Here is a 72,089-nt window from a genome sequence, read left to right as displayed (position 1 = left end):
AGAAAAAAATTATATTGAATTTGCAACCTGATGGAGGTTAGTATAGATGGACTAATAGAACAAGTCCCACACACTGCTAGAAGTCGAAATATTTTTTCAGAGCTAGATGCAGAAAAAAATTATATTGAATTTGTAACCTGATGGAGGTTAGTATAGATGGACTAATAGAACAAGTCCCACACACTGCTAGAAGCCGAAATATTTTTTCAGAGATAGATGCAGAAAAAAATTATATTGAATTTGCAACCTGGTGGAGGTTAGTATAGATGGACTAATATAACAAGTCCCACACACTGCTAGAAGCCGAAATATTTTTTCAGAGCTAGATGCAGAAAAAAATTATATTGAATTTGCAACCTGATGGAGGTTAGTATAGATGGACTAATAGAACAACTCCCACACACTGCTAGAAGCTGAAATATTTTTTCAGAGCTAGATGCAGAAAAAAATTATATTGAATTTGCAACCAGATGGATGTTAGTATAGATGGACTAATAGAACAAGTCCCACACACTGCTAGAACCCGAAATATTTTTTCAGAGCTAGATGCAGAAAAAAATTATATTGAATTTGCAACCTGATGGAGGTTAGTATAGATGGACTAATAGAACAAGTCCCACAAACTGCTAGAACACAAATTATTTTTTCAGAGCTAGATGCAGAAAAAAATTATATTGAATTTGCAACCAGATGGATGTTAGTATAGATGGACTAATAGAACAAGTCCCACACACTGCTAGAACCCGAAATATTTTTTCAGAGCTAGATGCAGAAAAAAATTATATTGAATTTGCAACCAGATGGATTGTAGTATAGATGGACTAATCGAACAAGTCCCACACACTGCTAGAAGCCAAAATATTTTTTCAGAGCTAGATGCAGAAAAAAATTATATTGAATTTGCAACCTGATGGAGGTTAGTATAGATGGACTAATAGAACAAGTCCCACACACTGCTAGAAGCTGAAATATTTTTTCAGAGCTAGATGCAGAAAAAAATTATATTGAATTTGCAACCTGATGGAGGTTAGTATAGATGGACTAATAGAACAAGTCCCACACACTGCTAGAAGCCGAAACATTTTTTCAGAGCTAGATGCAGAAAAAAATTATATTGAATTTGCAACCTGATGGAGGTTAGTATAGATGGAGTAATAGAACAAGTCCCGCACACTGATAAAAGCCCAAATATTTTTTAAAAGCTAGATGCAGAAAAAATTATATTGAATTTGCAACCTGATGGAGGTTAGTATAGATGGACTAATAGAACAAGTCCCACACACTGGTAGAAGCCGAAACATTTTTCAGAGCTAGATGCAGAAAAAAATGATATTGAATTTGCAACCTGATGGAGGTTAGTATAGATGGAATAATAGAACAAGTCCCACACACTGCTAGAAGCCGAAATATTTTTTCAGAGCTAGATGCAGAAAAAAATTATATTGAATTTTCAACCTGGTGGAGGTTAGTATAGATGGACTAATAGAACAAGTCCCACACACTGCTAGAACCCGAAATATTTTTTCAGAGCTAGATGCAGAAAAAAATTATATTGAATTTGCAACCTGATGGAGGTTAGTATAGATGGACTAATAGAACAAGTCCCACAAACTGCTAGAACACAAAATATTTTTTCAGAGCTAGATGCAGAAAAAAATTATATTGAATTTGCAACCTGATGGAGGTTAGTATAGATGGACTAATAGAACAAGTCCCACACACTGCTAGAAGTCGAAATATTTTTTCAGAGCTAGATGCAGAAAAAAATTATATTGAATTTGTAACCTGATGGAGGTTAGTATAGATGGACTAATAGAACAAGTCCCACACACTGCTAGAAGCCGAAATATTTTTTCAGAGATAGATGCAGAAAAAAATTATATTGAATTTGCAACCTGGTGGAGGTTAGTATAGATGGACTAATATAACAAGTCCCACACACTGCTAGAAGCCGAAATATTTTTTCAGAGCTAGATGCAGAAAAAAATTATATTGAATTTGCAACCTGATGGAGGTTAGTATAGATGGACTAATAGAACAACTCCCACACACTGCTAGAAGCTGAAATATTTTTTCAGAGCTAGATGCAGAAAAAAATTATATTGAATTTGCAACCAGATGGATGTTAGTATAGATGGACTAATAGAACAAGTCCCACACACTGCTAGAATCCGAAATATTTTTTCAGAGCTAGATGCAGAAAAAAATTATATTGAATTTGCAACCTGATGGAGGTTAGTATAGATGGACTAATAGAACAAGTCCCACAAACTGCTAGAACACAAATTATTTTTTCAGAGCTAGATGCAGAAAAAAATTATATTGAATTTGCAACCAGATGGATGTTAGTATAGATGGACTAATAGAACAAGTCCCACACACTGCTAGAACCCGAAATATTTTTTCAGAGCTAGATGCAGAAAAAAATTATATTGAATTTGCAACCAGATGGATTGTAGTATAGATGGACTAATCGGACAAGTCCCACACACTGCTAGAAGCCAAAATATTTTTTCAGAGCTAGATGCAGAAAAAAATTATATTGAATTTGCAACCTGATGGAGGTTAGTATAGATGGACTAATAGAACAAGTCCCACACACTGCTAGAAGCTGAAATATTTTTTCAGAGCTAGATGCAGAAAAAAATTATATTGAATTTGCAACCTGATGGAGGTTAGTATAGATGGACTAATAGAACAAGTCCCACACACTGCTAGAAGCCGAAACATTTTTTCAGAGCTAGATGCAGAAAAAAATTATATTGAATTTGCAACCTGATGGAGGTTAGTATAGATGGAGTAATAGAACAAGTCCCGCACACTGATAAAAGCCGAAATATTTTTTAAGAGCTAGATGCAGAAAAAATTATATTGAATTTGCAACCTGATGGAGGTTAGTATAGATGGACTAATAGAACAAGTCCCACACACTGGTAGAAGCCGAAACATTTTTCAGAGCTAGATGCAGAAAAAAATGATATTGAATTTGCAACCTGATGGAGGTTAGTATAGATTGACTAATAGAACAAGTCCCACACACTGCTAGAAGCCGAAATATTTTTTCAGAGCTAGATGCAGAAAAAAATTATATTGAATTTTCAACCTGGTGGAGGTTAGTATAGATGGACTAATAGAACAAGTCCCACACACTGCTAGAACCCGAAATATTTTTTCAGAGCTAGATGCAGAAAAAAATTATATTGAATTTGCAACCTGATGGAGGTTAGTATAGATGGACTAATAGAACAAGTCCCACAAACTGCTAGAACACAAAATATTTTTTCAGAGCTAGATGCAGAAAAAAATTATATTGAATTTGCAACCTGATGGAGGTTAGTATAGATGGACTAATAGAAAAACTCCCACACACTGCTAGAAGCCGAAATATTTTTTCAGAGCTAGATGCAGAAAAAAATTATATTGAATTTGCAACCAGATGGACGTTAGTATAGATGGACAAATAGAACAAGTCCCACACACTGCTAGAACCCGAAATATTTTTTCACAGCTAGATGCAGAAAAAAATTATATTGAATTTGCAACCAGATGGATGTTAGTATAGATGGACTAATAGAACAAGTCCCACACACTGCTAGAAGCCGAAATAATTTTTCAGAGCTACATGCAGAAAAAAATTATATTGAATTTGCAACCTGATGTAGGTTAGTATAGATGGACTAATAGAACAAGTCCCACACACTGCTAGAAGCCGAAATATTTTTTGAGAGCTAGATGCAGAAAAAAATTATATTGAATTTGCAACCTGATGGAGGTTAGTATAGATGGACTAAAAGAACAAGTCCCACATACTGCTAGAAGCCAAAACATTTTTTCAGAGCTAGATGCAGAAAAAAATTATATTGAATTTGCAACCTGATGGAGGTTAGTATAGATGGAGTAATAGAACAAGTCCCGCACACTGCTAGAAGCCGAAATATTTTTTAAGAGCTAGATGGAGAAAAAAATTATATTGAATTTGCAACCTGATAGAGGTTAGTATAGATGGACTAATAGAACAAGTGCCGCACACTGCTAGATGCCGAAATATTTTTTCAGAGCTAGATGCAGAAAAAAATTATATTGAATTTGCAACCTGGTGGAGGTTAGTATAGATGGACTAATAGAACAAGTCCCACACACTGCTAGAAGCCGAAACATTTTTTCAGAGCTAGATGCAGAAAAAAATTATATTGAATTTGCAACCTGATGGAGGTTAGTATAGATGGAGCAATAGAACAAGTCCCGCACACTGCTAGAAGCCGAAATATTTTTTAAGAGCTAGATGCAGAAAAAAATGATATTGAATTTGCAACCTGATGGAGGTTAGTATAGATGGAGCAATAGAACAAGTCACACACACTGCTAGAAGCCAATATATCTTTTCAGAGCTAGATGCAGAATAAAATTATATTGAATTTGCAACCTGATGGAGGGTAGTATAGATGGACTAATAGAACAAGTTCCACACACTGCTAGAAGCCGAAATATTTTTTCAGAGCTAAATGCAGAAAAAAATTATATTGAATTTGCAACCTGATGGAGGTTAGTATAGATGGACTAATAGAAAAAGTCACGCACACTGCTAGAAGCCAAAATATTTTTTCAGAGCTAGATTCAGAAAAAAATTATATTGAATTTGCAACCTGATGGAGGTTAGTATAGATGGACTAATAGAACAAGTCCCACACACTGCTAGAAGCCGAAATATTTTTTCAGAGCTAGATGCAGAAAAAAATTATATTGAATTTGCAACCTGGTGGAGGTTAGTATAGATGGACTAACAGAACATGTCCCACACACTGCTAGACGCCGAATTATTTTTCAGAGCTAGATGCAGAAAAAAATGATATTGAATTTGCAACATGATGGAGGTTAGTATAGATGGACTAATAGAACAAGTCCCACACACTGCTAGAAGCCGAAATATTTTTTCAGAGCTAGATGCAGAAAAAATGATATTGAATTTGCAACCTGATGGAGGTTAGTATAGATGGACTAATAGAACAAGTCCCACACACTGCTAGAAGCCAAAATATTTTTTCAGAGCTAGATGCAGAAAAAAATGATATTGAATTTGTAACCTGATGGAGGTTAGTATAGATGGACTAATAGAACAAGTCCTACACACTGCTAGAAGCCGAAATATTTTTACAGAGCTAGATGCAGAAAAAAATTATATTGAATTTGCAACCTGATGGAGGTTAGTATAGATGGACTAATAGAACAAGTCCCACACACTGGTAGAAGCCGAAACATTTTTTCAGAGCTAGATGCAGAAAAAAATGATATTGAATTTGCAACCTGATGGAGGTTAGTATAGATGGACTAATAGAACAACTCCCACACACTGCTAGAAGCCGAAATATTTTTTCAGAGCTAGATACAGAAAAAAATTATATTGAATTTGCAACCAGATGGATGTTAGTATAGATAGACTAATAGAACAAGTCCCACACACTGCTAGAACCCAAAATATTTTTTCAGAGCTAGATGCAGAAAAAAATTATATTGAATTTGCAACCTGATGGAGGTTAGTATAGATGGACTAATAGAACAAGCCCCACAAACTGCTAGAACACAAAATATATTTTCAGAGCTAGATGCAGAAAAAAATTATATTGAATTTGCAACCTGATGGAGGTTAGTATAGATGGTCTAATAGAACAACTCCCACACACTGCTAGAAGCCGAAATATTTTTTCAGAGCTAGATGCAGAAAAAAATTATATTGAATTTGCAACCAGATGGACGTTAGTATAGATGGACAAATAGAACAAGTCCCACACACTGCTAGAACCCGAAATATTTTTTCAGAGCTAGATGCAGAAAAAAATTATATTGAATTTGCAACCAGATGGATGTTAGTATAGATGGACTAATAGAACAAGTCCCACACACTGCTAGAAGCCGAAATATTTTTTCAGAGCTAGATGCAGAAAAAAATTATATTGAATTTGCAACCTGATGTAGGTTAGTATAGATGGACTAATAGAACAAGTCCCACACACTGCTAGAAGCCGAAATATTTTTTCAGAGCTAGATGCAGAAAAAAATTATATTGAATTTGCAACCTGATGGAGGTTAGTATAGATGGACTAATAGAACAAGTCCCACACACTGCTAGAAGCGGAAATATTTTTTTAGAGCTAGATGCAGAAAAAAATTATATTGAATTTGCACCCTGATGGAGGTTAGTATAGATGGACTAATAGAACAACTCCCACACACTGCTAGAAGCCGAAATATTTTTTCAGAGCTAGATGCAGAGAAAAATTATATTGAATTTGCAACCAGATGGATGTTAGTATAGATGGACTAATAGAAAAAGTCCCACACACTGCTAGAACCCAAAATATTTTTTCAGAGCTAGATGCAGAAAAAAATTATATTGAATTTGCAACCTGATGGAGGTTAGTATAGATGGACTAATAGAACAAGTCCCACAAACTGCTAGAACACAAAATATTTTTTCAGAGCTAGATGCAGAAAAAAATTATATTGAATTTGCCACCTGATGGAGGTTAGTATAGATGGACTAATAGAACAAGTCCCACACACTGCTAGAAGTCGAAATATTTTTTCAGAGCTAGATGCAGAAAAAAATTATATTGAATTTGTAACCTGATGGAGGTTAGTATAGATGGACTAATAGAACAAGTCCCACACACTGCTAGAAGCCGAAATATTTTTTCAGAGATAGATGCAGAAAAAAATTATATTGAATTTGCAACCTGGTGGAGGTTAGTATAGATGGACTAATATAACAAGTCCCACACACTGCTAGAAGCCGAAATATTTTTTCAGAGCTAGATGCAGAAAAAAATTATATTGAATTTGCAACCAGATGGAGGTTAGTATAGATGGACTAATAGAACAAGTCCCACAAACTGCTAGAACACAAATTATTTTTTCAGAGCTAGATGCAGAAAAAAATTATATTGAATTTGCAACCAGATGGATGTTAGTATAGATGGACTAATAGAACAAGTCCCACACACTGCTAGAACCCGAAATATTTTTTCAGAGCTAGATGCAGAAAAAAATTATATTGAATTTGCAACCAGATGGATTGTAGTATAGATGGACTAATCGAACAAGTCCCACACACTGCTAGAAGCCAAAATATTTTTTCAGAGCTAGATGCAGAAAAAAATTATATTGAATTTGCAACCTGATGGAGGTTAGTATAGATGGACTAATAGAACAAGTCCCACACACTGCTAGAAGCCGAAATATTTTTTCAGAGCTAGATGCAGAAAAAAATTATATTGAATTTGCAACCTGATGGAGGTTAGTATAGATGGACTAATAGAACAAGTCCCACACACTGCTAGAAGCCGAAACATTTTTTCAGAGCTAGATGCAGAAAAAAATTATATTGAATTTGCAACCTGATGGAGGTTAGTATAGATGGAGTAATAGAACAAGTCCCGCACACTGATAAAAGCCGAAATATTTTTTAAGAGCTAGATGCAGAAAAAATTATATTGAATTTGCAACCTGATGGAGGTTAGTATAGATGGACTAATAGAACAAGTCCCACACACTGGTAGAAGCCGAAACATTTTTCAGAGCTAGATGCAGAAAAAAATGATATTGAATTTGCAACCTGATGGAGGTTAGTATAGATGGACTAATAGAACAAGTCCCACACACTGCTAGAAGCCGAAATAATTTTTCAGAGCTAGATGCAGAAAAAAATTATATTGAATTTGCAACCTGATGTAGGTTAGTATAGATGGACTAATAGAACAAGTCCCACACACTGCTAGAAGCCGAAATATTTTTTGAGAGCTAGATGCAGAAAAAAATTATATTGAATTTGCAACCTGATGGAGGTTAGTATAGATGGACTAAAAGAACAAGTCCCACACACTGCTAGAAGCCAAAACATTTTTTCAGAGCTAGATGCAGAAAAAAATTATATTGAATTTGCAACCTGATGGAGGTTAGTATAGATGGAGTAATAGAACATGTCCCGCACACTGCTAGAAGCCGAAATATTTTTTAAGAGCTAGATGGAGAAAAAAATTATATTGAATTTGCAACCTGATAGAGGTTAGTATAGATGGACTAATAGAACAAGTGCCGCACACTGCTAGATGCCGAAATATTTTTTCAGAGCTAGATGCAGAAAAAAATTATATTGAATTTGCAACCTGGTGGAGGTTAGTATAGATGGACTAATAGAACAAGTCCCACACACTGCTAGAAGCCGAAACATTTTTTCAGAGCTAGATGCAGAAAAAAATTATATTGAATTTGCAACCTGATGGAGGTTAGTATAGATGGAGCAATAGAACAAGTCCCGCACACTGCTAGAAGCCGAAATATTTTTTAAGAGCTAGATGCAGAAAAAAATTATATTGAATTTGCAACCAGATGGATGTTAGTATAGATGGACTAATAGAACAAGTCCCACACACTGCTAGAACCCGAAACATTTTTTCAGAGCTAGATGCAGAAAAAAATTATATTGAATTTGCAACCTGATGGAGGTTAGTATAGATCGACTAATAGAACAAGTCCCACAAACTGCTAGAACACAAAATATTTTTTCAGAGCTAGATGCAGAAAAAAATTATATTGAATTTGCAACCAGATGGATGTTAGTATAGATGGACTAATAGAACAAGTCCCACACACTGCTAGAACCCGAAATATTTTTTCAGAGCTAGATGCAGAAAAAAATTATATTGAATTTGCAACCAGATGGATGGTAGTATAGATGGACTAATCGAACAAGTCCCACACACTGCTAGAAGCCAAAATATTTTTTCAGAGCTAGATGCAGAAAAAAATTATATTGAATTTGCAACCTGATGGAGGTTAGTATAGATGGACTAATAGAACAAGTCCCACACACTGCTAGAAGCCGAAATATTTTTTCAGAGCTAGATGCAGAAAAAAATTATATTGAATTTGCAACCTGATGGAGGTTAGTATAGATGGACTAATAGAACAAGTCCCACACACTGCTAGAAGCCGAAACATTTTTTCAGAGCTAGATGCAGAAAAAAATTATATTGAATTTGCAACCTGATGGAGGTTAGTATAGATGGAGTAATAGAAAAAGTCCCGCACACTGATAAAAGCCGAAATATTTTTTAAGAGCTAGATGCAGAAAAAATTATATTGAATTTGCAACCTGATGGAGGTTAGTATAGATGGACTAATAGAACAAGTCCCACACACTGGTAGAAGCCGAAACATTTTTCAGAGCTAGATGCAGAAAAAAATGATATTGAATTTGCAACCTGATGGAGGTTAGTATAGATGGACTAATAGAACAAGTCCCACACACTGCTAGAAGCCGAAATATTTTTTCAGAGCTAGATGCAGAAAAAAATTATATTGAATTTGCAACCTGGTGGAGGTTAGTATAGATGGACTAATAGAACAAGTCCCACACACTGCTAGAACCCGAAATATTTTTTCAGAGCTAGATGCAGAAAAAAATTATATTGAATTTGCAACCTGATGGAGGTTAGTATAGATGGACTAATAGAACAACTCCCACACACTGCTAGAAGCCGAAATATTTTTTCAGAGCTAGATACAGAAAAAAATTATATTGAATTTGCAACCTGATGGAGGTTAGTATAGATGGACTAATAGAACAAGTCCCACACACTGCTAGAACCCAAAATATTTTTTCAGAGCTAGATGCAGAAAAAAATTATATTGAATTTGCAACCTGATGGAGGTTAGTATAGATGGACTAATAGAACAAGTCCCACAAACTGCTAGAGCACAAAATATTTTTTCAGAGCTAGATGCAGAAAAAAATTATATTGAATTTGCAACCTGATGGAGGTTAGTATAGATGGACTAATAGAACAACTCCCACACACTGCTAGAAGCCGAAATATTTTTTCAGAGCTAGATGCAGAAAAAAATTATATTGAATTTGCAACCAGATGGACGTTAGTATAGATGGACAAATAGAACAAGTCCCACACACTGCTAGAACCCGAAATATTTTTTCAGAGCTAGATGCAGAAAAAAATTATATTGAATTTGCAACCAGATGGATGTTAGTATAGATGGACTAATAGAACAAGTCCCACACACTGCTAGAAGCCGAAATATTTTTTCAGAGCTAGATGCAGAAAAAAATTATATTGAATTTGCAACCTGATGGAGGTTAGTATAGATGGAGTAATAGAACAAGTCCCGCACACTGATAGAAGCCGAAATATTTTTTAAGAGCTAGATGGAGAAAAAAATTATATTGAATTTGCAACCTGATAGAGGTTAGTATAGATGGACTAATAGAACAAGTGCCACACACTGCTAGAAGCCGAAATATTTTTTCAGAGCTAGATGCAGAAAAAAATTATATTGAATTTGCAACCTGGTGGAGGTTAGTATAGATGGACTAATAGAACAAGTCCCACACACTGCTAGAAGCTGAAATATTTTTTCAGAGCTAGATGCAGAAAAAAATTATATTGAATTTGCAACCTGATGGATGTTAGTATAGATGGACTAATAGAACAAGTCCCACACACTGCTAGAACCCGAAATATTTTTTCAGAGCTAGATGCAGAAAAAAATTATATTGAATTTGCAACCAGATGGATGGTAGTATAGATGGACTAATCGAACAAGTCCCACACACTGCTAGAAGCCAAAATATTTTTTCAGAGCTAGATGCAGAAAAAAATTATATTGAATTTGCAACCTGATGGAGGTTAGTATAGATGGACTAATAGAACAAGTCCCACACACTGCTAGAAGCCGAAATATTTTTTCAGAGCTAGATGCAGAAAAAAATTATATTGAATTTGCAACCTGATGGAGGTTAGTATAGATGGACTAATAGAACAAGTCCCACACACTGCTAGAAGCCGAAACATTTTTTCAGAGCTAGATGCAGAAAAAAATTATATTGAATTTGCAACCTGATGGAGGTTAGTATAGATGGAGTAATAGAAAAAGTCCCGCACACTGCTAAAAGCCAAAATATTTTTTAAGAGCTAGATGCAGAAAAAATTATATTGAATTTGCAACCTGATGGAGGTTAGTATAGATGGACTAATAGAACAAGTCCCACACACTGGTAGAAGCCGAAACATTTTTCAGAGCTAGATGCAGAAAAAAATGATATTGAATTTGCAACCTGATGGAGGTTAGTATAGATGGACTAATAGAACAAGTCCCACACACTGCTAGAAGCCGAAATATTTTTTCAGAGCTAGATGCAGAAAAAAATTATATTGAATTTGCAACCTGGTGGAGGTTAGTATAGATGGACTAATAGAACAAGTCCCACACACTGCTAGAACCCGAAATATTTTTTCAGAGCTAGATGCAGAAAAAAATTATATTGAATTTGCAACCTGATGGAGGTTAGTATAGATGGACTAATAGAACAACTCCCACACACTGCTAGAAGCCGAAATATTTTTTCAGAGCTAGATACAGAAAAAAATTATATTGAATTTGCAACCTGATGGAGGTTAGTATAGATGGACTAATAGAACAAGTCCCACACACTGCTAGAACCCAAAATATTTTTTCAGAGCTAGATGCAGAAAAAAATTATATTGAATTTGCAACCTGATGGAGGTTAGTATAGATGGACTAATAGAACAAGTCCCACAAACTGCTAGAGCACAAAATATTTTTTCAGAGCTAGATGCAGAAAAAAATTATATTGAATTTGCAACCTGATGGAGGTTAGTATAGATGGACTAATAGAACAACTCCCACACACTGCTAGAAGCCGAAATATTTTTTCAGAGCTAGATGCAGAAAAAAATTATATTGAATTTGCAACCAGATGGACGTTAGTATAGATGGACAAATAGAACAAGTCCCACACACTGCTAGAACCCGAAATATTTTTTCAGAGCTAGATGCAGAAAAAAATTATATTGAATTTGCAACCAGATGGATGTTAGTATAGATGGACTAATAGAACAAGTCCCACACACTGCTAGAAGCCGAAATATTTTTTCAGAGCTAGATGCAGAAAAAAATTATATTGAATTTGCAACCTGATGGAGGTTAGTATAGATGGAGTAATAGAACAAGTCCCGCACACTGATAGAAGCCGAAATATTTTTTAAGAGCTAGATGGAGAAAAAAATTATATTGAATTTGCAACCTGATAGAGGTTAGTATAGATGGACTAATAGAACAAGTGCCACACACTGCTAGAAGCCGAAATATTTTTTCAGAGCTAGATGCAGAAAAAAATTATATTGAATTTGCAACCTGGTGGAGGTTAGTATAGATGGACTAATAGAACAAGTCCCACACACTGCTAGAAGCCGAAATATTTTTTCAGAGCTAGATGCAGAAAAAAATTATATTGAATTTGCAACCTGATGGATGTTAGTATAGATGGACTAATAGAACAAGTCCCACACACTGCTAGAACCCGAAATATTTTTTCAGAGCTAGATGCAGAAAAAAATTATATTGAATTTGCAACCAGATGGATGGTAGTATAGATGGACTAATCGAACAAGTCCCACACACTGCTAGAAGCCAAAATATTTTTTCAGAGCTAGATGCAGAAAAAAATTATATTGAATTTGCAACCTGATGGAGGTTAGTATAGATGGACTAATAGAACAAGTCCCACACACTGCTAGAAGCCGAAATATTTTTTCAGAGCTAGATGCAGAAAAAAATTATATTGAATTTGCAACCTGATGGAGGTTAGTATAGATGGACTAATAGAACAAGTCCCACACACTGCTAGAAGCCGAAACATTTTTTCAGAGCTAGATGCAGAAAAAAATTATATTGAATTTGCAACCTGATGGAGGTTAGTATAGATGGAGTAATAGAAAAAGTCCCGCACACTGCTATAAGCCAAAATATTTTTTAAGAGCTAGATGCAGAAAAAATTATATTGAATTTGCAACCTGATGGAGGTTAGTATAGATGGACTAATAGAACAAGTCCCACACACTGGTAGAAGCCGAAACATTTTTCAGAGCTAGATGCAGAAAAAAATGATATTGAATTTGCAACCTGATGGAGGTTAGTATAGATGGACTAATAGAACAAGTTCCACACACTGCTAGAAGCCGAAATATTTTTTCAGAGCTAGATGCAGAAAAAAATTATATTGAATTTGCAACCTGGTGGAGGTTAGTATAGATGGACTAATAGAACAAGTCCCACACACTGCTAGAACCTGAAATATTTTTTCAGAGCTAGATGCAGAAAAAAATTATATTGAATTTGCAACCTGATGGAGGTTAGTATAGATGGACTAATAGAACAACTCCCACACACTGCTAGAAGCCGAAATATTTTTTCAGAGCTAGATACAGAAAAAAATGATATTGAATTTGCAGCCAGATGGATGTTAGTATAGTTGGACTAATAAAACAAGTCCCACACACTGCTAGAACCCAAAATATTTTTTCAGAGCTAGATGCAGAAAAAAATTATATTGAATTTGCAACCTGATGGAGGTTAGTATAGATGGACTAATAGAACAAGTCCCACAAACTGCTAGAACACAAAATATTTTTTCAGAGCTAGATGCAGAAAAAAATTATATTGAATTTGCAACCTGATGGAGGTTAGTATAGATGGACTAATAGAACAACTCCCACACACTGCTAGATGCCAAAATATTTTTTCAGAGCTAGATGCAGAAAAAAATTATATTGAATTTGCAACCAGATGGACGTTAGTATAGATGGACAAATAGAACAAGTCCCACACACTGCTAGAACCCGAAATATTTTTTCAGAGCTAGATGCAGAAAAAAATTATATTGAATTTGCAACCAGATGGATGTTAGTATAGATGGACTAATAGAACAAGTCCCACACACTGCTAGAAGCCGAAATATTTTTTCAGAGCTAGATGCAGAAAAAAATTATATTGAATTTGCAACCTGATGTAGGTTAGTATAGACGGACTAATAGAACAAGTCCCACACACTGCTAGAAGCCGAAATATTTTTTCAGAGCTAGATGCAGAAAAAAATTATATTGAATTTGCAACCTGATGGAGGTTAGTATAGATGGACTAATAGAACAAGTCCCACACACTGCTAGAAGCCGAAACATTTTTTCAGAGCTAGATGCAGAAAAAAATTATATTGAATTTGCAACCTGATGGAGGTTAGTATAGATGGAGTAATAGAACAAGTCCCGCACACTGCTAGAAGCCGAAATATTTTTTAAGAGCTAGATGGAGAAAAAAATTATATTGAATTTGCAACCTGATAGAGGTTAGTATAGATGGACTAATAGAACAAGTGCCACACACTGCTAGAAGCCGATATATTTTTTCAGTGCTAGATGCAGAAAAAAATTATATTGAATTTGCAACCTGGTGGAGGTTAGTATAGATGGACTAATAGAACAAGTCCCACACACTGCTAGAAGCCGAATTACTTTTTCAGAGCTAGATGCAGAAAAAAATTATATTGAATTTGCAACCTGATGGAGGTTAGTATAGATGGACTAATAGAACAACTCCCACACACTGCTAGAAGCCGAAATATTTTTTCAGAGCTAGATGCAGAAAAAAATTATATTGAATTTGCAACCAGATGGATGTTAGTATAGATGTACTAATAGAACAAGTCCCACACACTGCTGGAACCCAAAATATTTTTTCAGAGCTAGATGCAGAAAAAAATTATATTGAATTTGCAACCTGATGGAGGTTAGTATAGATGGACTCATAGAACAAGTCCCACAAACTGCTAGAACACAAAATATTTTTTCAGAGCTAGATGCAGAAAAAAATTATATTGAATTTGCAACCTGATGGAGGTTAGTGTAGATGGACTAATATAACAAGTCCCACACACTGCTAGAAGCCGAAATATTTTTTCAAAGCTAGATGCAGAAAAAAATTATATTGAATTTGCAACCTGATGGAGGTTAGTATAGATGAACTAATAGAACAACTCCCACACACTGCTAGAAGCTGAAATATTTTTTCAGAGCTAGATGCAGAAAAAAATTATATTGAATTTGCAACCAGATGGATGTTAGTATAGATGGACTAATAGAACAAGTCCCACACACTGCTAGAACCCGAAATATTTTTTCAGAGCTAGATGCAGAAAAAAAATATATTGAATTTGCAACCAGATGGATGGTAGTATAGATGGACTAATCGAACAAGTCCCACACACTGATAAAAGCCAAAATATTTTTTCAGAGCTAGATGCAGAAAAAAATTATATTGAATTTGCAACCTGATGGAGGTTAGTATAGATGGAGTAATAGAACAAGTCCCGCACACTGCTAAAAGCCGAAATATTTTTTAAGAGCTAGATGCAGAAAAAATTATATTGAATTTGCAACCTGATGGAGGTTAGTATAGATGGAGTAATAGAACAAGTCCCACACACTGCTAGAAGCCGAAATATTTTTTCAGAGCTAGATGCAGAAAAAAATTATATTGAATTTGCAACCTGGTGGAGGTTAGTATAGATGGACTAATAGAACAAGTCCCACACACTGCTAGAAGCCGAAATATTTTTTCAGAGCTAGATGCAGAAAAAAATTATATTGAATTTGCAACCTGATGGAGGTTAGTATAGATCGACGAATAGAACAACTCCCACACACTGCTAGAAGCCGAAATATTTTTTCAGAGCTAGATGCAGAAAAAAATTATATTGAATTTGCAACCTGATGGAGGTTAGTATAGATGGACTAATAGAACAAGTCCCACAAACTGCTAGAACACAAAATATTTTTTCAGAGCTAGATGCAGAAAAAAATTAGATTGAATTTGCAACCTGATGGAGGTTAGTATAGATGGACTAATAGAACAAGTCCCACACACTGCTAGAAGCTGAAATAATTTTTCAGAGCTACATGCAGAAAAAAATTATATTGAATTTGCAACCTGATAGAGGTTAGTATAGATGGACTAATAGAACAAGTCCCACACACTGCTAGAATCCGAAATATTTTTTCAGAGCTAGATGCAGAAAAAAATTATATTGAATTTGCAACCTGATGGAGGTTAGTATAGATGGACTAATAGAACAAGTCCCACACACTGCTAGAAGCCGAAATATTTTTTCAGAGCTAGATGCAGAAAAAAATTATATTGAATTTGCAACCTGATGAAGGTTAGTATAGATGGACGAATAGAACAAGTCCCACACACTGCTAGAAGCCGAAATATTTTTTCACAGCTAGATGCAGAAAAAAATTATATTGAATTTGCAACCTGATGGAGGTTAATATAGATGGCCTAACAGAACAAGTCCCACACACTGCTAGAAGCCGAAACATTTTTTCAGAGCTAGATGCAGAAAAAAATTATTTTAAATTTGCAACCTGGTGTAGGTTAGTATAGATGTACTAATAGAACAAGTCCCACACACTGCAAGAAGCCGAAATATTTTTTCAGAGCAAGATGCAGAAAAAAATGATATTGAATTTGCAACCTGATGGAGGTTAGTATAGATGGACGAATAGAACAAGTCCCACACACTGCTAGAAGCCGAAATATTTTTTCAGAGCTAGATGCAGAAAAAATTGATATTGAATTTGCAACCTGATGGAGGTTAGTATAGATGGACTAATAGAACAAGTCCCACACACTGCAAGAAGCCGAAATATTTTTTCAGAGCTAGATGCAGAAAAAATGATATTGAATTTGCAACCTGATGGAGGTTAGTATAGATGGACTAATAGAACAAGTCCCACACACTGCTAGAAGCCAAAATATTTTTTCAGAGCTAGATGCAGAAAAAAATGATATTGAATTTGTAACCTGATGGAGGTTAGTATAGATGGACTAATAGAGCAAGTCCCACACACTGCTAGAAGCCGAAATATTTTTTCAGAGCTAGATGCAGAAAAAAATTATATTGAATTTGCAACCTGGTGGAGGTTAGTATAGATGGACTAATAGAACAAGTCCCACACACTGCTAGAACCCGAAATATTTTTTCAGAGCTAGATGCAGAAAAAAATTATATTGAATTTGCAACCTGATGGAGGTTAGTATAGATGGACTAATAGAACAACTCCCACACACTGCTAGAAGCCGAAATATTTTTTCAGAGCTAGATACAGAAAAAAATTATATTGAATTTGCAACCAGATGGATGTTAGTATAGATGGACTAATAGAACAAGTCCCACACACTGCTAGAAGCTGAAATATTTTTTCAGAGCTAGATGCAGAAAAAAATTATATTGAATTTGCAACCTGATGGAGGTTAGTATAGATGGACTAATAGAACAAGTCCCACACACTGCTAGAAGCCGAAACATTTTTTCAGAGCTAGATGCAGAAAAAAAATATATTGAATTTGCAACCTGATGGAGGTTAGTATAGATGGAGTAATAGAACAAGTCCCGCACACTGCTAGAAGCCGAAATATTTTTTAAGAGCTAGATGCAGAAAAAATCATATTGAATTTGCAACCTGATGGAGGTTAGTATAGATGGAGTAATAGAATAAGTCCCACACACTGCTAGAAGCCGAAATATTTTTTCAGAGCTAGATGCAGAAAAATATTATATTGAATTTGCAACCTGGTGGAGGTTAGTATAGATGGACTAATAGAACAAGTCCCACACACTGCTAGAAGCCGAAATATTTTTTCAGAGCTAGATGCAGAAAAAAATTATATTGAATTTGCAACCTGATGGAGGTTAGTATAGATGGACTAATAGAACAACTCCCACACACTGCTAGAAGCCGAAATATTTTTTCAGAGCTAGATGCAGAAAAAAATTAGATTGAATTTGCAACCAGATGGATGTTAGTATAGATGGACTAATAGAACAAGTCCCACACACTGTAGAACCCGAAATATTTTTTCAGAGCTAGATGCAGAAAAAAATTATATTGAATTTGCAACCTGATGGAGGTTAGTATAGATGGACTAATAGAACAAGTCCCACAAACTGCTAGAACACAAAATATTTTTTCAGAGCTAGATGCAGAAAAAAATTAGATTGAATTTGCAACCTGATGGAGGTTAGTATAGATGGACTAATAGAACAAGTCCCACACACTGCTAGAAGCCGAAATAGTTTTTCAGAGCTAGATGCAGAAAAAAATTATATTGAATTTGCAACCTGATAGAGGTTAGTATAGATGGACTAATAGAACAAGTCCCACACACTGCTAGAAGCCGAAATATTTTTTCAGAGCTAGATGCAGAAAAAAATTATATTGAATTTGCAACCTAATGGAGGTTAGTATAGATGGACTAATAGAACAAGTCCCACACACTGCTAGAAGCCGAAATATTTTTTCAGAGCTAGATGCAGAAAAAAATTATATTGAATTTGCAACCTGATGGAGGTTAGTATAGATGGACTAATAGAACAAGTCCCACACACTGCTAGAAGCCGAAACATTTTTTCAGAGCTAGATGCAGAAAAAAATTATTTTAAATTTGCAACCTGGTGTAGGTTAGTATAGATGTACTAATAGAACAAGTCCCACACACTGCAAGAAGCCGAAATATTTTTTCAGAGCAAGATGCAGAAAAAAATGATATTGAATTTGCAACCTGATGGAGGTTAGTATAGATGTACTAATAGAACAAGTCCCACACACTGCTAGAAGCCGAAATATTTTTTCAGAGCTAGATGCAGAAAAAATTGATATTGAATTTGCAACCTGATGGAGGTTAGTATAGATGGACTAATAGAACAAGTCCCACACACTGCTAGAAGCCGAAACATTTTTTCAGAGCTAGATGCAGAAAAAAATGATATTGAATTTGCAACCTGATGGAGGTTAGTATAGATGGAGTAATAGAACAAGTCACACACACTGCTAGAAGCCAATATATCTTTTCAGAGCTAGATGCAGAATAAAATTATATTGAATTTGCAACCTGATGGAGGGTAGTATAGATGGACTAATAGAACAAGTTCCACACACTGCTAGAAGCCGAAATATTTTTTCAGAGCTAAATGCAGAAAAAAATTATATTGAATTTGCAACCTGATGGAGGTTAGTATAGATGGACTAATAGAAAAAGTCACGCACACTGCTAGAAGCCAAAATATTTTTTCAGAGCTAGATTCAGAAAAAAATTATATTGAATTTGCAACCTGATGGAGGTTAGTATAGATGGACTAATAGAACAAGTCCCACACACTGCTAAAGCCGAAATATTTTTTCAGAGCTAGATGCAGAAAAAAATTATATTGAATTTGCAACCTGGTGGAGGTTAGTATAGATGGACTAATAGAACAAGTCCCACACACTGCTAGAAGCCGAAATATTTTTTCAGAGCTAGATGCAGAAAAAAATTAGATTGAATTTGCAACCTGATGGAGGTTAGTATAGATGGACTAATAGAACAAGTCCCACACACTGCTAGAAGCCGAAATATTTTTTCAGAGCTAGATGCAGAAAAAAATTATATTGAATTTGCAACCTGATGGAGGTTAGTATAGATGGACTAATAGAACAAGTCCCACACACTGCTAGAAGCCGAAACATTTTTTCAGAGCTAGATGCAGAAAAAAATTATTTTAAATTTGCAACCTGGTGTAGGTTAGTATAGATGTACTAATAGAACAAGTCCCACACACTGCAAGAAGCCAAAATATTTTTTCAGAGCAAGATGCAGAAAAAAATGATATTGAATTTGCAACCTGATGGAGGTTAGTATAGATGTACTAATAGAACAAGTCCCACACACTGCTAGAAGCCGAAATATTTTTTCAGAGCTAGATGCAGAAAAAATTGATATTGAATTTGCAACCTGATGGAGGTTAGTATAGATGGACTAATAGAACAAGTCCCACACACTGCTAGAAGCCGAAACATTTTTTCAGAGCTAGATGCAGAAAAAAATGATATTGAATTTGCAACCTGATGGAGGTTAGTATAGATGGAGTAATAGAACAAGTCACACACACTGCTAGAAGCCAATATATCTTTTCAGAGCTAGATGCAGAATAAAATTATATTGAATTTGCAACCTGATGGAGGGTAGTATAGATGGACTAATAGAACAAGTTCCACACACTGCTAGAAGCCGAAATATTTTTTCAGAGCTAAATGCAGAAAAAAATTATATTGAATTTGCAACCTGATGGAGGTTAGTATAGATGGACTAATAGAAAAAGTCACGCACACTGCTAGAAGCCAAAATATTTTTTCAGAGCTAGATTCAGAAAAAAATTATATTGAATTTGCAACATGATGGAGGTTAGTATAGATGGACTAATAGAACAAGTCCCACACACTGCTAGAAGCCGAAATATTTTTTCAGAGCTAGATGCAGAAAAAAATTATATTGAATTTGCAACCTGGTGGAGGTTAGTATAGATGGACTAATAGAACATGTCCCACACACTGCTAGACGCCGAATTATTTTTCAGAGCTAGATGCAGAAAAAAATGATATTGAATTTGCAACATGATGGAGGTTAGTATAGATGGACTAATAGAACAAGTCCCACACACTGCTAGAAGCCGAAATATTTTTTCAGAGCTAGATGCAGAAAAAATGATATTGAATTTGCAACCTGATGGAGGTTAGTATAGATGGACTAATAGAACAAGTCCCACACACTGCTAGAAGCCAAAATATTTTTTCAGAGCTAGATGCAGAAAAAAATGATATTGAATTTGTAACCTGATGGAGGTTAGTATAGATGGACTAATAGAACAAGTCCTACACACTGCTAGAAGCCGAAATATTTTTACAGAGCTAGATGCAGAAAAAAATTATATTGAATTTGCAACCTGATGGAGGTTAGTATAGATGGACTAATAGAACAAGTCCCACACACTGGTAGAAGCCGAAACATTTTTTCAGAGCTAGATGCAGAAAAAAATGATATTGAATTTGCAACCTGATGGAGGTTAGTATAGATGGACTAATAGAACAAGTCCCACACACTGCTAGAAGCCGAAATATTTTTTCAGAGCTAGATGCAGAAAAAAATTATATTGAATTTGCAACCTGGTGGAGGTTAGTATAGATGGACTAATAGAACAAGTCCCACACACTGCTAGAACCCGAAATATTTTTTCAGAGTTAGATGCAGAAAAAAATTATATTGAATTTGCAACCTGATGGAGGTTAGTATAGATTGACTAATAGAACAACTCCCACACACTGCTAGAAGCCGAAATATTTTTTCAGAGCTAGATGCAGAAAAAAATTATATTGAATTTGCAACCAGATGGACGTTAGTATAGATGGACAAATAGAACAAGTCCCACACACTGCTAGAACCCGAAATATTTTTTCAGAGCTAGATGCAGAAAAAAATTATATTGAAATTGCAACCAGATGGATGTTAGTATAGATGGACTAATAGAACAAGTCCCACACACTGCTAGAAGCCGAAATATTTTTTCAGAGCTAGATGCAGAAAAAAATTATATTGAATTTGCAACCTGATGTAGGTTAGTATAGATGGACTAATAGAACAAGTCCCACACACTGCTAGAAGCCGAAATATTTTTTCAGAGCTAGATGCAGAAAAAAATTATATTGAATTTGCAACCTGATGGAGGTTAGTATAGATGGACTAATAGAACAAGTCCCACACACTGCTAGAAGCCGAAACATTTATTCAGAGCTAGATGCAGAAAAAAATTATATTGAATTTGCAACCTGATGGAGGTTAGTATAGATGGAGTAATAGAACAAGTCCCGCACACTGCTAGAAGCCGAAATATTTTTTAAGAGCTAGATGGAGAAAAAAATTATATTGAATTTGCAACCTGATAGAGGTTAGTATAGATGGACTAATAGAACAAGTCCCACACACTGCTAGAAGCGGAAATATTTTTTTAGAGCTAGATGCAGAAAAAAATTATATTGAATTTGCAACCTGATGGAGGTTAGTATAGATGGACTAATAGAACAACTCCCACACACTGCTAGAAGCCGAAATATTTTTTCAGAGCTAGATGCAGAAAAAAATTATATTGAATTTGCAACCAGATGGATGTTAGTATAGATGGACTAATAGAAAAAGTCCCACACACTGCTAGAACCCAAAATATTTTTTCAGAGCTAGATGCAGAAAAAAATTATATTGAATTTGCAACCTGATGGAGGTTAGTATAGATGGACTAATAGAACAAGTCCCACAAACTGCTAGAACACAAAATATTTTTTCAGAGCTAGATGCAGAAAAAAATTATATTGAATTTGCAACCTGATGGAGGTTAGTATAGATGGACTAATAGAACAAGTCCCACACACTGCTAGAAGTCGAAATATTTTTTCAGAGCTAGATGCAGAAAAAAATTATATTGAATTTGTAACCTGATGGAGGTTAGTATAGATGGACTAATAGAACAAGTCCCACACACTGCTAGAAGCCGAAATATTTTTTCAGAGATAGATGCAGAAAAAAATTATATTGAATTTGCAACCTGGTGGAGGTTAGTATAGATGGACTAATATAACAAGTCCCACACACTGCTAGAAGCCGAAATATTTTTTCAGAGCTAGATGCAGAAAAAAATTATATTGAATTTGCAACTTGATGGAGGTTAGTATAGATGGACTAATAGAACAACTCCCACACACTGCTAGAAGCTGAAATATTTTTTCAGAGCTAGATGCAGAAAAAAATTATATTGAATTTGCAACCAGATGGATGTTAGTATAGATGGACTAATAGAACAAGTCCCACACACTGCTAGAACCCGAAATATTTTTTCAGAGCTAGATGCAGAAAAAAATTATATTGAATTTGCAACCTGATGGAGGTTAGTATAGATGGACTAATAGAACAAGTCCCACAAACTGCTAGAACACAAATAATTTTTTCAGAGCTAGATGCAGAAAAAAATTATATTGAATTTGCAACCAGATGGATGTTAGTATAGATGGACTAATAGAACAAGTCCCACACACTGCTAGAACCCGAAATATTTTTTCAGAGCTAGATGCAGAAAAAAATTATATTGAATTTGCAACCAGATGGATGGTAGTATAGATGGACTAATCGAACAAGTCCCACACACTGCTAGAAGCCAAAATATTTTTTCAGAGCTAGATGCAGAAAAAAATTATATTGAATTTGCAACCTGATGGAGGTTAGTATAGATGGACTAATAGAACAAGTCCCACACACTGCTAGAAGCCGAAATATTTTTTCAGAGCTAGATGCAGAAAAAAATTATATTGAATTTGCAACCTGATGGAGGTTAGTATAGATGGACTAATAGAACAAGTCCCACACACTGCTAGAAGCCGAAACATTTTTTCAGAGCTAGATGCAGAAAAAAATTATATTGAATTTGCAACCTGATGGAGGTTAGTATAGATGGAGTAATAGAACAAGTCCCGCACACTGATAAAAGCCGAAATATTTTTTAAGAGCTAGATGCAGAAAAAATTATATTGAATTTGCAACCTGATGGAGGTTAGTATAGATGGACTAATAGAACAAGTCCCACACACTGGTAGAAGCCGAAACATTTTTCAGAGCTAGATGCAGAAAAAAATGATATTGAATTTGCAACCTGATGGAGGTTAGTATAGATGGACTAATAGAACAAGTCCCACACACTGCTAGAAGCCGAAATATTTTTTCAGAGCTAGATGCAGAAAAAAATTATATTGAATTTGCAACCTGGTGGAGGTTAGTATAGATGGACTAATAGAACAAGTCCCACACACTGCTAGAACCCAAAATATTTTTTCAGAGCTAGATGCAGAAAAAAATTATATTGAATTTGCAACCTGATGGAGGTTAGTATAGATGGACTAATAGAACAAGTCCCACAAACTGCTAGAACACAAAATATTTTTTCAGAGCTAGATGCAGAAAAAAATTATATTGAATTTGCAACCTGATGGAGGTTAGTATAGATGGACTAATAGAAAAACTCCCACACACTGCTAGAAGCCGAAATATTTTTTCAGAGCTAGATGCAGAAAAAAATTATATTGAATTTGCAACCAGATGGACGTTAGTATAGATGGACAAATAGAACAAGTCCCACACACTGCTAGAACCCGAAATATTTTTTCACAGCTAGATGCAGAAAAAAATTATATTGAATTTGCAACCAGATGGATGTTAGTATAGATGGATTAATAGAACAAGTCCCACACACTGCTAGAAGCCGAAATAATTTTTCAGAGCTAGATGCAGAAAAAAATTATATTGAATTTGCAACCTGATGTAGATTAGTATAGATGGACTAATAGAACAAGTCCCACACACTGCTAGAAGCCGAAATATTTTTTCAGAGCTAGATGCAGAAAAAAATTATATTGAATTTGCAACCTGATGGAGGTTAGTATAGATGGACTAAAAGAACAAGTCCCACACACTGCTAGAAGCCGAAACATTTTTTCAGAGCTAGATGCAGAAAAAAATTATATTGGATTTGCAACCTGATGGAGGTTAGTATAGATGGAGTAATAGAAAAAGTCCCGCACACTGCTAGAAGCCGAAATATTTTTTAAGAGCTAGATGGAGAAAAAAATTATATTGAATTTGCAACCTGATAGAGGTTAGTATAGATGGACTAATAGAACAAGTGCCGCACACTGCTAGATGCCGAAATATTTTTTCAGAGCTAGATGCAGAAAAAAATTATATTGAATTTGCAACCTGGTGGAGGTTAGTATAGATGGACTAATAGAACAAGTCCCACACACTGCTAGAAGCCGAAACATTTTTTCAGAGCTAGATGCAGAAAAAAATTATATTGAATTTGCAACCTGATGGAGGTTAGTATAGATGGAGTAATAGAACAAGTCCCGCACACTGCTAGAAGCCGAAATATTTTTTAAGAGCTAGATGGAGAAAAAAATTATATTGAATTTGCAACCTGATAGAAGTTAGTATAGATGGACTAATAGAACAAGTCCCACAAACTGCTAGAACACAAAATATTTTTTCAGAGCTAGATGCAGAAAAAAATTATATTGAATTTGCAACCTGATGGAGGTTAGTATAGATGGACTAATAGAACAAGTCCCACACACTGCTAGAAGTCGAAATATTTTTTCAAAGCTAGATGCAGAAAAAAATTATATTGAATTTGTAACCTGATGGAGGTTAGTATAGATGGACTAATAGAACAAGTCCCACACACTGCTAGAAGCCGAAATATTTTTTCAGAGCTAGATGCAGAAAAAAATTATATTGAATTTGCAACCTGGTGGAGGTTAGTATAGATGGACTAATATAACAAGTCCCACACGCTGCTAGAAGCCGAAATATTTTTTCAGAGCTAGATGCAGAAAAAAATTATATTGAATTTGCAACCTGATGGAGGTTAGTATAGATGGACTAATAGAACAACTCCCACACACTGCTAGAAGCTGAAATATTTTTTCAGAGCTAGATGCAGAAAAAAATTATATTGAATTTGAAACCAGATGGATGTTAGTATAGATGGACTAATAGAACAAGTCCCACACAATGCTAGAACCCGAAATATTTTTTCAGAGCTAGATGCAGAAAAAAATTATATTGAATTTGCAACCTGATGGAGGTTAGTATAGATGGACTAATAGAACAAGTCCCACAAACTGCTAGAACACAAAATATTTTTTCAGAGCTAGATGCAGAAAAAAATTATATTGAATTTGCAACCAGATGGATGTTAGTATAGATGGACTAATAGAACAAGTCCCACACACTGCTAGAACCCGAAATATTTTTTCAGAGCTAGATGCAGAAAAAAATTATATTGAATTTGCAACCAGATGGATGGTAGTATAGATGGACTAATCGAACAAGTCCCACACACTGCTAGAAGCCGAAATATTTTTTCAGAGCTAGATGCAGAAAAAAATTATATTGAATTTGCAACCTGATGGAGGTTAGTATAGATGGACTAATAGAACAAGTCCCACACACTGCTAGAAGCCGAAATATTTTTTCAGAGCTAGATGCAGAAAAAAATTATATTGAATTTGCAACCTGATGGAGGTTAGTATAGATGGACTAAGAGAACAAGTCCCACACACTGCTAGAAGCCGAAACATTTTTTCAGAGCTAGATGCAGAAAAAAATTATATTGAATTTGCAACCTGATGGAGGTTAGTATAGATGGAGTAATAGAAAAAGTCCCGCACACTGCTAAAAGCCGAAATATTTTTTAAGAGCTAGATGCAGAAAAAATTATATTGAATTTGCAACCTGATGGAGGTTAGTATAGATGGACTAATAGAACAAGTCCCACACACTGGTAGAAGCCGAAACATTTTTCAGAGCTAGATGCAGAAAAAAATGATATTGAATTTGCAACCTGATGGAGGTTAGTATAGATGGACTAATAGAACAAGTCCCACACACTGCTAGAAGCCGAAATATTTTTTCAGAGCTAGATGCAGAAAAAAATTATATTGAATTTGCAACCTGATGGAGGTTAGTATAGATGGACTAATAGAACAACTCCCACACACTGCTAGAAGCCGAAATATTTTTTCAGAGCTAGATACAGAAAAAAATTATATTGAATTTGCAACCAGATGGATGTTAGTATAGATGGACTAATAGAACAAGTCCCACACACTGCTAGAACCCAAAATATTTTTTCAGAGCTAGATGCAGAAAAAAATTATATTGAATTTGCAACCTGATGGAGGTTAGTATAGATGGACTAATAGAACAAGTCCCACAAACTGCTAGAGCACAAAATATTTTTTCAGAGCTAGATGCAGAAAAAAATTATATTCAATTTCCAATCTGATGGAGGTTAGTATAGATGGACTAATAGAACAACTCCCACACACTGCTAGAAGCCGAAATATTTTTTCAGAGCTAGATGCAGAAAAAAATTATATTGAATTTGCAACCAGATGGACGTTAGTATAGATGGACAAATAGAACAAGTCCCACACACTGCTAGAACCCGAAATATTTTTTCAGAGCTAGATGCAGAAAAAAATTATATTGAATTTGCAACCAGATGGATGTTAGTATAGATGGACTAATAGAACAAGTCCCACACACTGCTAGAAGCCGAAATATTTTTTCAGAGCTAGATGCAGAAAAAAATTATATTGAATTTGCAACCTGATGTAGGTTAGTATAGATGGACTAGTAGAACAAGTCCCACACACTGCTAGAAGCCGAAATATTTTTTCAGAGCTAGATGCAGAAAAAAATTATATTGAATTTGCAACCTGATGGAGGTTAGTATAGATGGACTAATAGAACAAGTCCCACACACTGCTAGAAGCCGAAACATTTTTTCAGAACTAGATGCAGAAAAAAATTATATTGAATTTGCAACCTGATGGAGGTTAGTATAGATGGAGTAATAGAACAAGTTCCGCACACTGCTAGAAGCCGAAATATTTTTTAAGAGCTAGATGGAGAAAAAAATTATATTGAATTTGCAACCTGATAGAGGTTAGTATAGATGGACTAATAGAACAAGTGCCACACACTGCTAGAAGCCGAAATATTTTTTCAGAGCTAGATGCAGAAAAAAATTATATTGAATTTGCAACCTGGTGGAGGTTAGTATAGATGGACTAATAGAACAAGTCCCACACACTGCTAGAAGCCGAAATATTTTTTCAGAGCTAGATGCAGAAAAAAATTATATTGAATTTGCAACCTGATGGATGTTAGTATAGATGGACTAATAGAACAAGTCCCACACACTGCTAGAACCCGAAATATTTTTTCAGAGCTAGATGCAGAAAAAAATTATATTGAATTTGCAACCAGATGGATGGTAGTATAGATGGACTAATCGAACAAGTCCCACACACTGCTAGAAGCCAAAATATTTTTTCAGAGCTAGATGCAGAAAAAAATTATATTGAATTTGCAACCTGATGGAGGTTAGTATAGATGGACTAATAGAACAAGTCCCACACACTGCTAGAAGCCGAAATATTTTTTCAGAGCTAGATGTAGAAAAAAATTATATTGAATTTGCAACCTGATGGAGGTTAGTATAGATGGACTAATAGAACAAGTCCCACACACTGCTAGAAGCCGAAACATTTTTTCAGAGCTAGATGCAGAAAAAAATTATATTGAATTTGCAACCTGATGGAGGTTAGTATAGATGGAGTAATAGAAAAAGTCCCGCACACTGCTAAAAGCCGAAATATTTTTTAAGAGCTAGATGCAGAAAAAATTATATTGAATTTGCAACCTGATGGAGGTTAGTATAGATGGACTAATAGAACAAGTCCCACACACTGGTAGAAGCCGAAACATTTTTCAGAGCTAGATGCAGAAAAAAATGATATTGAATTTACAACCTGATGGAGGTTAGTATAGATGGACTAATAGAACAAGTTCCACACACTGCTAGAAGCCGAAATATTTTTTCAGAGCTAGATGCAGAAAAAAATTATATTGAATTTGCAACCTGGTGGAGGTTAGTATAGATGGACTAATAGAACAAATCCCACACACTGCTAGAACCCGAAATATTTTTTCAGAGCTAGATGCAGAAAAAAATTATATTGAATTTGCAACCTGATGGAGGTTAGTATAGATGGACTAATAGAACAACTCCCACACACTGCTAGAAGCCGAAATATTTTTTCAGAGCTAGATACAGAAAAAAATGATATTGAATTTGCAACCAGATGGATGTTAGTATAGATGGACTAATAGAACAAGTCCCACACACTGCTAGAACCCAAAATATTTTTTCAGAGCTAGATGCAGAAAAAAATTATATTGAATTTGCAACCTGATGGAGGTTAGTATAGATGGACTAATAGAACAAGTCCCACAAACTACTAGAACACAAAATATTTTTTCAGAGCTAGATGCAGAAAAAAATTATATTGAATTTGCAACCTGATGGAGGTTAGTATAGATGGACTAATAGAACAACTCCCACACACTGCTAGATGCCAAAATATTTTTTCATAGCTAGATGCAGAAAAAAATTATATTGAATTTGCAACCAGATGGACGTTAGTATAGATGGACAAATAGAACAAGTCCCACACACTGCTAGAACCCGAAATATTTTTTCAGAGCTAGATGCAGAAAAAAATTATATTGAATTTGCAACCAGATGGATGTTAGTATAGATGGACTAATAGAACAAGTCCCACACACTGCTAGAAGCCGAAATATTTTTTCAGAGCTAGATGCAGAAAAAAATTATATTGAATTTGCAACCTGGTGGAGGTTAGTATAGATGGACTAATAGAACAAGTCCCACACACTGCTAGAAGCCGAAATATTTTTTCAGAGCTAGATGCAGAAAAAAATTATATTGAATTTGCAACCTGATGGAGGTTAGTATAGATGGACTAATAGAACAACTCCCACACACTGCTAGAAGCCGAAATATTTTTTCAGAGCTAGATTCAGAAAAAAATTATATTGAATTTGCAACCTGATGGAGGTTAGTATAGATGGACTAATAGAACAAGTCCCACACACTGCTAAAGCCGAAATATTTTTTCAGAGCTAGATGCAGAAAAAAATTATATTGAATTTGCAACCTGGTGGAGGTTAGTATAGATGGACTAATAGAACAAGTCCCACACACTGCTAGAAGCCGAAATATTTTTTCAGAGCTAGATGCAGAAAAAAATTAGATTGAATTTGCAACCTGATGGAGGTTAGTATAGATGGACTAATAGAACAAGTCCCACACACTGCTAGAAGCCGAAATATTTTTTCAGAGCTAGATGCAGAAAAAAATTATATTGAATTTGCAACCTGATGGAGGTTAGTATAGATGGACTAATAGAACAAGTCCCACACACTGCTAGAAGCCGAAACATTTTTTCAGAGCTAGATGCAGAAAAAAATTATTTTAAATTTGCAACCTGGTGTAGGTTAGTATAGATGTACTAATAGAACAAGTCCCACACACTGCAAGAAGCCAAAATATTTTTTCAGAGCAAGATGCAGAAAAAAATGATATTGAATTTGCAACCTGATGGAGGTTAGTATAGATGTACTAATAGAACAAGTCCCACACACTGCTAGAAGCCGAAATATTTTTTCAGAGCTAGATGCAGAAAAAATTGATATTGAATTTGCAACCTGATGGAGGTTAGTATAGATGGACTAATAGAACAAGTCCCACACACTGCTAGAAGCCGAAACATTTTTTCAGAGCTAGATGCAGAAAAAAATGATATTGAATTTGCAACCTGATGGAGGTTAGTATAGATGGAGTAATAGAACAAGTCACACACACTGCTAGAAGCCAATATATCTTTTCAGAGCTAGATGCAGAATAAAATTATATTGAATTTGCAACCTGATGGAGGGTAGTATAGATGGACTAATAGAACAAGTTCCACACACTGCTAGAAGCCGAAATATTTTTTCAGAGCTAAATGCAGAAAAAAATTATATTGAATTTGCAACCTGATGGAGGTTAGTATAGATGGACTAATAGAAAAAGTCACGCACACTGCTAGAAGCCAAAATATTTTTTCAGAGCTAGATTCAGAAAAAAATTATATTGAATTTGCAACATGATGGAGGTTAGTATAGATGGACTAATAGAACAAGTCCCACACACTGCTAGAAGCCGAAATATTTTTTCAGAGCTAGATGCAGAAAAAAATTATATTGAATTTGCAACCTGGTGGAGGTTAGTATAGATGGACTAATAGAACATGTCCCACACACTGCTAGACGCCGAATTATTTTTCAGAGCTAGATGCAGAAAAAAATGATATTGAATTTGCAACATGATGGAGGTTAGTATAGATGGACTAATAGAACAAGTCCCACACACTGCTAGAAGCCGAAATATTTTTTCAGAGCTAGATGCAGAAAAAATGATATTGAATTTGCAACCTGATGGAGGTTAGTATAGATGGACTAATAGAACAAGTCCCACACACTGCTAGAAGCCAAAATATTTTTTCAGAGCTAGATGCAGAAAAAAATGATATTGAATTTGTAACCTGATGGAGGTTAGTATAGATGGACTAATAGAACAAGTCCTACACACTGCTAGAAGCCGAAATATTTTTACAGAGCTAGATGCAGAAAAAAATTATATTGAATTTGCAACCTGATGGAGGTTAGTATAGATGGACTAATAGAACAAGTCCCACACACTGGTAGAAGCCGAAACATTTTTTCAGAGCTAGATGCAGAAAAAAATGATATTGAATTTGCAACCTGATGGAGGTTAGTATAGATGGACTAATAGAACAAGTCCCACACACTGCTAGAAGCCGAAATATTTTTTCAGAGCTAGATGCAGAAAAAAATTATATTGAATTTGCAACCTGGTGGAGGTTAGTATAGATGGACTAATAGAACAAGTCCCACACACTGCTAGAACCCGAAATATTTTTTCAGAGTTAGATGCAGAAAAAAATTATATTGAATTTGCAACCTGATGGAGGTTAGTATAGATTGACTAATAGAACAACTCCCACACACTGCTAGAAGCCGAAATATTTTTTCAGAGCTAGATGCAGAAAAAAATTATATTGAATTTGCAACCAGATGGACGTTAGTATAGATGGACAAATAGAACAAGTCCCACACACTGCTAGAACCCGAAATATTTTTTCAGAGCTAGATGCAGAAAAAAATTATATTGAAATTGCAACCAGATGGATGTTAGTATAGATGGACTAATAGAACAAGTCCCACACACTGCTAGAAGCCGAAATATTTTTTCAGAGCTAGATGCAGAAAAAAATTATATTGAATTTGCAACCTGATGTAGGTTAGTATAGATGGACTAATAGAACAAGTCCCACACACTGCTAGAAGCCGAAATATTTTTTCAGAGCTAGATGCAGAAAAAAATTATATTGAATTTGCAACCTGATGGAGGTTAGTATAGATGGACTAATAGAACAAGTCCCACACACTGCTAGAAGCCGAAACATTTATTCAGAGCTAGATGCAGAAAAAAATTATATTGAATTTGCAACCTGATGGAGGTTAGTATAGATGGAGTAATAGAACAAGTCCCGCACACTGCTAGAAGCCGAAATATTTTTTAAGAGCTAGATGGAGAAAAAAATTATATTGAATTTGCAACCTGATAGAGGTTAGTATAGATGGACTAATAGAACAAGTCCCACACACTGCTAGAAGCGGAAATATTTTTTTAGAGCTAGATGCAGAAAAAAATTATATTGAATTTGCAACCTGATGGAGGTTAGTATAGATGGACTAATAGAACAACTCCCACACACTGCTAGAAGCCGAAATATTTTTTCAGAGCTAGATGCAGAAAAAAATTATATTGAATTTGCAACCAGATGGATGTTAGTATAGATGGACTAATAGAAAAAGTCCCACACACTGCTAGAACCCAAAATATTTTTTCAGAGCTAGATGCAGAAAAAAATTATATTGAATTTGCAACCTGATGGAGGTTAGTATAGATGGACTAATAGAACAAGTCCCACAAACTGCTAGAACACAAAATATTTTTTCAGAGCTAGATGCAGAAAAAAATTATATTGAATTTGCAACCTGATGGAGGTTAGTATAGATGGACTAATAGAACAAGTCCCACACACTGCTAGAAGTCGAAATATTTTTTCAGAGCTAGATGCAGAAAAAAATTATATTGAATTTGTAACCTGATGGAGGTTAGTATAGATGGACTAATAGAACAAGTCCCACACACTGCTAGAAGCCGAAATATTTTTTCAGAGATAGATGCAGAAAAAAATTATATTGAATTTGCAACCTGGTGGAGGTTAGTATAGATGGACTAATATAACAAGTCCCACACACTGCTAGAAGCCGAAATATTTTTTCAGAGCTAGATGCAGAAAAAAATTATATTGAATTTGCAACTTGATGGAGGTTAGTATAGATGGACTAATAGAACAACTCCCACACACTGCTAGAAGCTGAAATATTTTTTCAGAGCTAGATGCAGAAAAAAATTATATTGAATTTGCAACCAGATGGATGTTAGTATAGATGGACTAATAGAACAAGTCCCACACACTGCTAGAACCCGAAATATTTTTTCAGAGCTAGATGCAGAAAAAAATTATATTGAATTTGCAACCTGATGGAGGTTAGTATAGATGGACTAATAGAACAAGTCCCACAAACTGCTAGAACACAAATAATTTTTTCAGAGCTAGATGCAGAAAAAAATTATATTGAATTTGCAACCAGATGGATGTTAGTATAGATGGACTAATAGAACAAGTCCCACACACTGCTAGAACCCGAAATATTTTTTCAGAGCTAGATGCAGAAAAAAATTATATTGAATTTGCAACCAGATGGATGGTAGTATAGATGGACTAATCGAACAAGTCCCACACACTGCTAGAAGCCAAAATATTTTTTCAGAGCTAGATGCAGAAAAAAATTATATTGAATTTGCAACCTGATGGAGGTTAGTATAGATGGACTAATAGAACAAGTCCCACACACTGCTAGAAGCCGAAATATTTTTTCAGAGCTAGATGCAGAAAAAAATTATATTGAATTTGCAACCTGATGGAGGTTAGTATAGATGGACTAATAGAACAAGTCCCACACACTGCTAGAAGCCGAAACATTTTTTCAGAGCTAGATGCAGAAAAAAATTATATTGAATTTGCAACCTGATGGAGGTTAGTATAGATGGAGTAATAGAACAAGTCCCGCACACTGATAAAAGCCGAAATATTTTTTAAGAGCTAGATGCAGAAAAAATTATATTGAATTTGCAACCTGATGGAGGTTAGTATAGATGGACTAATAGAACAAGTCCCACACACTGGTAGAAGCCGAAACATTTTTCAGAGCTAGATGCAGAAAAAAATGATATTGAATTTGCAACCTGATGGAGGTTAGTATAGATGGACTAATAGAACAAGTCCCACACACTGCTAGAAGCCGAAATATTTTTTCAGAGCTAGATGCAGAAAAAAATTATATTGAATTTGCAACCTGGTGGAGGTTAGTATAGATGGACTAATAGAACAAGTCCCACACACTGCTAGAACCCAAAATATTTTTTCAGAGCTAGATGCAGAAAAAAATTATATTGAATTTGCAACCTGATGGAGGTTAGTATAGATGGACTAATAGAACAAGTCCCACAAACTGCTAGAACACAAAATATTTTTTCAGAGCTAGATGCAGAAAAAAATTATATTGAATTTGCAACCTGATGGAGGTTAGTATAGATGGACTAATAGAAAAACTCCCACACACTGCTAGAAGCCGAAATATTTTTTCAGAGCTAGATGCAGAAAAAAATTATATTGAATTTGCAACCAGATGGACGTTAGTATAGATGGACAAATAGAACAAGTCCCACACACTGCTAGAACCCGAAATATTTTTTCACAGCTAGATGCAGAAAAAAATTATATTGAATTTGCAACCAGATGGATGTTAGTATAGATGGATTAATAGAACAAGTCCCACACACTGCTAGAAGCCGAAATAATTTTTCAGAGCTAGATGCAGAAAAAAATTATATTGAATTTGCAACCTGATGTAGATTAGTATAGATGGACTAATAGAACAAGTCCCACACACTGCTAGAAGCCGAAATATTTTTTCAGAGCTAGATGCAGAAAAAAATTATATTGAATTTGCAACCTGATGGAGGTTAGTATAGATGGACTAAAAGAACAAGTCCCACACACTGCTAGAAGCCGAAACATTTTTTCAGAGCTAGATGCAGAAAAAAATTATATTGGATTTGCAACCTGATGGAGGTTAGTATAGATGGAGTAATAGAAAAAGTCCCGCACACTGCTAGAAGCCGAAATATTTTTTAAGAGCTAGATGGAGAAAAAAATTATATTGAATTTGCAACCTGATAGAGGTTAGTATAGATGGACTAATAGAACAAGTGCCGCACACTGCTAGATGCCGAAATATTTTTTCAGAGCTAGATGCAGAAAAAAATTATATTGAATTTGCAACCTGGTGGAGGTTAGTATAGATGGACTAATAGAACAAGTCCCACACACTGCTAGAAGCCGAAACATTTTTTCAGAGCTAGATGCAGAAAAAAATTATATTGAATTTGCAACCTGATGGAGGTTAGTATAGATGGAGTAATAGAACAAGTCCCGCACACTGCTAGAAGCCGAAATATTTTTTAAGAGCTAGATGGAGAAAAAAATTATATTGAATTTGCAACCTGATAGAAGTTAGTATAGATGGACTAATAGAACAAGTCCCACAAACTGCTAGAACACAAAATATTTTTTCAGAGCTAGATGCAGAAAAAAATTATATTGAATTTGCAACCTGATGGAGGTTAGTATAGATGGACTAATAGAACAAGTCCCACACACTGCTAGAAGTCGAAATATTTTTTCAAAGCTAGATGCAGAAAAAAATTATATTGAATTTGTAACCTGATGGAGGTTAGTATAGATGGACTAATAGAACAAGTCCCACACACTGCTAGAAGCCGAAATATTTTTTCAGAGCTAGATGCAGAAAAAAATTATATTGAATTTGCAACCTGGTGGAGGTTAGTATAGATGGACTAATATAACAAGTCCCACACGCTGCTAGAAGCCGAAATATTTTTTCAGAGCTAGATGCAGAAAAAAATTATATTGAATTTGCAACCTGATGGAGGTTAGTATAGATGGACTAATAGAACAACTCCCACACACTGCTAGAAGCTGAAATATTTTTTCAGAGCTAGATGCAGAAAAAAATTATATTGAATTTGAAACCAGATGGATGTTAGTATAGATGGACTAATAGAACAAGTCCCACACAATGCTAGAACCCGAAATATTTTTTCAGAGCTAGATGCAGAAAAAAATTATATTGAATTTGCAACCTGATGGAGGTTAGTATAGATGGACTAATAGAACAAGTCCCACAAACTGCTAGAACACAAAATATTTTTTCAGAGCTAGATGCAGAAAAAAATTATATTGAATTTGCAACCAGATGGATGTTAGTATAGATGGACTAATAGAACAAGTCCCACACACTGCTAGAACCCGAAATATTTTTTCAGAGCTAGATGCAGAAAAAAATTATATTGAATTTGCAACCAGATGGATGGTAGTATAGATGGACTAATCGAACAAGTCCCACACACTGCTAGAAGCCGAAATATTTTTTCAGAGCTAGATGCAGAAAAAAATTATATTGAATTTGCAACCTGATGGAGGTTAGTATAGATGGACTAATAGAACAAGTCCCACACACTGCTAGAAGCCGAAATATTTTTTCAGAGCTAGATGCAGAAAAAAATTATATTGAATTTGCAACCTGATGGAGGTTAGTATAGATGGACTAAGAGAACAAGTCCCACACACTGCTAGAAGCCGAAACATTTTTTCAGAGCTAGATGCAGAAAAAAATTATATTGAATTTGCAACCTGATGGAGGTTAGTATAGATGGAGTAATAGAAAAAGTCCCGCACACTGCTAAAAGCCGAAATATTTTTTAAGAGCTAGATGCAGAAAAAATTATATTGAATTTGCAACCTGATGGAGGTTAGTATAGATGGACTAATAGAACAAGTCCCACACACTGGTAGAAGCCGAAACATTTTTCAGAGCTAGATGCAGAAAAAAATGATATTGAATTTGCAACCTGATGGAGGTTAGTATAGATGGACTAATAGAACAAGTCCCACACACTGCTAGAAGCCGAAATATTTTTTCAGAGCTAGATGCAGAAAAAAATTATATTGAATTTGCAACCTGATGGAGGTTAGTATAGATGGACTAATAGAACAACTCCCACACACTGCTAGAAGCCGAAATATTTTTTCAGAGCTAGATACAGAAAAAAATTATATTGAATTTGCAACCAGATGGATGTTAGTATAGATGGACTAATAGAACAAGTCCCACACACTGCTAGAACCCAAAATATTTTTTCAGAGCTAGATGCAGAAAAAAATTATATTGAATTTGCAACCTGATGGAGGTTAGTATAGATGGACTAATAGAACAAGTCCCACAAACTGCTAGAGCACAAAATATTTTTTCAGAGCTAGATGCAGAAAAAAATTATATTCAATTTCCAATCTGATGGAGGTTAGTATAGATGGACTAATAGAACAACTCCCACACACTGCTAGAAGCCGAAATATTTTTTCAGAGCTAGATGCAGAAAAAAATTATATTGAATTTGCAACCAGATGGACGTTAGTATAGATGGACAAATAGAACAAGTCCCACACACTGCTAGAACCCGAAATATTTTTTCAGAGCTAGATGCAGAAAAAAATTATATTGAATTTGCAACCAGATGGATGTTAGTATAGATGGACTAATAGAACAAGTCCCACACACTGCTAGAAGCCGAAATATTTTTTCAGAGCTAGATGCAGAAAAAAATTATATTGAATTTGCAACCTGATGTAGGTTAGTATAGATGGACTAGTAGAACAAGTCCCACACACTGCTAGAAGCCGAAATATTTTTTCAGAGCTAGATGCAGAAAAAAATTATATTGAATTTGCAACCTGATGGAGGTTAGTATAGATGGACTAATAGAACAAGTCCCACACACTGCTAGAAGCCGAAACATTTTTTCAGAACTAGATGCAGAAAAAAATTATATTGAATTTGCAACCTGATGGAGGTTAGTATAGATGGAGTAATAGAACAAGTTCCGCACACTGCTAGAAGCCGAAATATTTTTTAAGAGCTAGATGGAGAAAAAAATTATATTGAATTTGCAACCTGATAGAGGTTAGTATAGATGGACTAATAGAACAAGTGCCACACACTGCTAGAAGCCGAAATATTTTTTCAGAGCTAGATGCAGAAAAAAATTATATTGAATTTGCAACCTGGTGGAGGTTAGTATAGATGGACTAATAGAACAAGTCCCACACACTGCTAGAAGCCGAAATATTTTTTCAGAGCTAGATGCAGAAAAAAATTATATTGAATTTGCAACCTGATGGATGTTAGTATAGATGGACTAATAGAACAAGTCCCACACACTGCTAGAACCCGAAATATTTTTTCAGAGCTAGATGCAGAAAAAAATTATATTGAATTTGCAACCAGATGGATGGTAGTATAGATGGACTAATCGAACAAGTCCCACACACTGCTAGAAGCCAAAATATTTTTTCAGAGCTAGATGCAGAAAAAAATTATATTGAATTTGCAACCTGATGGAGGTTAGTATAGATGGACTAATAGAACAAGTCCCACACACTGCTAGAAGCCGAAATATTTTTTCAGAGCTAGATGTAGAAAAAAATTATATTGAATTTGCAACCTGATGGAGGTTAGTATAGATGGACTAATAGAACAAGTCCCACACACTGCTAGAAGCCGAAACATTTTTTCAGAGCTAGATGCAGAAAAAAATTATATTGAATTTGCAACCTGATGGAGGTTAGTATAGATGGAGTAATAGAAAAAGTCCCGCACACTGCTAAAAGCCGAAATATTTTTTAAGAGCTAGATGCAGAAAAAATTATATTGAATTTGCAACCTGATGGAGGTTAGTATAGATGGACTAATAGAACAAGTCCCACACACTGGTAGAAGCCGAAACATTTTTCAGAGCTAGATGCAGAAAAAAATGATATTGAATTTACAACCTGATGGAGGTTAGTATAGATGGACTAATAGAACAAGTTCCACACACTGCTAGAAGCCGAAATATTTTTTCAGAGCTAGATGCAGAAAAAAATTATATTGAATTTGCAACCTGGTGGAGGTTAGTATAGATGGACTAATAGAACAAATCCCACACACTGCTAGAACCCGAAATATTTTTTCAGAGCTAGATGCAGAAAAAAATTATATTGAATTTGCAACCTGATGGAGGTTAGTATAGATGGACTAATAGAACAACTCCCACACACTGCTAGAAGCCGAAATATTTTTTCAGAGCTAGATACAGAAAAAAATGATATTGAATTTGCAACCAGATGGATGTTAGTATAGATGGACTAATAGAACAAGTCCCACACACTGCTAGAACCCAAAATATTTTTTCAGAGCTAGATGCAGAAAAAAATTATATTGAATTTGCAACCTGATGGAGGTTAGTATAGATGGACTAATAGAACAAGTCCCACAAACTACTAGAACACAAAATATTTTTTCAGAGCTAGATGCAGAAAAAAATTATATTGAATTTGCAACCTGATGGAGGTTAGTATAGATGGACTAATAGAACAACTCCCACACACTGCTAGATGCCAAAATATTTTTTCATAGCTAGATGCAGAAAAAAATTATATTGAATTTGCAACCAGATGGACGTTAGTATAGATGGACAAATAGAACAAGTCCCACACACTGCTAGAACCCGAAATATTTTTTCAGAGCTAGATGCAGAAAAAAATTATATTGAATTTGCAACCAGATGGATGTTAGTATAGATGGACTAATAGAACAAGTCCCACACACTGCTAGAAGCCGAAATATTTTTTCAGAGCTAGATGCAGAAAAAAATTATATTGAATTTGCAACCTGGTGGAGGTTAGTATAGATGGACTAATAGAACAAGTCCCACACACTGCTAGAAGCCGAAATATTTTTTCAGAGCTAGATGCAGAAAAAAATTATATTGAATTTGCAACCTGATGGAGGTTAGTATAGATGGACTAATAGAACAACTCCCACACACTGCTAGAAGCCGAAATATTTTTTCAGAGCTAGATGCAGAAAAAAATTATATTGAATTTGCAACCAGATGGATGTTAGGATAGATGTACTAATAGAACAAGTCCCACACACTGCTAGAACCCAAAATATTTTTTCAGAGCTAGATGCAGAAAAAAATTATATTGAATTTGCAACCTGATGGAGGTTAGTATAGATGGACTAATAGAACAAGTCCCACAAACTGCTAGAACACAAAATATTTTTTCAGAGCTAGATGCAGAAAAAAATTATATTGAATTTGCAACCTGATGGAGGTTAGTATAGATGGACTAATATAACAAGTCCCACGCACTGCTAGAAGCCGAAATATTTTTTCAAAGCTAGATGCAGAAAAAAATTATATTGAATTTGCAACCTGATGGAGGTTAGTATAGATGGACTAATAGAACAACTCCCACACACTGCTAGAAGCTGAAATATTTTTTCAGAGCTAGATGCAGAAAAAAATTATATTGAATTTGCAACCAGATGGATGTTAGTATAGATGGACTAATAGAACAAGTCCCACACACTGCTAGAACCCGAAATATTTTTTCAGAGCTAGATGCAGAAAAAAAATATATTGAATTTGCAACCTGATGGAGGTTAGTATAGATGGAGTAATAGAACAAGTCCCGCACACTGCTAGAAGCCGAAACATTTTTTCAGAGCTAGATGCAGAAAAAAATTATATTGAATTTGCAACCTGATGGAGGTTAGTATACATGGACTAATAGAACAAGTCCCACACACTGCTAGAAGCCGAAATATTTTTTCAGAGCTAGATGCAGAAAAAAATTATATTGAATTTGCAACCTGATGGAGGTTAGTATAGATGGACTAATAGAACAAGTCCCACACACTGCTAGAAGCCGAAATATTTTTTCAGAGCTAGATGCAGAAAAAAATTATATTGAATTTGCAACCTGATGGAGGTCAGTATAGATGGACTAATAGAACAAGTCACGCACACTGCTAGAAGCCAAAATATTTTTTCAGAGCTAGATTCAGAAAAAAATTATATTGAATTTGCAACCTGATGGAGGTTAGTATAGATGGACTAATAGAACAAGTCCCACACACTGCTAGAAGCCGAAATATTTTTTCAGAGCTAGATGCAGAAAAAAATTATATTGAATTTGCAACCTGGTGGAGGTTAGTATAGATGGACTAATAGAAGAAGTCCCACACACTGCTAGACGCCGAATTATTTTTCAGAGCTAGATGCAGAAAAAAATGATATTGAATTTGCAACCTGATGGAGGTTAGTATAGATGGACTAATAGAACAAGTCCCACACACTGCTAGAAGCCGAAATATTTTTTCAGAGCTAGATGCAGAAAAAATGATATTGAATTTGCAACCTGATGGAGGTTAGTATAGATGGACTAATAGAACAAGTCCCACACACTGCTAGAAGCCAAAATATTTTTTCAGAGCTAGATGCAGAAAAAAATGATATTGAATTTGCAACCTGATGGAGGTTAGTATAGATGTACTAATAGAACAAGTCCCACACACTGCTAGAAGCCGAAATATTTTTACAGAGCTAGATGCAGAAAAAAAATTATATTGAATTTGCAACCTGGTGGAGGTTAGTATAGATGGACTAATAGAAGAAGTCCCACACACTGCTAGACGCCGAATTATTTTTCAGAGCTAGATGCAGAAAAAAATGATATTGAATTTGCAACCTGATGGAGGTTAGTATAGATGGACTAATAGAACAAGTCCCACACACTGCTAGAAGCCGAAATATTTTTTCAGAGCTAGTTGCAGAAAAAATGATATTGAATTTGCAACCTGATGGAGGTTAGTATAGATGGACTAATAGAACAAGTCCCACACACTGCTAGAAGCCAAAATATTTTTTCAGAGCTAGATGCAGAAAAAAATGATATTGAATTTGCAACCTGATGGAGGTTAGTATAGATGTACTAATAGAACAAGTCCCACACACTGCTAGAAGCCGAAATATTTTTACAGAGCTAGATGCAGAAAAAAAATTATATTGAATTTGCAACCTGATGGAGGTTAGTATAGATGGACTAATAGAACAAGTCCCACACACTGGTAGAAGCCGAAACATTTTTTCAGAGCTAGATGCAGAAAAAAATGATATTGAATTTGCAACCTGATAGAGGTTAGTATAGATGGACTAATAGAACAAGTCCCACACACTGCTAGAAGCCGAAATATTTTTTCAGAGCTAGATGCAGAAAAAAATTATATTGAATTTGCAACCTGGTGGAGGTTAGTATAGATGGACTAATAGAACAAGTCCCACACACTGCTAGAAGCCGAAATATTTTTTCAGAGCTAGATGCAGAAAAAAATTATATTGAATTTGCAACCTGATGCAGGTTAGTATAGATGGACTAATAGAACAAGTCCCATAAACTGCTAGAACACAAAATATTTTTTCAGAGTTAGATGCAGAAAAAAATTATATTGAATTTGCAACCTGATGGAGGTTAGTATAGATGGAGTAATAGAACAAGTCCCGCACACTGCTAGAAGCCGAAATATTTTTTAAGAGCTAGATGCAGAAAAAAATTATATTGAATTTGCAACCTGATGGAGGTTAGTATAGATGGACTAATAGAACAAATCCCACACACTGCTAGAACACTAAATATTTTTTCAAAGCTAGATGCAGAAAAAAATTATATTGAATTTGCAACCTGATGGAGGTTAGTATAGATGGACTAATAGAACAAATCCCACACTCTGCTAGAAGCCAAAATATTTTTTCAGAGCTAGATACAGAAAAAAATTATATTGAATTTGCAACCTGATGGAGGTTAGCATAGATGGACTATTAGAACAAGTCCCACACACTGCTAGAAGCCGAAATATTTTTTCAGAGCTAGATGCAGAAAAAAATTATATTGAATTTGCAACCTGATGGAGGTTAGTATAGATGGACTAATAGAACAAGTCCCACACACTGCTAGAAGCCAAAATATTTTTTCAGAGCTAGAGGCAGAAAAAAATTATATTGAATTTTCAACCTGATGGAGGTTAGTATAGATGGAGTAATAGAACAAGTCCCACACACTGCTAGAAGCCGAAATATTTTTTCAGAGCTAGATGCAGAAAAAAATTATATTGAATTTGCAACCAGATGGATGTTAGTATAGATGGACTAATAGAACAAGTCCCACACACTGCTAGAACCCGAAATATTTTTTCAGAGCTAGATGCAGAAAAAAATTATATTGAATTTGCAACCAGATGGATGGTAGTATAGATGGACTAATAGAACAAGTCCCACACACTGCTAGAAGCCAAAATATTTTTTAGAGCTAGATGCAGAAAAAAATTATATTGAATTTGCAACCTGATGGAGGTTAGTATAGATGGACTAATAGAACAAGTCCCACACACTGCTAGAAGCCGAAATATTTTTTCAGAGCTAGATGAAGAAAAAAATTATATTGAATTTGCAACCTGATGGAGGTTAGTATAGATGGACCAATAGAACAAGTCCCACACACTGCTAGAAGCCAAAACATTTTTTCAGAGCTAGATGCAGAAAAAAATTATTTTGAATTTGCAACCTGGTGGAGGTTAGTATAGATGGACTAATAGAACAAGTCCCACACACTGCAAGAAGCCGAAATATTTTTTCAGAGCTAGACGCAGAAAAAAATGATATTGAATTTGCAACCTGATGGAGGTTAGTATAGATGGACGAATAGAACAAGTCCCACACACTGCTAGAAGCCGAAATATTTTTTCAGAGCTAGATGCAGAAAAAATTGATATTGAATTTGCAACCTGATGGAGGTTAGTATAGATGGACTAATAGAACAAGTCCCACACACTGCTAGAAGCCGAAATATTTTTTCAGAGCTAGATGCAGAAAAAAATTATATTGAATTTGCAACCTGATGGAGGTTAGTATAGATGGACTAATAGAACAAGTCCCACACACTGCTAGAACACTAAATATTTTTTCAGAGCTAGATGCAGAAAAAAATTATATTGAATTTGCAACCTGATGGAGGTTAGTATAGATGGACTAATAGAACAAATCCCACACTCTGCTAGAAGCCAAAATATTTTTTCAGAGCTAGATACAGAAAAAAATTATATTGAATTTGCAACCTGATGGAGGTTAGCATAGATGGACTATTAGAACAAGTCCCACACACTGCTAGAAGCCGAAATATTTTTTCAGAGCTAGATGCAGAAAAAAATTATATTGAATTTGCAACCTGATGGAGGTTAGTATAGATGGACTAATAGAACAAGTCCCACACACTGCTAGAAGCCAAAATATTTTTTCAGAGCTAGATGCAGAAAAAAATTATATTGAATTTTCAACCTGATGGAGGTTAGTATAGATGGAGTAATAGAACAAGTCCCACACACTGCTAGAAGCCGAAATATTTTTTCAGAGCTAGATGCAGAAAAAAATTATATTGAATTTGCAACCTGATGGAGGTTAGTATAGATGGACTAATAGAACTATTCCCACACACTGCTAGAAGCCGAAAAATTTTTTGAGAGCTAGATGCAGAAAAAAATTATTTTGAATTTGCAACCTGATGGAGATTAGTATAGATGGACTAATAGAACAAGTCCCCCCCATTCTAGAAGCAGAAACATTTTTTCAGAGCTAGATGCAGAAAAAAATTATATTGAATTTGCAACCTGATGGAGGTTAGTATAGATGGAGTAATAGAACAAGTCCCGCACACTGCTAGAAGCCAAAATATTTTTTCAGAGCTAGATGCAGAAAAAAATGATATTGAATTTGCAACCTGATGGAGGTTAGTATAGATGGATTAATAGAACAAGTCCCACACACTGCTAGAAGCCGAAATATTTTTTCACTGCTAGATGCAGAAAAAAATGATACTGAATTTGCAACCTGATGGAGGTTAGTATAGATGGACTAATAGAACAAGTCCCACACACTGCTAGAAGCCGAAATATTTTTTCACAGCTAGATGCAGAAAAAAATTATATTGAATTTGCAACCTGATGGAGGTTAGTATAGATGGACTAATAGAACAAGTCCCACAAACTGCGAGAACACAAAAGATTTTTTCAGAGCTAGATGCAGAAAAAAATTATATTGAATTTGCAACCAGATGGATATTAGTATAGATGGACTAATAGAACAAGTCCCACACACTGCTAGAACCCGAAATATTTTTTCAGAGCTAGATGCAGAAAAAAATTATATTGAATTTGCAACCAGATGGATGGTAGTATAGATGGACTAATAGAACAACTCCCACACACTGCTAGAAGCCGAAATATTTTTTCAGAGCTCGATGCAGAAAAAATTATAGTGAATTTGCAACTTGATGGAGGTTAGTATAGATGGACTAATAGAACAACTCCCACACACTGCTAGAAGCCGAAATATTTTTTCAGAGCTCGATGCAGAAAACAATTATATTGAATTTGCAACCAGATGGATGTTAGTATAGATGGACTAATAGAACAAGTCCCACACACTGCTAGAACCCGAAATATTTTTTCAGAGCTAGATGCAGAAAAAAATTATATTGAATTTGCAACCAGATGGATATTAGTATAGATGGACTAATAGAACAAGTCCCACACACTGCTAGAACCCGAAATATTTTTTCAGAGCTAGATGCAGAAAAAAATTATATTGAATTTGCAACCAGATGGATGGTAGTATAGATGGACTAATAGAACAAGTCCCACACACTGCTAGAAGCCAAAATATTTTTTAGAGCTAGATGCAGAAAAAAATTATATTGAATTTGCAACCTGATGGAGGTTAGTATAGATGGACTAATAGAACAAGTCCCACACACTGCTAGAAGCCGAAATATTTTTTCAGAGCTAGATGCAGAAAAAAATTATATTGAATTTGCAACCTGATGGAGGTTAGTATAGATGGACTAATAGAACAAGTCCCACACACTGCTAGAAGCCGAAATATTTTTTCAGAGCTAGATGCAGAAAAAAATTATATTGAATTTGCAACCTGATGGAGGTTAGTATAGATGGACTAATAGAACAAGTCCCACACACTGCTAGAAGCCAAAACCTTTTTTCAGGGCTAGATGCAGAAAAAAATTATTTTGAATTTGCAACCTGGTGGAGGTTAGTATAGATGGACTAATAGAACAAGTCCCACACACTGCAAGAAGCCGAAATATTTTTTCAGAGCTAGATGCAGAAAAAAATGATATTGAATTTGCAACCTGATGGAGGTTAGTATAGATGGACGAATAGAACAAGTCCCACACACTGCTAGAAACCGAAATATTTTTTCAGAGCTAGATGCAGAAAAAATTGATATTGAATTTGCAACCTGATGGAGGTTTGTATAGATGGACTAATAGAACAAGCCCACACACTGCTAGAAGCCGAAATATTTTTTCAGAGCTAGATGCAGAAAAAAATTATATTGAATTTGCAACCTGATGGACGTTAGTATAGATGGACTAATAGAACAAGTCCCACACACTGCTAGAACACTAAATATTTTTTCAGAGCTAGATGCAGAAAAAAATTATATTGAATTTGCAACCTGATGGAGGTTAGTATAGATGGACTAATAGAATAAGTCCCACACTCTGCTAGTAGCCAAAATATTTTTTCAGAGCTAGATACAGAAAAAAATTATATTGAATTTGCAACCTGATGGAGGATAGCATAGATGGACTATTAGAACAAGTCCCACACACTGCTAGAAGCCGAAATATTTTTTCAGAGCTAGATGCAGAAAAAAATTATATTGAATTTGCAACCTGATGGAGGTTAGTATAGATGGACTAATAGAACAAGTCCCACAGACTGCTAGAAGCCAAAATATTTTTTCAGAGCTAGATGCAGAAAAAAATTATATTGAATTTGCAACCTGATGGAGGTTAGTATAGATGGAGTAATAGAACAAGTCCCACACACTGCTAGAAGCCGAAATATTTTTTCAGAGCTAGATGCAGAAAAAAATTATATTGAATTTGCAACCTGATGGAGGTTAGTATAGATGGACTAATAGAACAAGTCCCACACACTGCTAGAAGCCGAAACATTTTTTCAGAGCTAGATGCAGAAAAAAATTATTTTGAATTTGCAACCTGATGGAGGTTAGTATAAATGGACTAATAGAACAAGTCCCCCCCATTCTAGAAGCAGAAACATTTTTTCAGAGCTAGATGCAGAAAAAAATTATATTGAATTTGCAACCTGATGGAGGTTAGTATAGATGGAGTAATAGAACAAGTCCCGCACACTGCTAGAAGCCGAAATATTTTTTCCGAGCTAGATGCAGAAAAAAATTATATTGAATTTGCAACCTGATGGAGGTTAGTATAGATGGACTAATAGAACAAGTCCCACACACTGCTAGAAGCCGAAATATTTTTTCACTGCTAGATGCAGAAAAAAATGATATTGAATTTGCAACCTGATGGAGGTTAGTATAGATGGACTAATAGAACAAGTCCCACACACTGCTAGAAGCCGAAATATTTTTTCAGAGCTAGATGCAGAAAAAAATTATATTGAATTTGCAACCTGATGGAGGTTAGTATAGATGGACTAATAGAACAAGTCCCACACACTGGTAGAAGCCGAAATATTTTTTCAGAGCTAGATGCAGAAAAAAATTATATTGAATTTGCAACCTGATGGAGGTTAGTATAGATGGACTAATAGAACAAGTCCCACACACTGCTAGAAGCCAAAACATTTTTTCAGAGCTAGATGCAGAAAAAAATTATTTCGAATTTGCAACCTGGTGGAGGTTAGTATAGATGGACTAATAGAACAAGTCCCACACACTGCAAGAAGCCGAAATATTTTTTCAGAGCTAGATGCAGAAAAAAATGATATTGAATTTGCAACCTGATGGAGGTTAGTATAGATGGACGAATAGAACAAGTCCCACACACTGCTAGAAACCGAAATATTTTTTCAGAGCTAGATGCAGAAAAAATTGATATTGAATTTGCAACCTGATGGAGGTTAGTATAGATGGACTAATAGAACAAGTCCCACACACTGCTAGAAGCCGAAATATTTTTTCAGAGCTAGATGCAGAAAAAAATTATATTGAATTTGCAACCTGATGGAGGTTAGTATAGATGGACTAATAGAACAAGTCCCACACACTGCTAGAACACTAAATATTTTTTCAGAGCTAGATGCAGAAAAAAATTATATTGAATTTGCAACCTGATGGAGGTTAGTATAGATGGACTAATAGAACAAGTCCCACACTCTGCTAGAAGCCAAAATATTTTTTCAGAGCTAGATACAGAAAAAAATTATATTGAATTTGCAACCTGATGGAGGTTAGCATAGATGGACTATTAGAACAAGTCCCACACACTGCTAGAAGCCGAAATATTTTTTCAGAGCTAGATGCAGAAAAAAATTATATTGAATTTGCAACCTGATGGAGGTTAGTATAGATGGACTAATAGAACAAGTCCCACACACTGCTAGAAGACAAAATATTTTTTCAGAGCTAGATGCAGAAAAAAATTATATTGAATTTGCAACCTGATGGAGGTTAGTATAGATGGAGTAATAGAACAAGTCCCACACACTGCTAGAAGCCGAAATATTTTTTTAGAGCTAGATGCAGAAAAAAATTATATTGAATTTGCAACCTGATGGAGGTTAGTATAGATGGACTAAAAGAACAAGTCCCACACACTGCTAGAAGCCGAAACATTTTTTCAGAGCTAGATGCAGAAAAAAATTATTTTGAATTTGCAACCTGATGGAGGTTAGTATAGATGGACTAATAGAACAAGTCCCCCCCATTCTAGAAGCAGAAACATTTTTTCAGAGCTAGATGCAGAAAAAAATTATATTGAATTTGCAACCTGATGGAGGTTAGTATAGATGGAGTAATAGAACAAGTCCCGCACACTGCTAGAAGCCGAAATATTTTTTCCGAGCTAGATGCAGAAAAAAATTATATTGAATTTGCAACCTGATGGAGGTTAGTATAGATGGACTAATAGAACAAGTCCCACACACTGCTAGAAGCCGAAATATTTTTTCACTGCTAGATGCAGAAAAAAATGATATTGAATTTGCAACCTGATGGAGGTTAGTATAGATGGACTAATAGAACAAGTCCCACACACTACTAGAAGCTGAAATATTTTTTCACAGCTAGATGCAGAAAAAAATTATATTGAATTTGCAACCTGATGGAGGCTAGTATAGATGGACTAATAGAACAAGTCCCACACACTGCTAGAAGCCGAAATATTTTTTCAGAGCTAGATGCAGAAAAAAATTATATTGAATTTGCAACCTGATGGAGGTTAGTATAGATGGACTAATAGAACAAGTCCCACACACTGCTAGAAGCCGAAACATTTTTTCAGAGCTACATGCAGAAAAAAATTATATTGAATTTGCAACCTGATGGAGGTTAGTATAGATGGACTAATAGAACAACTCCCACACACTGCTAGAAGCCGAAATATTTTTTCAGAGCTAGATGGAGAAAAAAATTATAATGAATTTGCAACCAGATGGACGTTAGTATAGATCGACAAATAGAACAATTCCCACAAACTGGTAGAACCCGAAATATTTTTTCAGAGCTAGATGCAGAAAAAAATTATATTGAATTTGCAACCAGATGGATGTTAGTATAGATGGACTAATAGAACAAGTCCCACACACTGCGAGAAGCCGAAATATTTTTTCAGAGCTAGATGCAGAAAAAAATTATATTGAATTTGCAACCTGATGTAGGTTAGTATAGATGGACTAATAGAACAAGTCCCACACACTGCTAGAAGCCGAAATATTTTTTCAGAGCTAGATGCAGAAAAAAATTATAGTGAATTTGCAACCTGATGGAGGTTAGTATAGATGGACTAATAGAACAACTCCCACACACTGCTAGAAGCCGAAATATTTTTTCAGAGCTAGATGCAGAAAACAATTATATTGAATTTGCAACCAGATGGATGTTAGTATAGATGGACTAATAGAACAAGTCCCACACACTGCTAGAACCCGAAATATTTTTTCAGAGCTAGATGCAGAAAAAAATTATATTGAATTTGCAACCAGATGGATGTTAGTATAGATGGACTAATAGAACAAGTCCCACACACTGCTAGAAGCCAAAATATTTTTTAGAGCTAGATGCAGAAAAAAATTATATTGAATTTGCAACCTGATGGAGGTTAGTATAGATGGAGTAATAGAACAAGTCCCACACACTGCTAGAAGCCGAAATATTTTTTCAGAGCTAGATGCAGAAAAAAATTATATTGAATTTGCAACCTGATGGAGGTTAGTATAGATGGACTAATAGAACAAGTCCCACACACTGCTAGAAGCCGAAATATTTTTTCAGAGCTAGATGCAGAAAAAAATTATATTGAATTTGCAACCTGATGGAGGTTAGTATAGATGGACTAATAGAACAAGTCCCACACACTGCTAGAAGCCAAAACATTTTTTCAGAGCTAGATGCAGAAAAAAATTATTTTGAATTTGCAACCTGGTGGAGGTTAGTATAGATGGACTAATAGAACAAGTCCCACACACTGCAAGAAGCCGAAATATTTTTTCAGAGCTAGATGCAGAAAAAAATGATATTGAATTTGCAACCTGATGGAGGTTAGTATAGATGGACGAATAGAACAAGTCCCACACACTGCTAGAAACCGAAATATTTTTTCAGAGCTAGATGCAGAAAAAATTGATATTGAATTTGCAACCTGATGGAGGTTAGTATAGATGGACTAATAGAACAAGCCCACACACTGCTAGAAGCCGAAATATTTTTTCAGAGCTAGATGCAGAAAAAAATTATATTGAATTTGCAACCTGATGGAGGTTAGTATAGATGGACTAATAGAACAAGTCCCACACACTGCTAGAACACTAAATATTTTTTCAGAGCTAGATGCAGAAAAAAATTATATTGAATTTGCAACCTGATGGAGGTTAGTATAGATGGACTAATAGAATAAGTCCCACACTCTGCTAGAAGCCAAAATATTTTTTCAGAGCTAGATACAGAAAAAAAATTATATTGAATTTGCAACCTGATGGAGGATAGCATAGATGGACTATTAGAACAAGTCACACACACTGCTAGAAGCCGAAATATTTTTTCAGAGCTAGATGCAGAAAAAAATTATATTGAATTTGCAACCTGATGGAGGTTAGTATAGATGGACTAATAGAACAAGTCCCGCAGACTGCTAGAAGCCAAAATATTTTTTCAGAGCTAGATGCAGAAAAAAATTATATTGAATTTGCAACCTGATGGAGGTTAGTATAGATGGAGTAATAGAACAAGTCCCACACACTGCTAGAAGCCGAAATATTTTTTCAGAGCTAGATGCAGAAAAAAATTATATTGAATTTGCAACCTGATGGAGGTTAGTATAGATGGACTAATAGAACAAGTCCCACACACTGCTAGAAGCCGAAACATTTTTTCAGAGCTAGATGCAGAAAAAAATTATTTTGAATTTGCAACCTGATGGAGGTTAGTATAGATGGACTAATAGAACAAGTCCCCCCCATTCTAGAAGCAGAAACATTTTTTCAGAGCTAGATGCAGAAAAAAATTATATTGAATTTGCTACCTGATGGAGGTTAGTATAGATGGAGTAATAGAACAAGTCCCGCACACTGCTAGAAGCCGAAATATTTTTTCCGAGCTAGATGCAGAAAAAAATTATATTGAATTTGCAACCTGATGGAGGTTAGTATAGATGGACTAATAGAACAAGTCCCACACACTGCTAGAAGCCGAAATATTTTTTCACTGCTAGATGCAGAAAAAAATGATATTGAATTTGCAACCTGATGGAGGTTAGTATAGATGGACTAATAGAACAAGTCCCACACACTGCTAGAAGCCGAAATATTTTTTCAGAGCTAGATGCAGAAACAAATTATATTGAATTTGCAACCTGATGGAGGTTAGTATAGATGGACTAATAGAACAAGTCCCACACACTGGTAGAAGCCGAAATATTTTTTCAGAGCTAGATGCAGAAAAAAATTATATTGAATTTGCAACCTGATGGAGGTTAGTATAGATGGACTAATAGAACAAGTCCCACACACTGCTAGAAGCCAAAACATTTTTTCAGAGCTAGATGCAGAAAAAAATTATTTCGAATTTGCAACCTGGTGGAGGTTAGTATAGATGGACTAATAGAACAAGTCCCACACACTGCAAGAAGCCGAAATATTTTTTCAGAGCTAGATGCAGAAAAAAATGATATTGAATTTGCAACCTGATGGAGGTTAGTATAGATGGACGAATAGAACAAGTCCCACACACTGCTAGAAACCGAAATATTTTTTCAGAGCTAGATGCAGAAAAAATTGATATTGAATTTGCAACCTGATGGAGGTTAGTATAGATGGACTAATAGAACAAGTCCCACACACTGCTAGAAGCCGAAATATTTTTTCAGAGCTAGATGCAGAAAAAAATTATATTGAATTTGCAACCTGATGGAGGTTAGTATAGATGGACTAATAGAACAAGTCCCCCCCATTCTAGAAGCAGAAACATTTTTTCAGAGCTAGATGCAGAAAAAAATTATATTGAATTTGCAACCTGATGGAGGTTAGTATAGATGGAGTAATAGAACAAGTCCCGCACACTGCTAGAAGCCGAAATATTTTTTCCGAGCTAGATGCAGAAAAAAATTATATTGAATTTGCAACCTGATGGAGGTTAGAATAGATGGACTAATAGAACAAGTCCCACACACTGCTAGAAGCCGAAATATTTTTTCACTGCTAGATGCAGAAAAAAATGATATTGAATTTGCAACCTGATGGAGGTTAGTATAGATGGACTAATAGAACAAGTCCCACACACTGCTAGAAGCCGAAATATTTTTTCAGAGCTAGATGCAGAAAAAAATTATATTGAATTTGCAACCTGATGGAGGTTAGTATAGATGGACTAATAGAACAAGTCCCACACACTGGTAGAAGCCGAAATATTTTTTCAGAGCTAGATGCAGAAAAAAATTATATTGAATTTGCAACCTGATGGAGGTTAGTATAGATGGACTAATAGAACAAGTCCCACACACTGCTAGAAGCCAAAACATTTTTTCAGAGCTAGATGCAGAAAAAAATTATTTCGAATTTGCAACCTGGTGGAGGTTAGTATAGATGGACTAATAGAACAAGTCCCACACACTGCAAGAAGCCGAAATATTTTTTCAGAGCTAGATGCAGAAAAAAATGATATTGAATTTGCAACCTGATGGAGGTTAGTATAGATGGACGAATAGAACAAGTCCCACACACTGCTAGAAACCGAAATATTTTTTCAGAGCTAGATGCAGAAAAAATTGATATTGAATTTGCAACCTGATGGAGGTTAGTATAGATGGACTAATAGAACAAGACCCACACACTGCTAGAAGCCGAAATATTTTTTCAGAGCTAGATGCAGAAAAAAATTATATTGAATTTGCAACCTGATGGAGGTTAGTATAGATGGACTAATAGAACAAGTCCCACACACTGCTAGAACACTAAATATTTTTTCAGAGCTAGATGCAGAAAAAAATTATATTGAATTTGCAACCTGATGGAGGTTAGTATAGATGGACTAATAGAACAAGTCCCACACTCTGCTAGAAGCCAAAATATTTTTTCAGAGCTAGATACAGAAAAAAATTATATTGAATTTGCAACCTGATGGAGGTTAGCATAGATGGACTATTAGAACAAGTCCCACACACTGCTAGAAGCCGAAATATTTTTTCAGAGCTAGATGCAGAAAAAAATTATATTGAATTTGCAACCTGATGGAGGTTAGTATAGATGGAGTAATAGAACAAGTCCCACACACTGCTAGAAGCCGAAATATTTTTTCAGAGCTAGATGCAGAAAAAAATTATATTGAATTTGCAACCTGATGGAGGTTAGTATAGATGGACTAATAGAACAAGTCCCACACACTGCTAGAAGCCGAAACATTTTTTCAGAGCTAGATGCAGAAAAAAATTATTTTGAATTTGCAACCTGATGGAGGTTAGTATAGATGGACTAATAGAACAAGTCCCCCCCATTCTAGAAGCAGAAACATTTTTTCAGAGCTAGATGCAGAAAAAAATTATTTCGAATTTGCAACCTGGTGGAGGTTAGTATAGATGGAATAATAGAACAAGTCCCACACACTGCAAGAAGCCGAAATATTTTTTCAGAGCTAGATGCAGAAAAAAATGATATTGAATTTGCAACCTGATGGAGGTTAGTATAGATGGACGAATAGAACAAGTCCCACACACTGCTAGAAACCGAAATATTTTTTCAGAGCTAGATGCAGAAAAAATTGATATTGAATTTGCAACCTGATGGAGGTTAGTATAGATGGACTAATAGAACAAGTCCCACACACTGCTAGAAGCCGAAATATTTTTTCAGAGCTAGATGCAGAAAAAAATTATATTGAATTTGCAACCTGATGGAGGTTAGTATAGATGGACTAATAGAACAAGTCCCCCCCATTCTAGAAGCAGAAACATTTTTTCAGAGCTAGATGCAGAAAAAAATTATATTGAATTTGCAACCTGATGGAGGTTAGTATAGATGGAGTAATAGAACAAGTCCCGCACACTGCTAGAAGCCGAAATATTTTTTCCGAGCTAGATGCAGAAAAAAATTATATTGAATTTGCAACCTGATGGAGGTTAGAATAGATGGACTAATAGAACAAGTCCCACACACTGCTAGAAGCCGAAATATTTTTTCACTGCTAGATGCAGAAAAAAATGATATTGAATTTGCAACCTGATGGAGGTTAGTATAGATGGACTAATAGAACAAGTCCCACACACTGCTAGAAGCCGAAATATTTTTTCAGAGCTAGATGCAGAAAAAAATTATATTGAATTTGCAACCTGATGGAGGTTAGTATAGATGGACTAATAGAACAAGTCCCACACACTGGTAGAAGCCGAAATATTTTTTCAGAGCTAGATGCAGAAAAAAATTATATTGAATTTGCAACCTGATGGAGGTTAGTATAGATGGACTAATAGAACAAGTCCCACACACTGCTAGAAGCCAAAACATTTTTTCAGAGCTAGATGCAGAAAAAAATTATTTCGAATTTGCAACCTGGTGGAGGTTAGTATAGATGGACTAATAGAACAAGTCCCACACACTGCAAGAAGCCGAAATATTTTTTCAGAGCTAGATGCAGAAAAAAATGATATTGAATTTGCAACCTGATGGAGGTTAGTATAGATGGACGAATAGAACAAGTCCCACACACTGCTAGAAACCGAAATATTTTTTCAGAGCTAGATGCAGAAAAAATTGATATTGAATTTGCAACCTGATGGAGGTTAGTATAGATGGACTAATAGAACAAGACCCACACACTGCTAGAAACCGAAATATTTTTTCAGAGCTAGATGCAGAAAAAAATTATATTGAATTTGCAACCTGATGGAGGTTAGTATAGATGGACTAATAGAACAAGTCCCACACACTGCTAGAACACTAAATTTTTTTTCAGAGCTAGATGCAGAAAAAAATTATATTGAATTTGCAACCTGATGGAGGTTAGTATAGATGGACTAATAGAACAAGTCCCACACTCTGCTAGAAGCCAAAATATTTTTTCAGAGCTAGATACAGAAAAAAATTATATTGAATTTGCAACCTGATGGAGGTTAGCATAGATGGACTATTAGAACAAGTCCCACACACTGCTAGAAGCCGAAATATTTTTTCAGAGCTAGATGCAGAAAAAAATTATATTGAATTTGCAACCTGATGGAGGTTAGTATAGATGGACTAATAGAACAAGTCCCACACACTGCTAGAAGCCAAAATATTTTTTCAGAGCTAGATGCAGAAAAAAATTATATTGAATTTGCAACCTGATGGAGGTTAGTATAGATGGAGTTATAGAACAAGTCCCACACACTGCTAGAAGCCGAAATATTTTTTTAGAGCTAGATGCAGAAAAAAATTATATTGAATTTGCAACCTGATGGAGGTTAGTATAGATGGACTAATAGAACAAGTCCCACACACTGCTAGAAGCCAAAACATTTTTTCAGAGCTAGATGCAGAAAAAAATTATTTTGAATTTGCAACCTGATGGAGGTTAGTATAGATGGACTAATAGAACAAGTCCCCCCCATTCTAGAAGCAGAAACATTTTTTCAGAGCTAGATGCAGAAAAAAATTATATTGAAGTTGCAACCTGATGGAGGTTAGTATAGATGGAGTAATAGAACAAGTCCCGCACACTGCTAGAAGCCGAAATATTTTTTCCGAGCTAGATGCAGAAAAAAATTATATTGAATTTGCAACCTGATGGAGGTTAGTATAGATGGACTAATAGAACAAGTCCCACACACTGCTAGAAGCCAAAATATTTTTTCACTGCTAGATGCAGAAAAAAATGATATTGAATTTGCAACCTGATGGAGGTTAGTATAGATGGACTAATAGAACAAGTCCCACACACTACTAGAAGCCGAAATATTTTTTCACAGCTAGATGCAGAAAAAAATTATATTGAATTTGCAACCTGATGGAGGTTAGTATAGATGGACTAATAGAACAATTCCCACAAACTGCTAGAACACAAAAGATTTTTTCAGAGCTAGATGCAGAAAAAAATTATATTGAATTTGCAACCTGATGGAGGTTAGTATAGATGGACTAATAGAACAAGTCCCACACACTGCTAGAAGCCGAAATATTTTTTCAGAGCTAGATGCAGAAAAAAATTATAGTGAATTTGCAACCTGATGGAGGTTAGTATAGATGGACTAATAGAACAAGTCCCACACACTGCTAGAAGCCGAAATATTTTTTCAGAGCTAGATGCAGAAAAAAATTATATTGAATTTGCAACCTGATGGAGGTTAGTATAGATGGACTAATAGAACAAGTCCCACACACTGCTAAAAGCCGAAATATTTTTTCAGAGCTAGATGCAGAAAAAAATTATATTGAATTTGCAACCTGATGGAGGTTAGTATAGATGGACTAATAGAACAAGTCCCACACACTGCTAGAAGCCGAAACATTTTTTCAGAGCTACATGCAGAAAAAAATTATATTGAATTTGCAACCTGATGGAGGTTAGTATAGATGGACTAGTAGAACAACTCTCACACACTGCTAGAAGCCGAAATATTTTTTCAGAGCTAGATGCAGAAAAAAATTATAATGAATTTGCAACCAGATGGACGTTAGTATAGATCGACAAATAGAACAATTCCCACACACTGCTAGAACCCGAAATATTTTTTCAGAGCTAGATGCAGAAAAAAATTATATTGAATTTGCAACCAGATGGATGTTAGTATAGATGGACTAATAGAACAAGTCCCACACACTGCGAGAAGCCGAAATATTTTTTCAGAGCTAGATGCAGAAAAAAATTATATTGAATTTGCAACCTGATGTAGGTTAGTATAGATGGACTAATAGAACAAGTCCCACACACTGCTAGAAGCCGAAATATTTTTTCAGAGCTAGATGCAGAAAAAAATTATATTGAATTTGCAACCTGATGGAGGTTAGTATAGATGGACTAATAGAACAAGTCCCACACACTGCTAGAAGCCGAAACATTTTTTCAGAGCTAGATGCAGAAAAAAATTATATTGAATTTGCAACCTGATGGAGGTTAGTATAGATGGAGTAATAGAACAAGTCCCGCACACTGCTAGAAGCCAAAATAGTTTTTAAGAGCTAGATGCAGAAAAAAATTATATTGAATTTGCAACCTGATAGAGGTTAGTATAGATGGACGAATAGAACAAGTCCCACACACTGCTAGAAGCCGAAATATTTTTTCAGAGCTAGATGCAGAAAAAAATTATATTGAATTTGCAACCTGGTGGAGGTTAGTATAGATGGACTAATAGAACAAGTCCCACACACTGCTAGAAGCCGAAATATTTTTTCAGAGCTAGATGCAGAAAAAAATTATATTGAATTTGCAACCTGATGGAGGTTAGTATAGATGGACTAATAGAACAAGTCCCACAAACTGCTAGATCACAAAATATTTTTTCAGAGCTAGATGCAGAAAAAAATTATATTGAATTTGCAACCTGATGGAGGTTAGTATAGATGGAGTAATAGAACAAGTCCCGCACACTGCTAGAAGCCGAAATATTTTTTAAGAGCTAGATTCAGAAAAAAATGGTATTGAATTTGCAACCTGATGGAGGTTAGTATAGATGGACTAATAGAACAAGTCCCACACAATGCTAGAAGCCAAAATATTTTTTCAGAGCTAGATGCAGAAAAAAATTATATTGAATTTGCAACCTGATGGAGGTTAGTATAGATGGACTAATAGAACAAGTCCCACACACTGCTAGAAGCCGAAATATTTTTTCAGAGCAAGATGCAGAAAAACATTATATTGAATTTGCAACCTGATGGAGGTTAGTATAGATGGACTAATAGAACAAGTCCCACACACTGGTAGAAGCCGAAACATTTTTTCAGAGCTCGATGCAGAAAAAAATGATAATAAATTTGCAACCTGATGGAGGTTAGTATAGATGGACTAATAGAACAAGTCTCACACACTGCTAGAAGCCGAAATATTTTTTCAGAGCTAGATGCAGAAAAAAATTATATTGAATTTGCAACCTGGTGGAGGTTAGTATAGATGGACTAATAGAACAAGTCCCACACACTGCTAGAAGCCAAAATATTTTTTCAGAGCGAGATGCAGAAAAAAATTATATTGAATTTGCAACCTCATGGAGGTTAGTATAGATGGACTAATAGAACAACTCCCACACACTGCTAGAAGCCGAAATACTTTTTCAGAGCTAGATGCAGAAAAAAATTATATTGAATTTGCAACCAGATGGATGTTAGTATAGATGGACTAATAGAACAAGTCCCACACACTGCTGGAACCCGAAATATTTTTTCAGAGCTAGATGCAGAAAAAAATTATATTGAATTTGCAACCTGATGGAGGTTAGTATAGATGGACTAATAGAACAAGTCCCACAAACTGCTAGAACACAAAATATTTTTTCAGAGCTAGATGCAGAAAAAAATTATATTGAATTTGCAACCTGATGGAGGTTAGTATAGATGGACTAATAGAACAACTCCCACACACTGCTAGAACCCGAAATATTTTTTCAGAGCTAGATGCAGAAAAAAATTATATTGAATTTGCAACCAGATGGATGTTAGTATAGATGGACTAATAGAACAAGTCCCACACACTGCTAGAACCCGAAATATTTTTTCAGAGCTAGATGCAGAAAAAAATTATATTGAATTTGCAACCAGATGGATGGTAGTATAGATGGACTAATAGAACAAGTCCCACACACTGCTAGAAGCCAAAATATTTTTTAGAGATAGATGCAGAAAAAAATTATATTGAATTTGCAACCTGATGGAGGTTAGTATAGATGGACTAATAGAACAAGTCCCACACACTGCTAGAAGCCGAAATATTTTTTCAGAGCTAGATGAAGAAAAAAATTATATTGAATTTGCAACCTGATGGAGGTTAGTATAGATGGACTAATAGAACAAGTCCCACACACTGCTAGAAGCCAAAACATTTTTTCAGAGCTAGATGCAGAAAAAAATTATTTTGAATTTGCAACCTGGTGGAGGTTAGTATAGATGGACTAATAGAACAAGTCCCACACACTGCAAGAAGCCGAAATATTTTTTCAGAGCTAGATGCAGAAAAAAATGATATTGAATTTGCAACCTGATGGAGGTTAGTATAGATGGACGAATAGAACAAGTCCCACACACTGCTAGAAGCCGAAATATTTTTTCAGAGCTAGATGCAGAAAAAATTGATATTGAATTTGCAACCTGATGGAGGTTAGTATAGATGGACTAATAGAACAAGTCCCACACACTGCTAGAAGCCGAAATATTTTTTCAGAGCTAGATGCAGAAAAAAATTATATTGAATTTGCAACCTGATGGAGGTTAGTATAGATGGACTAATAGAACAAGTCCCACACACTGCTAGAACACTAAATATTTTTTCAGAGCTAGATGCAGAAAAAAATTATATTGAATTTGCAACCTGATGGAGGTTAGTATAGTTGGACTAATAGAAAAAATCCCACACTCTGCTAGAAGCCAAAATATTTTTTCAGAGCTAGATACAGAAAAAAATTATATTGAATTTGCAACCTGATGGAGGTTAGCATAGATGGACTATTAGAACAAGTCCCACACACTGCTAGAAGCCGAAATATTTTTTCAGAGCTAGATGCAGAAAAAAATTATATTGAATTTGCAACCTGATGGAGGTTAGTATAGATGGACTAATAGAACAAGTCCCACACACTGCTAGAAGCCAAAATATTTTTTCAGAGCTAGATGCAGAAAAAAATTATATTGAATTTGCAACCTGATGGAGGTTAGTATAGATGGACTAATAGAACAAGTCCCACACACTGCTAGAAGCCAAAATATTTTTTCAGAGCTAGATGCAGAAAAAAATTATATTGAATTTGCAACCTGATGGAGGTTAGTATAGATGGACTAATAGAACAAGTCCCACACACTGCTAGAAGCCGAAACATTTTTTCAGAACTAGATGCAGAAAAAAATTATTTTGAATTTGCAACCTGATGGAGGTTAGTATAGATGGACTAATAGAACAAGTCCCCCCCATTCTAGAAGCAGAAACATTTTTTCAGAGCTAGATGCAGAAAAAAATTATATTGAATTTGCAACCTGATGGAGGTTAGTATAGATGGAGTAATAGAACAAGTCCCGCACACTGCTAGAAGCCGAAATATTTTTTCAGAGCTAGATGCAGAAAAAAATTATATTGAATTTGCAACCTGATGGAGGTTATTATAGATGGACTAATAGAACAAGTCCCACACACTGCTAGAAGCCGAAATATTTTTTCACTGCTAGATGCAGAAAAAAATGATATTGAATTTGCAACCTGATGGAGGTTAGTATAGATGGACTAATGGAACAAGTCCCACACACTGCTAGAAGCCGAAAAAATTTTTCACAGCTAGATGCAGAAAAAAATTATATTGAATTTGCAACCTGATGGAGGTTAGTATAGATGGACTAATAGAACAAGTCCCACAAACTGCTAGAACACAAAAGATTTTTTCAGAGCTAGATGCAGAAAAAAATTATATTGAATTTGCAACCTGATGGAGGTTAGTATAGATGGACTAATAGAACAAGTCCCACACACTGCTAGAACCCGAAATATTTTTTCAGAGCTAGATGCAGAAAAAAATTATATTGAATTTGCAACCAGATGGATGTTAGTATAGATGGACTAATAGAACAAGTCCCACACACTGCTAGAACCCGAAATATTTTTTCAGAGCTAGATGCAGAAAAAAATTATATTGAATTTGCAACCTGATGGAGGTTAGTATAGATGGACTAATAGAACAAGTCCCACACACTGCTAGAAGCCGAAATATTTTTTCAGAGCTAGATGCAGAAAAAAATTATATTGAATTTGCAACCTGATGGAGGTTAGTATAGATGGACTAATAGAACAAGTCCCACACACTGCTAGAAGCCGAAATATTTTTTCAGAGCTAGGTGCAGAAAAAAATTATATTGAATTTGCAACCTGATGGAGGTTAGTATAGATGGACTAATAGAACAAGTCCCACACACTGCTAGAAGCCAAAACATTTTTTCAGAGCTAGATGCAGAAAAAAATTATTTTGAATTTGCAACCTGATGGAGGTTAGTATAGATGGAGTAATAGAACAAGTCCCGCACACTGCTAGAAGCCGAAATATTTTTTCCGAGCTAGATGCAGAAAAAAATTATATTGAATTTGCAACCTGATGGAGGTTAGTATAGATGGACTAATAGAACAAGTCCCACACACTGCTAGAAGCCGAAATATTTTTTCACTGCTAGATGCAGAAAAAAATGATATTGAATTTGCAACCTGATGGAGGTTAGTATAGATGGACTAATAGAACAAGTCCCACACACTGCTAGAAGCCGAAATATTTTTTCAGAGCTAGATGCAGAAAAAAATTATATTGAATTTGCAACCTGATGGAGGTTAGTATAGATGGACTAATAGAACAAGTCCCACACACTGGTAGAAGCCGAAATATTTTTTCAGAGCTAGATGCAGAAAAAAATTATATTGAATTTGCAACCTGATGGAGGTTAGTATAGATGGACTAATAGAACAAGTCCCACACACTGCTAGAAGCCAAAACATTTTTTCAGAGCTAGATGCAGAAAAAATTTTTTTCGAATTTGCAACCTGGTGGAGGTTAGTATAGATGGACTAATAGAACAAGTCCCACACACTGCAAGAAGCCGAAATATTTTTTCAGAGCTAGATGCAGAAAAAAATGATATTGAATTTGCAACCTGATGGAGGTTAGTATAGATGGACGAATAGAACAAGTCCCACACACTGCTAGAAACCGAAATATTTTTTCAGAGCTAGATGCAGAAAAAATTGATATTGAATTTGCAACCTGATGGAGGTTAGTATAGATGGACTAATAGAACAAGACCCACACACTGCTAGAAGCCGAAATATTTTTTCAGAGCTAGATGCAGAAAAAAATTATATTGAATTTGCAACCTGATGGAGGTTAGTATAGATGGACTAATAGAACAAGTCCCACACACTGCTAGAACACTAAATATTTTTTCAGAGCTAGATGCAGAAAAAAATTATATTGAATTTGCAACCTGATGGAGGTTAGTATAGATGGACTAATAGAACAAGTCCCACACTCTGCTAGAAGCCAAAATATTTTTTCAGAGCTAGATACAGAAAAAAATTATATTGAATTTGCAACCTGATGGAGGTTAGCATAGATGGACTATTAGAACAAGTCCCACACACTGCTAGAAGCCGAAATATTTTTTCAGAGCTAGATGCAGAAAAAAATTATATTGAATTTGCAACCTGATGGAGGTTAGTATAGATGGACTAATAGAACAAGTCCCACACACTGCTAGAAGCCAAAATATTTTTTCAGAGCTAGATGCAGAAAAAAATTATATTGAATTTGCAACCTGATGGAGGTTAGTATAGATGGAGTTATAGAACAAGTCCCACACACTGCTAGAAGCCGAAATATTTTTTTAGAGCTAGATGCAGAAAAAAATTATATTGAATTTGCAACCTGATGGAGGTTAGTATAGATGGACTAATAGAACAAGTCCCACACACTGCTAGAAGCCAAAACATTTTTTCAGAGCTAGATGCAGAAAAAAATTATTTTGAATTTGCAACCTGATGGAGGTTAGTATAGATGGACTAATAGAACAAGTCACCCCCATTCTAGAAGCAGAAACATTTTTTCAGAGCTAGATGCAGAAAAAAATTATATTGAATTTGCAACCTGATGGAGGTTAGTATAGATGGAGTAATAGAACAAGTCCCGCACACTGCTAGAAGCCGAAATATTTTTTCCGAGCTAGATGCAGAAAAAAATTATATTGAATTTGCAACCTGATGGAGGTTAGTATAGATGGACTAATAGAACAAGTCCCACACACTGCTAGAAGCCGAAATATTTTTTCACTGCTAGATGCAGAAAAAAATGATATTGAATTTGCAACCTGATGGAGGTTAGTATAGATGGACGAATAGAACAAGTCCCACACACTGCTAGAAGCCGAAATATTTTTTCAGAGCTAGATGCAGAAAAAATTGATATTGAATTTGCAACCTGATGGAGGTTAGTATAGATGGACTAATAGAACAAGTCCCACACACTGCTAGAAGCCGAAATATTTTTTCAGAGCTAGATGCAGAAAAAAATTATATTGAATTTGCAACCTGATGGAGGTTAGTATAGATGGACTAATAGAACAAGTCCCACACACTGCTAGAACACTAAATATTTTTTCAGAGCTAGATGCAGAAAAAAATTATATTGAATTTGCAACCTGATGGAGGTTAGTATAGTTGGACTAATAGAAAAAATCCCACACTCTGCTAGAAGCCAAAATATTTTTTCAGAGCTAGATACAGAAAAAAATTATATTGAATTTGCAACCTGATGGAGGTTAGCATAGATGGACTATTAGAACAAGTCCCACACACTGCTAGAAGCCGAAATATTTTTTCAGAGCTAGATGCAGAAAAAAATTATATTGAATTTGCAACCTGATGGAGGTTAGTATAGATGGACTAATAGAACAAGTCCCACACACTGCTAGAAGCCAAAATATTTTTTCAGAGCTAGATGCAGAAAAAAATTATATTGAATTTGCAACCTGATGGAGGTTAGTATAGATGGACTAATAGAACAAGTCCCACACACTGCTAGAAGCCAAAATATTTTTTCAGAGCTAGATGCAGAAAAAAATTATATTGAATTTGCAACCTGATGGAGGTTAGTATAGATGGACTAATAGAACAAGTCCCACACACTGCTAGAAGCCGAAACATTTTTTCAGAACTAGATGCAGAAAAAAATTATTTTGAATTTGCAACCTGATGGAGGTTAGTATAGATGGACTAATAGAACAAGTCCCCCCCATTCTAGAAGCAGAAACATTTTTTCAGAGCTAGATGCAGAAAAAAATTATATTGAATTTGCAACCTGATGGAGGTTAGTATAGATGGAGTAATAGAACAAGTCCCGCACACTGCTAGAAGCCGAAATATTTTTTCAGAGCTAGATGCAGAAAAAAATTATATTGAATTTGCAACCTGATGGAGGTTATTATAGATGGACTAATAGAACAAGTCCCACACACTGCTAGAAGCCGAAATATTTTTTCACTGCTAGATGCAGAAAAAAATGATATTGAATTTGCAACCTGATGGAGGTTAGTATAGATGGACTAATGGAACAAGTCCCACACACTGCTAGAAGCCGAAAAAATTTTTCACAGCTAGATGCAGAAAAAAATTATATTGAATTTGCAACCTGATGGAGGTTAGTATAGATGGACTAATAGAACAAGTCCCACAAACTGCTAGAACACAAAAGATTTTTTCAGAGCTAGATGCAGAAAAAAATTATATTGAATTTGCAACCTGATGGAGGTTAGTATAGATGGACTAATAGAACAAGTCCCACACACTGCTAGAACCCGAAATATTTTTTCAGAGCTAGATGCAGAAAAAAATTATATTGAATTTGCAACCAGATGGATGTTAGTATAGATGGACTAATAGAACAAGTCCCACACACTGCTAGAACCCGAAATATTTTTTCAGAGCTAGATGCAGAAAAAAATTATATTGAATTTGCAACCTGATGGAGGTTAGTATAGATGGACTAATAGAACAAGTCCCACACACTGCTAGAAGCCGAAATATTTTTTCAGAGCTAGATGCAGAAAAAAATTATATTGAATTTGCAACCTGATGGAGGTTAGTATAGATGGACTAATAGAACAAGTCCCACACACTGCTAGAAGCCGAAATATTTTTTCAGAGCTAGGTGCAGAAAAAAATTATATTGAATTTGCAACCTGATGGAGGTTAGTATAGATGGACTAATAGAACAAGTCCCACACACTGCTAGAAGCCAAAACATTTTTTCAGAGCTAGATGCAGAAAAAAATTATTTTGAATTTGCAACCTGATGGAGGTTAGTATAGATGGAGTAATAGAACAAGTCCCGCACACTGCTAGAAGCCGAAATATTTTTTCCGAGCTAGATGCAGAAAAAAATTATATTGAATTTGCAACCTGATGGAGGTTAGTATAGATGGACTAATAGAACAAGTCCCACACACTGCTAGAAGCCGAAATATTTTTTCACTGCTAGATGCAGAAAAAAATGATATTGAATTTGCAACCTGATGGAGGTTAGTATAGATGGACTAATAGAACAAGTCCCACACACTGCTAGAAGCCGAAATATTTTTTCAGAGCTAGATGCAGAAAAAAATTATATTGAATTTGCAACCTGATGGAGGTTAGTATAGATGGACTAATAGAACAAGTCCCACACACTGGTAGAAGCCGAAATATTTTTTCAGAGCTAGATGCAGAAAAAAATTATATTGAATTTGCAACCTGATGGAGGTTAGTATAGATGGACTAATAGAACAAGTCCCACACACTGCTAGAAGCCAAAACATTTTTTCAGAGCTAGATGCAGAAAAAAATTTTTTCGAATTTGCAACCTGGTGGAGGTTAGTATAGATGGACTAATAGAACAAGTCCCACACACTGCAAGAAGCCGAAATATTTTTTCAGAGCTAGATGCAGAAAAAAATGATATTGAATTTGCAACCTGATGGAGGTTAGTATAGATGGACGAATAGAACAAGTCCCACACACTGCTAGAAACCGAAATATTTTTTCAGAGCTAGATGCAGAAAAAATTGATATTGAATTTGCAACCTGATGGAGGTTAGTATAGATGGACTAATAGAACAAGACCCACACACTGCTAGAAGCCGAAATATTTTTTCAGAGCTAGATGCAGAAAAAAATTATATTGAATTTGCAACCTGATGGAGGTTAGTATAGATGGACTAATAGAACAAGTCCCACACACTGCTAGAACACTAAATATTTTTTCAGAGCTAGATGCAGAAAAAAATTATATTGAATTTGCAACCTGATGGAGGTTAGTATAGATGGACTAATAGAACAAGTCCCACACTCTGCTAGAAGCCAAAATATTTTTTCAGAGCTAGATACAGAAAAAAATTATATTGAATTTGCAACCTGATGGAGGTTAGCATAGATGGACTATTAGAACAAGTCCCACACACTGCTAGAAGCCGAAATATTTTTTCAGAGCTAGATGCAGAAAAAAATTATATTGAATTTGCAACCTGATGGAGGTTAGTATAGATGGACTAATAGAACAAGTCCCACACACTGCTAGAAGCCAAAATATTTTTTCAGAGCTAGATGCAGAAAAAAATTATATTGAATTTGCAACCTGATGGAGGTTAGTATAGATGGAGTTATAGAACAAGTCCCACACACTGCTAGAAGCCGAAATATTTTTTTAGAGCTAGATGCAGAAAAAAATTATATTGAATTTGCAACCTGATGGAGGTTAGTATAGATGGACTAATAGAACAAGTCCCACACACTGCTAGAAGCCAAAACATTTTTTCAGAGCTAGATGCAGAAAAAAATTATTTTGAATTTGCAACCTGATGGAGGTTAGTATAGATGGACTAATAGAACAAGTCACCCCCATTCTAGAAGCAGAAACATTTTTTCAGAGCTAGATGCAGAAAAAAATTATATTGAATTTGCAACCTGATGGAGGTTAGTATAGATGGAGTAATAGAACAAGTCCCGCACACTGCTAGAAGCCGAAATATTTTTTCCGAGCTAGATGCAGAAAAAAATTATATTGAATTTGCAACCTGATGGAGGTTAGTATAGATGGACTAATAGAACAAGTCCCACACACTGCTAGAAGCCGAAATATTTTTTCACTGCTAGATGCAGAAAAAAATGATATTGAATTTGCAACCTGATGGAGGTTAGTATAGATGGACTAATAGAACAAGTCCCACACACTACTAGAAGCCGAAATATTTTTTCACAGCTAGATGCAGAAAAAAATTATATTGAATTTGCAACCTGATGGAGGTTAGTATAGATGGACTAATAGAACAAGTCCCACAAACTGCTAGAACACAAAAGATTTTTTCAGAGCTAGATGCAGAAAAAAATTATATTGAATTTGCAACCTGATGGAGGTTAGTATAGATGGACTAATAGAACAAGTCCCACACACTGCTAGAAGCCGAAATATTTTTTCAGAGCTAGATGCAGAAAAAAATTATAGTGAATTTGCAACCTGATGGAGGTTAGTATAGATGGACTAATAGAACAAGTCCCACACACTGCTAGAAGCCGAAATATTTTTTCAGAGCTAGATGCAGAAAAAAATTATATTGAATTTGCAACCTGATGGAGGTTAGTATAGATGGACTAATAGAACAAGTCCCACACACTGCTAGAAGCCAAAATATTTTTTCAGAGCTAGATGCAGAAAAAAATTATATTGAATTTGCAACCTGATGGAGGTTAGTATAGATGGACTAATAGAACAAGTCCCACACACTGCTAGAAGCCGAAACATTTTTTCAGAGCTAGATGCAGAAAAAAATTATATTGAATTTGCAACCTGATGGAGGTTAGTATAGATGGAGTAATAGAACAAGTCCCGCACACTGCTAGAAGCCGAAATAGTTTTTAAGAGCTAGATGCAGAAAAAAATTATATTGAATTTGCAACCTGATAGAGGTTAGTATAGATGGACTAATAGAACAAGTCCCACACACTGCTAGAAGCCGAAATATTTTTTCAGAGCTAGATGCAGAAAAAAATTATATTGAATTTGCAACCTGATGGAGGTTAGTATAGATGGACTAATAGAACAAGTCCCACACACTGCTAGAAGCCGAAATATTTTTTCAGAGCTAGATGAAGAAAAAAATTATATTGAATTTGCAACCTGATGGAGGTTAGTATAGATGGACTAATAGAACAAGTCCCACACACTGCTAGAAGCCAAAACATTTTTTCAGAGTTAGATGCAGAAAAAAATTATTTTGAATTTGCAACCTGGTGGAGGTTAGTATAGATGGACTAATAGAACAAGTCCCACACACTGCAAGAAGCCGAAATATTTTTTCAGAGCTAGATGCAGAAAAAAATGATATTGAATTTGCAACCTGATGGAGGTTAGTATAGATGGACGAATAGAACAAGTCCCACACACTGCTAGAAGCCGAAATATTTTTTCAGAGCTAGATGCAGAAAAAATTGATATTGAATTTGCAACCTGATGGAGGTTAGTATAGATGGACTAATAGAACAAGTCCCACACACTGCTAGAAGCCGAAATATTTTTTCAGAGCTAGATGCAGAAAAAAATTATATTGAATTTGCAACCTGATGGAGGTTAGTATAGATGGACTAATAGAACAAGTCCCACACACTGCTAGAACACTAAATATTTTTTCAGAGCTAGATGCAGAAAAAAATTATACTGAATTTGCAACCTGATGGAGGTTAGTATAGTTGGACTAATAGAAAAAATCCCACACTCTGCTAGAAGCCAAAATATTTTTTCAGAGCTAGATACAGAAAAAAATTATATTGAATTTGCAACCTGATGGAGGTTAGCATAGATGGACTATTAGAACAAGTCCCACACACTGCTAGAAGCCGAAATATTTTTTCAGAGCTAGATGCAGAAAAAAATTATATTGAATTTGCAACCTGATGGAGGTTAGTATAGATGGACTAATAGAACAAGTCCCACACACTGCTAGAAGCCAAAATATTTTTTCAGAGCTAGATGCAGAAAAAAATTATATTGAATTTGCAACCTGATGGAGGTTAGTATAGATGGACTAATAGAACAAGTCCCACACACTGCTAGAAGCCAAAATATTTTTTCAGAGCTAGATGCAGAAAAAAATTATATTGAATTTGCAACCTGATGGAGGTTAGTATAGATGGACTAATAGAACAAGTCCCACACACTGCTAGAAGCCGAAACATTTTTTCAGAGCTAGATGCAGAAAAAAATTATATTGAATTTGCAACCTGATGGAGGTTAGTATAGATGGAGTAATAGAACAAGTCCCGCACACTGCTAGAAGCCGAAATATTTTTTCACTGCTAGATGCAGAAAAAAATGATATTGAATTTGCAACCTGATGGAGGTTAGTATAGATGGACTAATGGAACAAGTCCCACACACTGCTAGAAGCCGAAATATTTTTTCACAGCTAGATGCAGAAAAAAATTATATTGAATTTGCAACCTGATGGAGGTTAGTATAGATGGACTAATAGAACAAGTCCCACAAACTGCTAGAACACAAAAGATTTTTTCAGAGCTAGATGCAGAAAAAAATTATATTGAATTTGCAACCTGATGGAGGTTAGTATAGATGGACTAATAGAACAAGTCCCACACACTGCTAGAACCCGAAATATTTTTTCAGAGCTAGATGCAGAAAAAAATTATATTGAATTTGCAACCAGATGGATGTTAGTATAGATGGACTAATAGAACAAGTCCCACACACTGCTAGAACCCGAAATATTTTTTCAGAGCTAGATGCAGAAAAAAATTATATTGAATTTGCAACCTGATGGAGGTTAGTATAGATGGACTAATAGAACAAGTCCCACACACTGCTAGAAGCCGAAATATTTTTTCAGAGCTAGATGCAGAAAAAAATTATATTGAATTTGCAACCTGATGGAGGTTAGTATAGATGGACTAATAGAACAAGTCCCACACACTGCTAGAAGCCGAAATATTTTTTCAGAGCTAGGTGCAGAAAAAAATTATATTGAATTTGCAACCTGATGGAGGTTAGTATAGATGGACTAATAGAACAAGTCCCACACACTGCTAGAAGCAAAAACATTTTTTCAGAGCTAGATGCAGAAAAAAATTATTTTGAATTTGCAACCTGATGGAGGTTAGTATAGATGGAGTAATAGAACAAGTCCCGCACACTGCTAGAAGCCGAAATATTTTTTCCGAGCTAGATGCAGAAAAAAATTATATTGAATTTGCAACCTGATGGAGGTTAGTATAGATGGACTAATAGAACAAGTCCCACACACTGCTAGAAGCCGAAATATTTTTTCACTGCTAGATGCAGAAAAAAATGATATTGAATTTGCAACCTGATGGAGGTTAGTATAGATGGACTAATAGAACAAGTACCACACACTGCTAGAAGCCGAAATATTTTTTCAGAGCTAGATGCAGAAAAAAATTATATTGAATTTGCAACCTGATGGAGGTTAGTATAGATGGACTAATAGAACAAGTCCCACACACTGGTAGAAGCCGAAATATTTTTTCAGAGCTAGATGCAGAAAAAAATTATATTGAATTTGCAACCTGATGGAGGTTAGTATAGATGGACTAATAGAACAAGTCCCACACACTGCTAGAAGCCAAAACATTTTTTCAGAGCTAGATGCAGAAAAAATTTTTTTCGAATTTGCAACCTGGTGGAGGTTAGTATAGATGGACTAATAGAACAAGTCCCACACACTGCAAGAAGCCGAAATATTTTTTCAGAGCTAGATGCAGAAAAAAATGATATTGAATTTGCAACCTGATGGAGGTTAGTATAGATGGACGAATAGAACAAGTCCCACACACTGCTAGAAACCGAAATATTTTTTCAGAGCTAGATGCAGAAAAAATTGATATTGAATTTGCAACCTGATGGAGGTTAGTATAGATGGACTAATAGAACAAGACCCACACACTGCTAGAAGCCGAAATATTTTTTCAGAGCTAGATGCAGAAAAAAATTATATTGAATTTGCAACCTGATGGAGGTTAGTATAGATGGACTAATAGAACAAGTCCCACACACTGCTAGAAGCCGAAATATTTTTTCAGAGCTAGATGCAGAAAAAAATTATATTGAATTTGCAACCTGATGGAGGTTAGTATAGATGGACTAATAGAACAAGTCCCACACACTGCTAGAAGCCAAAATATTTTTTCAGAGCTAGATGCAGAAAAAAATTATATTGAATTTGCAACCTGATGGAGGTTAGTATAGATGGAGTTATAGAACAAGTCCCACACACTGCTAGAAGCCGAAATATTTTTTTAGAGCTAGATGCAGAAAAAAATTATATTGAATTTGCAACCTGATGGAGGTTAGTATAGATGGAGTAATAGAACAAGTCCCACACACTGCTAGAAGCCAAAACATTTTTTCAGAGCTAGATGCAGAAAAAAATTATTTTGAATTTGCAACCTGATGGAGGTTAGTATAGATGGACTAATAGAACAAGTCCCCCCCATTCTAGAAGCAGAAACATTTTTTCAGAGCTAGATGCAGAAAAAAATTATATTGAATTTGCAACCTGATGGAGGTTAGTATAGATGGAGTAATAGAACAAGTCCCGCACACTGCTAGAAGCCGAAATATTTTTTCCGAGCTAGATGCAGAAAAAAATTATATTGAATTTGCAACCTGATGGAGGTTAGTATAGATGGACTAATAGAACAAGTCCCACACACTGCTAGAAGCCGAAATATTTTTTCACTGCTAGATGCAGAAAAAAATGATATTGAATTTGCAACCTGATGGAGGTTAGTATAGATGGACTAATAGAACAAGTCCCACACACTACTAGAAGCCGAAATATTTTTTCACAGCTAGATGCAGAAAAAAATTATATTGAATTTGCAACCTGATGGAGGTTAGTATAGATGGACTAATAGAACAAGTCCCACAAACTGCTAGAACACAAAAGATTTTTTCAGAGCTAGATGCAGAAAAAAATTATATTGAATTTGCAACCTGATGGAGGTTAGTATAGATGGACTAATAGAACAAGTCCCACACACTGCTAGAAGCCGAAATATTTTTTCATAGCTAGATGCAGAAAAAAATTATAGTGAATTTGCAACCTGATGGAGGTTAGTATAGATGGACTAATAGAACAAGTCCCACACACTGCTAGAAGCCGAAATATTTTTTCAGAGCTAGATGCAGAAAAAAATTATATTGAATTTGCAACCTGATGGAGGTTAGTATAGATGGACTAATAGAACAAGTCCCACACACTGCTAGAAGCCGAAATATTTTTTCAGAGCTAGATGCAGAAAAAAATTATATTGAATTTGCAACCTGATGGAGGTTAGTATAGATGGACTAATAGAACAAGTCCCACACACTGCTAGAAGCCGAAACATTTTT

The sequence above is a fragment of the Phyllobates terribilis genome, unplaced genomic scaffold (assembly GCF_046119375.1).
Source record: "Phyllobates terribilis strain yellow unplaced genomic scaffold, ASM4611937v1 Scaffold_5__5_contigs__length_657084704, whole genome shotgun sequence".
NCBI classification, from domain to species: Eukaryota; Metazoa; Chordata; class Amphibia; order Anura; family Dendrobatidae; genus Phyllobates; species Phyllobates terribilis.
This window is presented reverse-complemented; position numbering follows the sequence as displayed.